This window comes from Apium graveolens, chromosome 6, assembly GCF_009905375.1.
Source record: "Apium graveolens cultivar Ventura chromosome 6, ASM990537v1, whole genome shotgun sequence".
Classification (NCBI taxonomy): domain Eukaryota; kingdom Viridiplantae; phylum Streptophyta; class Magnoliopsida; order Apiales; family Apiaceae; genus Apium; species Apium graveolens.
The window spans coordinates 33,796,318-33,868,406 of NC_133652.1; the positions used below are offsets into that span (position 1 = coordinate 33,796,318).

At 33.8% G+C, this 72,089-nt stretch overlaps 3 protein-coding genes, 1 long non-coding RNA gene and 1 pseudogene across 8 annotated transcripts; 3 read left to right on the top strand and 2 right to left on the bottom strand.

Moving 5' to 3' along the window:
• The first annotated feature begins 14,973 nt into the window (after window positions 1-14,973).
• LOC141664390 (protein TOPLESS-RELATED PROTEIN 2-like) lies at window positions 14,974-23,802 on the top strand. 3 transcript variants are annotated; one of them, XM_074470332.1, is made up of 26 exons: window positions 14,974-15,177; window positions 15,674-16,007; window positions 16,191-16,370; window positions 16,455-16,568; window positions 16,714-16,872; window positions 16,981-17,158; window positions 17,238-17,364; window positions 17,457-17,569; window positions 17,694-17,832; window positions 17,939-18,048; window positions 18,145-18,214; window positions 18,307-18,380; window positions 18,493-18,588; window positions 18,669-18,764; window positions 18,881-19,008; window positions 19,125-19,359; window positions 19,449-19,616; window positions 19,696-19,797; window positions 19,890-20,036; window positions 20,280-20,390; window positions 20,482-20,664; window positions 20,792-20,920; window positions 21,487-21,582; window positions 21,672-21,857; window positions 22,575-22,747; window positions 23,433-23,802. In XM_074470332.1, exons 2-26 carry the CDS (start codon window positions 15,928-15,930, stop codon window positions 23,647-23,649), a joined length of 3,411 nt encoding a protein of 1,136 aa, XP_074326433.1. In that variant the 5' UTR covers window positions 14,974-15,177; window positions 15,674-15,927; the 3' UTR covers window positions 23,650-23,802. The 3 variants fall into 3 exon arrangements, with proteins under 3 accessions (XP_074326433.1, XP_074326432.1, XP_074326434.1); XM_074470331.1 differs by having other exon boundaries at window positions 14,975-15,177; window positions 17,451-17,569; XM_074470333.1 differs by having other exon boundaries at window positions 14,975-15,177; window positions 17,460-17,569.
• A 13,878-nt stretch (window positions 23,803-37,680) lies between these two features.
• LOC141667256 (myb family transcription factor PHL11-like) lies at window positions 37,681-41,346 on the top strand. Of its 3 annotated transcripts, XM_074473670.1 has the most exons (8): window positions 37,681-38,036; window positions 38,772-38,848; window positions 38,961-39,021; window positions 39,314-39,389; window positions 39,663-39,732; window positions 39,824-40,221; window positions 40,454-40,659; window positions 40,898-41,346. In XM_074473670.1, exons 1-7 carry the CDS (start codon window positions 37,889-37,891, stop codon window positions 40,629-40,631), a joined length of 1,008 nt encoding a protein of 335 aa, XP_074329771.1. In that variant the 5' UTR covers window positions 37,681-37,888; the 3' UTR covers window positions 40,632-40,659; window positions 40,898-41,346. The 3 variants fall into 3 exon arrangements, with proteins under 3 accessions (XP_074329771.1, XP_074329770.1, XP_074329772.1); XM_074473669.1 differs by lacking the exon at window positions 40,898-41,346 and having other exon boundaries at window positions 40,454-40,801; XM_074473671.1 differs by lacking the exon at window positions 40,898-41,346 and having other exon boundaries at window positions 37,685-38,036; window positions 40,468-40,801.
• Window positions 41,347-47,416: 6,070 nt separating this feature from the next.
• On the bottom strand, window positions 47,417-49,262 carry LOC141667257 (isoflavone reductase homolog). The gene is made up of 5 exons (XM_074473673.1): window positions 48,831-49,262; window positions 48,516-48,756; window positions 48,132-48,335; window positions 47,855-48,039; window positions 47,417-47,605 (listed from the first exon to the last, which is right to left on the bottom strand). Exons 1-4 carry the CDS (start codon window positions 49,158-49,160, stop codon window positions 47,873-47,875), a joined length of 942 nt encoding a protein of 313 aa, XP_074329774.1. The 5' UTR covers window positions 49,161-49,262; the 3' UTR covers window positions 47,417-47,605; window positions 47,855-47,872.
• An 11,168-nt stretch (window positions 49,263-60,430) lies between these two features.
• On the top strand, window positions 60,431-62,189 carry LOC141664877 (protein FAR1-RELATED SEQUENCE 5-like; annotated as a pseudogene).
• Window positions 62,190-71,248: 9,059 nt separating this feature from the next.
• LOC141666616 (uncharacterized) lies at window positions 71,249-71,838 on the bottom strand. Its single transcript, XR_012552302.1, has 3 exons — window positions 71,687-71,838; window positions 71,461-71,549; window positions 71,249-71,363 (listed from the first exon to the last, which is right to left on the bottom strand). It is a non-coding gene; the product is annotated as an uncharacterized LOC141666616 (long non-coding RNA).
• Between the last annotated feature and the right edge of the window lie 251 nt (window positions 71,839-72,089).

The following is a 72,089-nucleotide window of genomic DNA, read 5'->3' on the forward strand; positions in this document are numbered from 1 at the left end:
CCTCGATCTGATCGAAGAGTTATAATACTGTTTTTAGTTTGTTTCTCCACTTCATGTTTATATTCTTTGAACTTTTCAAAGGCTTCAGACTTGTGTTTCATCAAATACACATATCTGAATCTAGATCTATCATCTATGAAAGTAATGAAGTATGAAAATCCACCCATGGCTTGCATAGACATTGGTCCACATACATCTGTGTGTACCAATCCTAGCAAATCTGCAGCCCTCTCTCCATGTCCACAAAATGGAGATTTGGTCATTTTACCCAATAGACAAGACTCGCATGTAGGATATGATTCAAAATCAAAGGGGTCAAGTAACCCTTCCTTATGCAATGTCCGCAGTCTATTTTCACTAATATGACCTAGCCTACAGTGCCATAAATAGGTCATATTTTCATCATCTCGTTTTCTTTTATTAGTTTGTTCAATCTGAAGTAAATCATGCTCTACGTCACATACATACAGACCATTATTTAAAATGCCACGTCCAAAAAAAACATTATCTCTAAGGATAGAACATTCATTATTCTTAATAATAAATGAAAAACCATCCACATCCAACATAGGAATAGAAACAATATTCCTCACAATAGAGGGAACGTAATAACAATTATTCAAAATAATAGTCTTGCCCGTAGGCATATGTAAACTAAATGATCCTACAGATATGGCTACAACCCTTGCTTCATTGCCCATACGTAGAATCACCTCATCTTTTTCAAGAGTCCTACTTCCCTTTAGTCCTTGCAACGAATTACAAATATGAGAACCACAAGTGGTATCTAATACCCAAGTAGAAATTTGACCTAGTGACATATTAACTTCGATCATGAACATGCCTGAATAAGAAGCGGTAGTCTCACTACCCTTCATCTTCAATTCTGCAAAGTAAACCTTGTAGTTCCTCTTCCAGTGCCCCAACTTGTTACAGTGAAAATAAACAGCTATATTAGGACCAGTCAACTTGTGAGCATCTAGTATGCTCCGGAGTGATAGTGTAGAAGACATGACGAATATAGTAAATCTGTAAATGATAAACACATAACAACACTTAGCAAATATTCAATTTCATTTCAAAACACTATATGAATCGGGTCTTTATTCATAAGTGTCTCCCACTAGTTTATCTAATATTTTTCAACCCCCTAAGTGAAAATTTAGCATTCATAATGCTAGTGGGAATAGGGATCATGCATTCCATCACACAACCTCGGCTGTGGCACGAAACGTCATGTGATGTTTAATAGGCAGACAACTCTTGTCAATTACATCTTGTAATATATAACAGATGATGTCAAAGATTTATGCCTCAGAAGAATGTCAAAGAATTATGCCTCAGAAGAATGTCAAAGATTACTGGAGGTAATAATATCATCAACATCAGGCAAGAGCAGAATATCAAAGGATGGAAGATTTCTGAATATAAAAGCTGGTTCTTTGTCAAGTTACAGGATAGGGATGTTAGCTAGATATCATAAGCCAGATTTGCTGAAACTAATAGAGGCTCTAGGTGACACCCCCATCCTAGAAGAATTGGAAATACTTGTGCAAATTAAGAACATAATTGAGAAAGAATCAGACAGCTCATTCTTTACTTAATTATTGTAAAATGTCCAATGTACAAGTGTTGTATCAGCTTTTGTATCATTTTATTTTCAATATTTAACTTGGGGTTAGTCTTGTTAACATGCATGAATTTGTGATAAGCAATCTTCTCACAAATTGGGGGAGATTGTTGTGCAAGACATGCCTGTATCATAACAAGACTAAGTCATACTGACAACCCTAAGATTAGTTGTATTGTAACCTTAATCTGTAATTCATACTTGTAACACTTAATGTCTGTAAAATGTAAATGGAGCAGACTGGAGCATTTTTCTCTAAACAGTGTCAAGCCTAAGAATTCTATCTGGAAGAAGATCAAGAAGATCATGCCTCAGAAGAATTATGAAGAAGCTTGGAGTTGAATAAATCTGTTTGGTGTAAAATATTCTAAGTCAAGATCTCTACAAGTCACAGAATTAGTGTTATAGAGAAATCATTCGAGAACTCCAGAATGACTTATCGAGAAGTCATTTAAACTCCAGAGAGTACCGACGGATGAGTAACATCTACCCAACGGATGAGCAATATCTACTCGACGGATGAGGAATGTCTACTCGACAGATAAACCATCACTACTCGACGGATAAGCAACATCCACCGGGTGTAGAGAACTCAGGAATTGTCTGTCGAGAACTCAGAGATATCGACAAGTATACATTCATTAGAGAACTCTGAGTTATCGATAAGCCAAAGTCCATTAGAGAACTCTGAGTTATCGATAAACCAAAATTCACTAGAGAACTCAGAGTTGTCGATAAGTCTAGGCAACAATGAAGTCTCAGAGATATCGACAAGCCAACATGCCTATCGAGATGTCGAGTTCTCTACAGCTTAACTGGAGATCTCAAAGTAAAGAAATTTCTCTAAGTACAGAATTGCAGAACAGTTCAATATCCAAGGTTGCAAATCAGCAAACAATTCACACAGCTGGATTGACAAGTCTACAAAAAGCAGCTTGAGAGATGTGCAAGATCAACGACAAAGATTAACTGACAGAGAAGATTAAAGTAATCACGGGATGCTAAAGATATGCTAAGCCAAAAATGGAAGATTTTCTTTTCTATAAATAGAAATGACAAGTGACAGTGTAGAAAAGCTAATAGCATATTTATTATCCATTGTGTAAACCAGCACTTAACTGAGTTATAAAGTTAACACTGGTCCTCTAGTTAAGTTAAGAAGAACAATCAGATTAGAAAAATTGTGTGTTCTCTCTCAAGAAAGAAGCTAAGTTCTAAAACAAGAACTTAGAGATTTTGTAGCAAAACACTGCTTTTTTTTAATATAAAATTGAGTGAGTTTTGAAGATATCTGTTTTACATATTTGCACAGCTATTTATGTTTAACATCCATTTTACTAAATCATTAACAACAACCAACTGCTATAGCCAAAGTCGATCGAAAATAAAACATTTAAGCCAAAACACATTCACCCCCCCTCCGTGTTGTATTCATACCTAACACATCTTATGTTATTCCCTAATATAAGTTTAGCCTCTTGAATAATTGAGTCACGGCTGTGACACGTCAAACTCAATATTCTAAGTCAAGTCTAACCCAACATTTCGTATAACTGAATCAGTCTCCAACGGCCCACGGCTGTAGCACGTACCGACCTTTAGATTCTAATTCAATGTACACATCTCTATGTAATACACAAGTATTTCTTATTTCGAAATCAAAGCCCTCGGCTGTAGCACGAAACGACAATGATTTAAAAATAAGAACCACTTTCTACCATGTTGGAAGGCTATGACCGACACAAGCCCGTTGTGTCATTGGCCAATTACTACTTGATATTATTTAATTTTAGAGGGATTATATTACGTTACAATCATAATCATATTATAAAGAGATTCTTCCTTTTAAATTAAATATTTCAAATCAATAATCGATAATCAGATGATTCTCAGATCGGGTGGAGCATTGTCAAGAGGCGTCACTTAATAACCCTTTCTTACAGATAGAAATCTGTTGTTGACAGAATCATCCTTTCTCTCAATATTGAAAATTCATATTCAATTACGTGTTTCATAAACACAAGAATCTCATGATCGTATTCATAATATTTATTTTTAAGGCAAGAAACGATTCCTATTCTAGATATTCTAGAGCACGCCTTATATCGATTTAAGTTCACCTAAATCTATCATCGCATGGTAAACATAGGCATATATCTCATATATAAAATTAAATAAACAAGTAAATGTAAAGTGCAATAAAATAAATATGTTTGGTTATGGCCCCATCCTATGTGATCTTTATCAAGCTCATGATAAAGATCAAGGTCAATCTAATATGGTGATGGAAATAAATACAACTACTTATTACATAAGTCTTCTCAGCATATCACGACTATCCGGATAATACGAATTCACTGCTTAGAATACCAAGAACCTATTCAGTGAGTAGTTACCGTACAATCAATTCCTTTTACCCTACAATGTTACGATTAAATACGAGGCATGGAACTTGTGTCAAGCCTATCTTATTTAATCACTTGCTTTCCCATTCACTATGTTTAGTTCTATTTAATGTAAATTAGAAACTCCTTTCTAATTTCATTCACTCTGGCCAGAGATTCCTGAACTAGCATAAGTGGATCAGCATTGAACATTCTTTTCCTTCACTGGAAGGGGTAGATCCTTTATTGATCATACACTATCTTCGTGTACAAATTCCTATACCAAGTAGAACCCTTATAATTGTCCCTAGAGACTAAGAACTAAACCAAAGCATAGTTCAGTGTACATAAGATGACTATGATGACCTCAAGTCTAAGGATACTTGTACAACTATCACTATGTGAACAACTGCTGACATGTGAGTAAACTCCATCAGTTGTTCAGCTGTGTGAGTCATGTTCAGTGAACTTATTCTATAATAAGCACCTACATACTAGCTATAGTGTCACCACACAAATGTCTATGAGAACAAACATCCTTCATAATGAAGCAAGCATAGTATGTACCGATCTTTGTGGATTATTAATTACCAGTTAGTAATCCTATGACCAGGAACTATTTAAGTTTAGAGTTATCATCTTTTAGGTCTCATTTTTATGATCTCATCATAATCCATAAAAAGCTTTACTCTAAATTGTGGTATATCTTATTTAAACATTTAAATAGATAGAGCCTGCAATAAAAACAAAACAAGTCTTTTATTAATATCAATGAAATCAAAACAGATTTCATAAAAGTTATTCCTAAATCCTCATACATGATTGGACTTAGGACATATCTCTTTTACAATCAATTCGATTATGAACAGAAGTATGTAACAGAAAACAAGTTTATTCAATATATCAAACTCTGTTACAGTAGGTTAATCTACTCTCTCAGTGATGTATAATATCACTAAGAGTTTCTAGGGTTAAAATAAATAATATTCTCATGAATGATAACATTTATAGTGTAAACTCTAATCTGTGTTTATATAATACATAGTTACAAGATAGCTTCTAATTGATATGAAATATATATCTTCCTAAGATATATCAATCATATATTATCTTTTGTAGTCCTTTAGCTGTCCAACTCTTTATGCATATCTTTATTTGTTTAATCCAGATCCTTTCCTGTAAATCAGCCGCTTTTCATCCCTGAAGTGTATCCGCACTTAAGTTCTGATATAAGTTCTGACGCCTTAAGTTCTGATAACTTCCTGTCTTCAATAAGTTCTGATTTCCAGTTAAGTTATGATATTCTGATAATAAGTTCTGAAACTAAACAAATCATATTAGACATGACATCACAAATATATCTAACATGGATGTTAATTTTATGCGTTAATGTGATGGAAGATGAACATAACAAACACAACCAAAAACACGAAGGTTTGAATAATCTGGTGTTTTCCAATATAATCTAAACGAAGGGAGAATCATTATTCAAGGAAGGAGATGGCAACCTGTTAATAAGATGCACAGCAGTGGAAATTGCTTCACACAAAAAATGAGGCGGTATAAATGATTCTATGAGAAGCGTACGGACAACATCTAGAAGCTGTCGATTTTTTCTTTTAGCCACCCCCATTTTATTGTGGGATTGAAGGACATGTTCTTTGAGAGATTATGTCATTGGTTTGCCAGAATTCTTGAAATGAGTGAGACATATACTCTCCCCTATTATCAGAGCGTAAAATTTTAATTTCTACAAAAAATTGAGTACGAATATGTGCATGGAAAAGCTTAAAGACTGAAAATACTTCATATTTTGAATGCAAAAAATAAATCCATATGAAGCGGCTATAGTCATCAATAAAAATAACAAAGTACTTATAATTTGCATGAGAAGTAATTGATGCCATGCCCCAAACATCACTATGTATTAAATCGAAAGGTTTAACAATAGTTGATTGGTGAGTAGGAAATGGCAAAGTTTTGCTTTTACCGAGCTTACACGAGTGACAATCAAAGTGAATATCATTTTGAGATGGAGACCCTTTATCCCCGAGTGAACCAGATTTAAATAAAGCATGGAGTACATTATTATTTGGGTGTCTTAGACGTTTATGCCATGCACGATAATCAACAACTATAGAATTACAAATGATAGGCTGAGATAAGTATGGAGGGATTGGAAAGTGAATTGGAACAATCTTCCTTCTTTAGGCCCCCTTGCTATCATCCTCCCTGAATGTTGATCTTGCATGAGACAACCAGTTTTAGAAAATTCTACTTTATAATTATTGTAAACTAATTGTCCAATAGAATAAAGATTGGTAGAAATTTTAGGTAAGACTAGGACATCAGTTATAGAGGAAGAAACATCACAAGTGGTTGTGATAGGTAAAGTATTTTCATCAGCTGTATGAATTTTAAGATTTCCAATATATTTATTTATATTGATGAGCAATTCAACATTATTTATCATGTGGTGGGAAGCTCCAGAGTCAAAGTACCAAGGAGCAGATTTCAGAAGAGATTTACCTGACATTCCCGATGCAGATAGGGCATAAACAATCATTTGCTGAATCATATCAAGGGTCATTGACTTTCCTGCAACAGAATCACTTTGTGGGAGATGAGTTGCACTTACCGAGCTACCAGCAATAGAAGAATCGACTGAAGTGATGTATGATGTTTGGTATCTCTTTGGAAGACGAATTAGGCATTCTTTAATGATATGACCATCTTTTCTACAGTAGTTGCATGATTTTTTAGAACAATTTGAGGCATAATGACCAAAACCCTTGCAACAAAAGTATTGAACATTAGTCATATCTGTACCTCATGACTTACTTTGAGCTGCATACGCGATAGGAACAACATTAGATTTGTATTGTTCTATATTGGACTGAGTAAGAAGTTGTTGCTCCTCACAAAGTAACTCATTGAGACAAACATTTAAAGAAGGGATAGACTCTCGATTCATAATATTGGATCTGGTACTTTCAAATTTAGATCTCAATTTCATAAGAAATTGATCTCTTTGAGTTGTTTCATGAACATATTGAACTCCACTGAGACTTTCAGATGGTAAGGTAGTATAAATGATATCAGTATATTCAGCCCACATATTTATAAAAAGGGAATAAAACTCTGAAATAGAGCGACTTCCCTGTTGAAGAGAAGCTATCTCGTGTTCAAGCTGAAATTGCCGAGCATTGTTTTGTTGATCATAAACTTCCTTCATATAATTCCACATCTCAGCTATAGTTTTATAAGGCCGCAAATTGAGAATGGTGTTTGATTCCACAGATTCTAAAATTCAAGACATAATTTGAGCATCCTTAACTTCCCATAAATCATGCTCATTTTTTCTTTTTCTTTATCTGGAGCAGGTTTGCTGCCATCAACCTAACCCCACATATCATTGCCTTTTACAAATATCTTGAAGTGAAACGACCAAGCAAAATAATTCTTGCCATTAAAACGAACTAAGCAGTTATCGTACCTTTGTGAAGACATGATCTGTTGGTTTCTCTGGTACTTTATAGAAAATTGGAAATTTTGGATTGAGAATAAAAATCTGGATCGATGATATTGAAAAAAACTCTAGAACAAGAACTGAATCTCGATAAAAATTATAAAATTGGCTCTGATACCATGATAATCATAGACAAAAAGATTGAACTATCAGAATGTGTTGTCTTTCTCATTGAGAAGCGTCCCTTTATACAGTAGGAGTCCTAGCTAATTACAGGCAAGTTAGAGGCTAAAAACTAGCTAATCCCGTGCTAATTACAAGTTGTCCTCTCATATACAACTAATTAGTTAGTCAGTCAATCAAGTCACAATATATGCATCAATAATGACACAATATATGCTTTCAAATATTCAAATATTTCCTGGATATCAAGAATTAACTATGCCACAAAATATTCTTTAAGATCAACATTTAGTTTCTTCGACAATATATTTATATATAATTAGTATGAGTGAGATCTTATTCAAATACATTTAAATCTCTTTAAACAGTAGGATTGTGGAGTAAAAATACATTGTGTTTGTTGTGTTGTAACCGGAGAAAAATATTATTTTTGCGAGATTATTAATTTATCGATTATTATTTAATTGAGGTTCAATTTTTGGTAATCATGGATGGTGCCTGTAATAAGGACAGTTAGATCTTGAAAAATGAATAATAGTCGTTGGGTCTATATAAACGAATATTCTATATTTCATGATTTAAATAAAAAATAAGCATGTATCCTAAATTGAATAGAATACTTGATACTTTTTTATAATTTAAGCAAAAATAAGTAGTCATTATAAATTATATAGAATACTTACAACAAAATTCGTAATTATTATTTTTTAATTTATAGATAGTTTTAATTAGATTACAGTTTTAAAGTATCATTGTATCAAAGATAACTTCGCAAATTTTGTTGGGCTGTACAATAGTTATAATATCATTTCTAGAACTCAAGATAGGGTTGAAATAAATAATATTAATTATTTGTTATTTTCGCTTAATCTCCTGCCTATTATGATTAAAACATCATTATAAATTCGACATTAAAATATCTATAAATAAAAAAATATCACGAGAGAAAAATTTGAAAAAATTAAAATTAAAAAAGTGTGGATGACACAAGTTTTAAGTACTATAAAAAAAACCAATCAGGGTAAGCGAGGGTAAGCGATTGTGAAATTATAGCGTACCGCATTAGTATTTTGCTATATGTAGGGGCTCGTACCGATCTATACTAATAAATACGCATCCTAAATTATATTGCTATATAAAAGTTTAAATATTTGATATTTGTTTGATTGCTTAGTTTATGAGTTAATTTGTAATCATTTATCTTATCTAATTTAAGTGAGTAAATTTGTACTTATTTGTTTATCTAATTTAAGAGCAGACTAGCTCAAATTATATGTTGAATAAATATATTTTATTGCAGTATCATCTAATGTAAGAGCAAACTAGCTCAAATCGTTTGTTGAACTAATAAAACTTATTTTAATATTTAAATTAATATAATTTACTTAATCGACTCAAATTATTTAAGAATATTAAATATTCAACTTCTTTACCATAAATGGAGTATTTTCGAATTAGAAATGCTATCAATATTATATACTCCTAAATGAAATATTTATTTGCTAAAGAAGACTCATTAAAACATTTATGATTAATAACTTAATATCCGGCATTTCTATTTTTTGAGAAATAACAAATACAATACCAATGATTCGTCTCTTTCTTGAAATTCAGTTGAAAATTGTTTATTAGTACAGATATAAAAGTAGAAAATTTAAGACTTAATTGCACTATGATGGCCTGAGTTATAAATTTTTAGCACAAAAATGGCTAAAATATAAAGTTAAGCGCCCACATGACCAAACTTTAATATTTTTTAACAACCGATTGCTTTCCGTCAGAATTCACTAACAGACGTTAACTGGCCAGGGGTATAACATGATTAAAATATTGCAACGGCTACTTTCTGCACTATGGACCTATGTCTATATATTACACATACAGTGAATTTCTAAACTTGAAGAAGATAAAAAATACTCAAACTCTTACAAATTGCTAGCTTTCAGCAGAAAATTATGGCATATAAGTGTTATTGTGGAAATTGGGCCGTGGAAAGGATTGCTCGCACAGATGCAAATGCAAGTCGTAAGTTTGCTGGGTATGGTCTAGACAGTCGTGGCTGTGGTTTTTCAGGTGGGTGGATGGGTGCGTAAGGTGTAGAAATTTGGTTATGGAAGTGGAGAGGGTGAAACTGGAGGCTAGAAGATGGAATATTAGCTTTCTGTTTTTATTCTTGTTATTATGTTTTATGTTAGTTTGTAATATTCCTCCTGTTGAAGATGTAAAACCAGATGTTTGATTAATGTTATTGCAGATGTGAGTACTTGCAATTGTTAACTTGTAGTTATGTGCACTAAAAGATAAATATATACACTTTTATGAACATATAAAAGGCTTGATTGATATCATTCCATTAGCATCATTCACAATTTCAGTAATAGTACATGTTGGCCACAAAATAACATATAGTAGCATCTAGTGACAAGTTTATAAGGCTTGGAGCCATTAATTCTAGCTATTACATACGCCAACAACCATATGACTTGCAAAAATAGTGTCTTAAAACTGCACACCTATATCCCCAACCAAAAGATAAAGTGCCATAAATATAGTCACCAATATTAGATCTAAAAACAAAGTTTCTTGTCAAGGCCAACAAAAAAACACAGAACAAAGATCACGTCTCCCATTAATTCATCTCTTTCTCTTTGGAGTTTCCTTCCTGGCCTGGTGAGAAAAGGCAGATGTTGAGCTTGCTTGAGTGTCACCAGTTTGTCTATCATTCTCATGCTGATGCATCATCTCGGGGATGGTATTTTGATGTTGTTGCTGTTTCTACATAGAAAATGCATTATAAGTAGGTTTGTGTTTAAACCTAATGTATTTAAGTTGATTTAAATAAGCCTTACCTTATGTGCGCAGGTCCTTGAATTATGCCCTGGCTGGTTGCATATTTTGCACACACAAGTAGTCTTAGCAATGTTAGGGACTGTCCCCTATTCTGCAGCTTTTTTAATGACATCATTTTTCTATAATTAGAAGATAACAGACCATTAGGGTTGTTAAATTATAACCATATAAGTACCATATATATGAATTACAAGATAAGTTTTTTGGCAGGACACGTCCTAGTGTTATGACCCCTTGCCTTACAGTAGGTACAATTAACAATTGTCCCAGCCTTGTTGAGGTTAGTGGCATCTTCAGGAATATCATTTCTGGTGTTCCTCTTTTTTTTGGTCTTCCTGTTGGTGCCTTCACAGCTGGAGGCAAAGGCCTTGGCTCCGAGGCTTGTTCCCAAAATTCAGGACTCGCAATTGGCTCCAACAAACAGATGTATAACTGTTTAAAAGAAACCAGTTTAATTTGGTTGTTAGAGTGTAAAAAGGAAATTGTATATGTAGCAAAAATAAAGGAAACTGTATGCAAGAAAATCTATCAATTACCTTCATGTACATGTCCTTGCTGTAGCATTCATGTATGTGATTCTCCCAAGGATCATTCCTAATGGCTATGCATGCACAAGCATGATAGCAAGGAATCCCAGTCAGATTCCATTTTCTGCAAGTGTAACTTTTTTCTTCAAATCAACAACTAACTCATGGCCACCATCTGTACAAGTGACTAAGTATGTGGTGCCTCCAGATCAGGACACAACACAATTACCAGCATACTGTATTGACCCAGGACATTTAAAGATAGGACAACAGTTATACTTAACATTAATTTTAAATTTTAAATAAGCATAAAATTCTCATTTTCATCCCATCTATAGATTATGGTCTACATTGAGTGCATTCCATAATAGTAATCTTAATTTTGATGCAGGAAAGATACAAGATAGAGCCACATACTTGTCAAGTTTTTTTTAGTGCACTAGGGCATATCACAGTGTCCCTGGCTGCTAATTTGTCTCTTCTAACTTGAATCCTCTTCATAACTGATTTATGCAGCTCCCTAAATATAGTGATGATAGGTAAGTCTCTGTACTTCCTAATACTGCTATTAAATACTTCACAGTGATTGTTAACAAATATATCACTGTGAACATTTGTTCTAAAAGCAGCTCTTGTCCACTGTGTTTTGGGTTTTGCAATGAGCCAGTCATGACATTTTGGTGCAATCTGTGAACATAATTGAACAAGTTACCAGCAACTAAAATTAAACATAATTGAACATAATTGAACTTAATTGAAAATTATATAAACTCTCAATCTGTTGATGCCCTAGCAGCTTTCCAGAGAAGTTGTCTTAATGTTATGCCCTTGAACTCCTTATACATATTTTGGTACAAATACATAACACATAATCTGTGTTCTGCATTTGGTACTATGGCCTCCAAAACATTTATAAGCCCCTGTCAAATAAGTAAAAATATATTAATATAGATATTTTTATAGAAGTGCAAGGTAATAAAGTTGCATATTTATGCACACACCTTTTGTCTGTCAGAGATGAAGGTCCACTCAGCATCAACTTGGATCTTCAAGTCATGAGTCAGTAATTCCAAGAACCATGTCCAAGATTCAGTGGTTTCTGATTCAACCACAGCCCATGCAATTGATGGCATGTACCCCAACTGCAGCTAATAACTGGCCACCATAGGGTCTCTTGAGATGGCACCCATCTAGTCCAACAAGGTGCCTACAGAACTGGGTGAAGGCCTTTTTTAGTGGGCCCAAACATACATACAATCTCATGAACCTACCCCTATCTGTCCCAGATACTGGATCTTCAGTAAGAACTTTAACTGTTGTCTCATGAAGCACCATTTTTAATTCATAAGCATAGTCCCGCACCTGAGCATATTGTGCTGCAGCAGTCCCATTGTTCTTGATCAGAGCTCTTTTCTTGGCTCTATACACTGCATACTTTGACACCTCACACTTCAAGTCATTAAAAATCTTCTTGTGGAATGCAGAAACAGGCCAACTAGGATTCATTCTGATTTCCTTTTCATAATGTGCAGCCATCCAGGTAGAGTTAATTTGTTTTTGCTTAAAAGTGGGCATGCAGGTATGCCTCTTGATTATGGAACTTATCTGGTATATTGATGTCTTGTTAAAGGGAGAAGCATAAATTGTCCAGGGACAAGGTTTCTGGCAAACATACTTCACTTTCCTACCATAATTAGCCACCAATTCCACTGGCCTCATTTCCATTATAACATGGTTTCTCACAGCCTTTCTGAATATTGCAGAGCTCTTAAACAACATACCAAGCAAAAAAACTGGTTTTTCCATGTCAACCTCTTCATTAAAAACTGGGAAACTAGGCTCATCCTCATCAGTTGAATTTTGTGCCATCCTTTTCTCCATCACTGCCGACATATACAGAATCCTCATCACTCTGTGTGTTGTCATCTTTCCGAGGGTCCTCATGGATGTCTTCATCCTCATCTTCATACACAGTCCTGTCAACATGTTGATCAAACAATAGGTCATCATCACTGTCATCTTTGTTGCTAGCATCTGAGTGAAAACTTTCATCATCACTATCTGATTGATCACCACCATACTCATATTCCTCATCACAGTCATCTTGATCAGAGAAATCCTTATACAGACCCTCAAGTTCAAGCATTTGTTGTTCCAGCTCATAGTCATCCTATGTTGAATTGGGAAATGGGTTCTCCATAAAAATTTCTTCTTCATATGCAGTCTTTGATGTAGTACCATCACAGTCTTGCCTTAGTGCAACATATGATTTAGTAACAAACAATTCTACATACTTATTAGTCCTTGGCCTATCTTTGTTATTTATCAATGTGCACATTACCATGAGGTCATCATCACTTTGTAACTCAAATAAACCGTGCTCCATTGTAGCTCCTGGAATCCTATACCACAACTGATAAAAATCTCCGCTCGATCCACTTTCAATCAACACACTATTTATCTCTATAAGACTAATAGCATCAGAATCACAGAAGTCGACATAAACCACAAAACCTCCAATATATCTCTTAGGATTTTCCTCCATTTTACCATCATAAAACATTTTAATTGTAAAAAACTCAGCATCTGAGAAATAAACCCATTTACTTAAATTAACTAGATAATTTGGGATAACTAAATTACACTTTAAAAACACGAATAACTAACAATAAATCATAAATTACACTTTACAACACTAGCAAACAAGATAATCAACACAACATCAACATAATTCATAGTTATACAGTAAACAAAAAAGTACACTATAAAACGCTAGGAAAATAACTAACAAAAAAGATATAGGTATCTTATTAAGCAAAACCCCCAAATTATACATAAACATTACAAATCTTATTAAGCAAAACCCCCCACCATATGATGACATCTTGTTAAAAACCCCCTAATTATACATAAACATCGCATGCAAATAGAGAAAAAAGTACATACCTATATATTGTGGACATTGGTAGGGTTTGAATGCTTCTTCATCTTGCTTGAGCCTCAGTTTCCACATCTTGCTCCAATTTCGTCTTCACGGTTTCTACAGTTTAGTTAGTTTTAGGGTTTTTTGTGATCGATTTTTGGGGGGAATTAAGGGTTAGTTTAAGAGGGAGAGACAATAATAGAGGAGTTATATGAGTACAATGTTCAATTTTACATTTTTACCCCCAGTCAGTACTTTAAACTGTGAAGCTATATAACGTCCGTTAATGAGATTGACGGAATGCCATCGATGGTTAAAAAAATTTAAGTTGTGTCATGCAGGCGCTTAACTTTATATTTTAGCCATTTTTGTGCTAAAAAATTATAACTCAGACCATCATAGTACAATTAAGTCAATATTTAAATATTTCATTTATCAAACCTGTCATTAATATACTCCCTGACCAACATGAATTTTCTACTCCCTCCATCTCATATTATTTGTTTTCTTTGGATTTGTGCCGGTCAAATTGACTTAAGTTTGACTGAAATTTATTAATAATTTATAATTGAACAAAATAAAAAAATTACAACACCGGAAAGTAGATTTAATCTACTTTAATCTATAATTTTTAGTTTTTCGAAATAATATACGAGTAATATTTAATCGTTAGTCAAAAGTCGGTAAATTTGACTTTTATAAAATAAAATGTGACACATAATATGAGATAATATGAGATGAGATGGAGGGAGTATTTGCCTCATATTATCTAAAAAAGCATGAATTTTCTATAACCAGATGTAAAATTTAATCTATTATTTTTGGTCTAAACTGTTTATTTTTAATATCACCCCATAAACAAATATTCTTGTTCAGTCATTTACCCTAGGCAACAGCTCTGTGGTTTTAAAAAAGCCCAAGGGTATTAAAGACAGCAACAGTGATGCGACTTGGAGAGTGAGAGAAGTGAGAAAGCCCAGACACAGCCAAGTACTAGTATAAAAGGATATTTTAGAGAGAGAAACAAAATAACGTGTACAATCCCATCCTATACAACATACACGCATATATTATATACACAAAGAAGACATAAAGAGAAAGTACAAAGAGGTTTTTGTGTTTTGTTTCCAGTCTTCTTACCAGAGAAAAAATAAAGAAACAAGTGCTTTAGAAAGTAAAAACCCTAGCTTTGTTACTTTTGATGCTCCTAGGTAAGCTTCTCTTTTCAAACCCTTATCTTTAATATACACGCAATTTGAATTCTTGGGCGTGGATCTGAAATGGGCTTTTCTTTTTTCTTGCTAATTTGAAGTAACCCATTGATTTTAAATTTTTTGTTGGTATGTGGAAATGAGATAAAGATGGAATCTTTGATGACCCATTTTAGTTAATGTTAATGGGTTTTGTTTTGTTTTTGTGTTTAATGCTTTTTGGATAAATCTTGGGTTGATTAAAGGCTCATTTTGTAGGAAACTTTGTGTCTTTCTTCTTGTTGAGGTAGTTTCTGATTGTGGTTGGAGTTGTTTGTTTGTTTGTGATGAGGTTAATTGTTGGAGTATAATGATATTTCGGAGCTTTTCAATTTAATTAGAAGAAAATGGGGGGTTTTGGATTCAAGGTCTTGATTGTTGTGGCATTATGGTTGGTAGTTACAGTTCATGCAGTTCTCTTTATTTTGGATATTTATGCTTAATTGTTTTTGTACAGGAAGTGGGATCAACTTCTCTTTTCCTAGGATTATATGGTGCTTTCTTTTTTATTAGTTTAGTGCTGGTTGAAGGGTTGTGTGTTGAATTTTAAGAATTTGCAAGGAGCATATGCTTAAATCTTGCAGAATTCTTGGCAAGTAAAGTGGATAATTATAGTTCGCATACCTGCCTGTGTTTGTTCTACACACTGCGAATCTTTGTTAATACCGGACTTCTGCACTGGAGTATTTCGGGATCCCGGGAGCAGGTACCATGTCGTCTTTGAGTCGGGAACTAGTTTTCCTGATACTGCAATTCTTGGACGAGGAGAAATTCAAAGATACCGTCCATAAGTAAGTTATTTAGCATATCTTATCTTAGCTTTTCGGCTCTATCTTGTTGTTAATTTATGATATTTTGCAGTGTAGGATCTTATATAAATTGGTCCAAACATAGATATTAAATTTTGAGAAAAAAACTGTATTTAAAAAAATCTGTTTCTTACTAAGAAACTTCCTGCGAATTATCCTGATCAGGCTGGAACATGAGTCTGGCTTCTACTTCAATATGAAGTACTTTGAGGATCAAGTTCAGGCAGGTGAGTGGGATGAAGTTGAACGCTATTTATGTGGTTTCACAAAGGTCGAGGATAACCGCTACTCAATGAAGATATTTTTCGAACTCAGAAAACAGAAATATCTGGAAGCTCTTGATAAGTAAAATTTAATTGCCAATTCTTTAGTTAATTTGTTGTCAAAGGCCAAGTCTTTTTAAATTTAATATCTTGTTATTACTCTCAGGAATGACCGTCCTAAAGCTGCTGAGATTCTAGTAAAAGATCTAAAGGTGTTCTCCTCTTTCAATGAAGACCTTTTCAAAGAAATCACTCAGTTGCTTACTCTCGATAATTTCAGGTATTAAGTACTCTCGATAGTCTGTTATGAGAAAGACCTTTTGGGTACTTTATGGCTAATTCACTTGAGCAATAATTCATCAAAGGATCTGATGCTTTCTGCCAACTCCTTTTTTATCTTTTTTTATTGGGTCAATACTTAATAGGCAAAATGAGCAGCTTTCCAAGTACGGGGACACAAAATCAGCTCGCAGCATTATGCTGGTTGAATTGAAAAAGCTTATAGAGGCGAATCCCTTGTTTCGTGACAAACTTGCGTTCCCAACGTTTAAAGCTTCGCGTTTGCGGACATTGATTAATCAAAGGTTTCCCCCTAGCCACACTATTTTTTTCCTTCGTATTTATGTTGGTTTCCATAGGCATTGCGTATTTTCTAAAATTTCTGTCTAATTAGAGTAATTTGTGATTGTCAGTCTTAATTGGCAGCATCAACTTTGCAAGAACCCACGTCCAAACCCTGACATTAAGACACTTTTTATCGATCATACTTGTGCTTCTAGCAATGGAGCTCGTGCTCCTCCACCGACTAACAATCTACTTGCTGGTCCTGTTCCAAAAGCTGGGGTTTTCCCTCCGCTTGGAGGTCATAATGTAAGTAAGATGGAATTTTTGCAATTGTTTTTGTGTACTCATTCAACAAACATTTAGGAAATACTTTTTTTGTAAACAGCCATTCCAGCCAGTTGTGTCTCCTTCTCCGAGTGCAATTGCAGGTTGGATGTCAAGTCCCAATCCTTCCATGCCTCATGCTGCTGTTCCATCTGGCCCCCCCGGCCTGGTTCAATCTCCTGGTGCAGGTTGGTCTTCATCCTTTTTAGTGGCAAATAGATTCTTTTGAAGCTATTGTTATATGTTGTGTGTCAACCACAATAATTATTACCAGTATCAGCAGCTGCTTTCCTGAAGCACCCCAGGATGCCCCCTGGCGTTCCTGGAATGGAGTACCAAATGGGTGATTCAGAACACTTGATGAAGCGTCTGCGCACGGGTCAGTCTGATGAGGTATGGGTGAACTGAATTGCTTTGAGATGTATGAAAACTCTTTCTACTGCACAGGACTGTTCAATTTTTTACCCAGGTCTTGATTTCGAACTTTAAATTTAACATGCGCAATCATGTTATACAGGTCTCTTTCTCCGGATCAACACATCCTCTCAATATGTACTCGCCAGATGATCTTCCAAAAACTGTTGTGCGGATCCTTAATCAAGGGTCGAACGTCATGAGCATGGATTTTCATCCACAGCAACAGACTGTTCTTTTGGGTTAGTTCAGAATTGATCTCTGATGCGTAAACAAATAGTAAAAATGAAGAATATATACAGTTCTCAGTACTTGATGACTAATATTATATATCATCCTTTTCTGTAGTTGGAACCAATGTTGGTGATATTAGTATTTGGGAAGTTGGATCTCGTGAAAGGCTAGTGCACAAAACATTCAAGGTGTGGGATTTGTCAGCTTGTTCAATGCCGTTGCAGGTGAGAAGTTCATAGTCCTCAGTTGTCCTTTCAAAAATGAGCTATTGCTTATCAATTGCGTTAAATATTCTGACAATTCTTAATAAAATATTTCAGACAAATCTGGTAAAAGATGCAACAATATCTGTCAATAGGTGCATATGGGGTCCAGATGGAGCTATACTTGGTAAACCTTTACTTAATAGGATGTTTTTCTGTATATTTTTTTTTGTAGAGCATCTTGCGTAAATATATGCAACTTATTTTACAAATTTTTAGGTGTTGCTTTTTCAAAGCATATAGTTCAGATTTACACATATAATCCAGCAGGAGAACTGAGACAGCATTTAGAGGTAAGCCCCCTGAATCTTATAAGTACATGAACATGCTGTTCTCTCTACCTTTGAACCATAAGCTACATGTGTACGTGAAAACCAAGTTTATGAGACTCTTTGTATGTTGTAGATTGATGCTCACATTGGTGGTGTAAATGATATTGCCTTTGCTCATCCCAACAAGCAACTTTGCATTGTAACATGTGGTGATGACAAGACGATTAAGGTATTAATTAGTTGGACATAAGATATAATATTCTTAAAGCATGCTACATGATATTTACAATATCCATGTCCATTTAATAGGTTTGGGATGCTGTTTCTGGACGAAGACAGTATATATTTGAGGGTCATGAGGCTCCTGTTTATTCTGTATGCCCTCACTCCAAAGAGAATATACAGGTAATTTTTGAAGTTTTACTTCTGCATCTCGCCTTTTTATCTGCCTACACATTTAAATAAAGAATGAGCTCAATTAATATCTCTCGTCCCTTTCCCCTTGTCCACATTTTTTGCAGTTTATCTTCTCTACTGCTATTGATGGGAAAATCAAAGCATGGCTATATGATTGTCTAGGTTCAAGAGTTGATTATGATGCCCCTGGACGCTGGTGCACCACAATGGCTTATAGTGCTGATAGAACCAGGTTTATATTCCCTACCAAATATTGATAGTTTCAGTATACTGACAGCATACCATATAAATCTGAGTTTCAGTGTCTTCTTTAGTTATTCTCGTGTTCCTAATTGCCTTGTTTTCTAGACTTTTCTCTTGTGGGACAAGCAAAGAAGGTGAATCACACCTTGTGGAGTGGAATGAAAGTGAAGGAGCTATTAAGAGAACATACTCAGGTTTTCGAAAGCGTTCACTAGGGGTTGTTCAGTTTGACACAACTAGGAATCGTTTCCTAGCTGCTGGTGATGAATTTCAGATAAAGTTTTGGGACATGGATAACAACAACATTCTGACAACTATTGATGCTGATGGTGGATTGCCCGTTAGTACATAATATTAAAATACTAGTTGATAAACATGCATCTTTTGAGTTGTTCTCTCGCAATAAAACTTATGTCTATAATTATGCAGGCAAGTCCTAAATTAAGGTTTAACAAGGAAGGCTCATTACTGGCCGTAACAGCCAATGAAAATGCTATTAAGGTTATTGCAAATCATGATGGGCAGCGCATGTTGAGGATGCTGGAGAGCAGGACATTCGATGGGTCTCGCGGTTTCTCAGAAGCAGCCAATATTAAAGTAGGATTTTAATTTAATTGTTTCTTTTTTTTCACTAGTCATGGCTCTGGATCTGAGAATGTTATTATCTATTTCACAGCCTTCGTTCTCTGGCGCCCTGGGCCATAATGTTTCTAACCCTATACAACCAAATCTAGAGCGTGCTGAAAGAATGCAGACTCCATTATCCATTGGCAATCATGTAAATATTCCTTTTTGTCAATTATTTTAATCCTATTCATTTAAGTAGCTTTATGAGTTTACATGCTTTCTTTTAATGTGAAATATTTACAGGCTACTGCAGAGAGTAGCAAGATGGCAGATATTAAGCCAAGGATTTTAGACAACACTGACAAAATAGTAGCCTGGAAGTTTCCTGACATAAAAGAATCAAGTCAACTAAGGGCTATACGGTTACCTGATTCATTTACAGCTAGTAAGGTATATTTTATAAGCATGCTTTGTAGATAAAGATATATATTTCTTCAATATTAGTCAACATGACAATCACAAGTTTCTTTTATTATTATGTCTTTGATGATTCAAAAATTAAGTCACACCGTTAATATTTAGATAACGCCAATTTCTTAAATGACATTCTTGCTTTAATTTTATTTTAGGGTTTTCTTGATGTATTTGACATTTGTTTTGCATAAAGTTAAACTTCAAATGCATGAACTACAGGTTATGCGGTTAATTTACACAAATTCAGGATTAGCTTTGCTGGCACTTGCTTCCACTGCTGCTCATAAGCTCTGGAAATGGCAGCGTAGTGAGCGTAATCCTTCAGGGAAAGTTAGTATTGTAATAAGAAAATAACTTAATAACAATCAATTTTTACTTTTGACCTTTGTTGTTTGATTGTTTTCCTTCTGTTCTTGGTCAGTCTACAGCATCTATCATGCCACAGTTGTGGCAGCCGCCAAGTGGAGTTCCTATGTCTAATGACTTGAATGATGGTAAAGCAGCCGAAGACTCAGCTGCATGCATTGCTTTATCAAAAAATGATTCTTACGTCATGTCTGCTTCGGGTGGGAAAGTGTCCTTGTTTAACATGATGACCTTCAAGGTCTGTTGTAATCTTTTCTGTTTTTTCTCACTGCATTGGTTGCTAATCAAGTACCAGATTACACTATGGTTGCACACCATATTTTAAAAAATAGTTTAAAATATTTAATATGGACTCGATTCTCCAGGTCATGACAACATTTATGCCTCCTCCTCCAGCAGCAACATATCTGGCGTTCCATCCCCAAGATAATAATATTATTGCTATTGGAATGGAGGATTCAACTATTCAGATATACAATGTCAGGGTTGATGAGGTAATTAGGCTATGCTTTCATGTCAAGAGGCTGCTGTACTTGTTTGGAATATTGCAAGAAAATGCTGCATATGATTATTGCAATAGTAGTTTTATGGTCATGAACTCATCCTTTTGTAGACAGTTGCTAAACCATATATTGTTTAAGGTGTCAGTTTAGATTCTTAAATGACGTAAAAATTTTGAGTGCTCAAGGAAACAGCATAGAAGGCTGGAAAATAATTAACTATGAAAGATGTTTAGTTGAATTAACTTATTGGTACTAGAGTGTTTGTGGTTTATAGCATTAATAAGATGATAATGACTTAAGAATCTTCGTTAGATGTGAATTAGCATACAAAATTGTTAGAATAGTGAGGCTTAATATTTTTTTTGCATAACTAGACACCAAGATGAGACGGGAGAACATTTCTAAACACGAGGTTCTCTGATATCGTGGTGCTTATCTTGATGCTAATTAATACAGGAAAAAATTGAGTCGATCCTTGTCTCGGTCTTCAAAATTCTCGAATTTTAATTTTCCCTGAGTTGTTATGATGTTAATTGTATATTCATCAATGATTACAGGTCAAAACCAAACTGAAGGGTCACCAGAAACCAATCACAGGACTTGCTTTTTCAAAGACATTAAATGTACTTGTGTCGTCTGGAGCTGATGCACAGGCAAGTGGCAGATAATAGAACAAATTTAAGCATTTATGTCATAAGGTAATTTGCATAACCAACAGTATGTTTCTTTGTCCGGATCACAGCTGTGCGTCTGGAACATTGAGGGCTGGGAAAAGAGAATGGCAAGGCCGTTACAAACGCCACCTAGTCACTCAGCTCCCCTGGTTGGCGAAACACAAGTTCAGTTTCATAATGATCAAACTCATCTACTTGTTGTTCATGAAAGCCAAATTGGTATTTATGATAGCCAACTTGAATGCTTGCGATTGGTAAGTGATCTTTCTGGACATAGTACCAAAAAATTGGTTTATCTTAAACACAAATATAACTCTTCGAATTAGCTACTTTTGTGGACATGCTTTTGCTTCTTTTTTCTTTCATCAACATGCTTGTACACCTAGTTTTTAAAAACATCTAAGGGTGCCTATAAGATTGCCAACTTATGTTGCACTGGTCTTTTGTGTTTCTTCTTGTTGGAGCCATCATAGGGTGCCCAAAGAATGCGAAGAAAAGTTAAAATGAATAAACCACAAAAAATTATTGTTCAGAAAGCATATATCACTCTCGCTTATCTCATGTAAAGCTATATTTTTTATTTTTTATTTGTGTTGGGTTCATGTAGGCACCTTTTAAGGGTGCCAACTACTGAAGCATTTATTCCCAAAAAGTTGCCAAGTATGACATTGATGATAGAGAAATTAATTTTTTTTATTGATTTGGCCATACAGGGCACTCCTAAAGGGTGTGCTTCTAGATGCTCTAATTCCTTTCATGTCACTGTTACATGCCATAGGCCATAGCAAATATAATTATTATGCTCAGCGGCTGGCAATATTTAACAAGTAACAACATTTTGTACTTTTTAAAATTTGCTCACAGTTATCAGGAGATTAGAATTCAACCTGATCTTTCTTTTTGACCTTTTCAATTTTTTTTAATTCAACAATGTTTTAATGCTCCTAACCTATAAATTAAAATTATTACAGTGGTCTCCCAGGGACTCGCTTCCTGCTGCCATATCAAGTGCAATATACTCATGTGACGGGCTGCTGATTTTTGTTGGATTTTGTGATGGAGCTATTGGAATTTTTGATGTGGATGGTTTGAGGCTTCGATGTCGTATAGCATCCGCTGCCTATATCCCTTCGTCTTTATCCAGGTATGCTACTGAAATTTTTTACTTATCATTTGTAAAAGCATAATGTTGCCTCTGTTGAATCTTACATATAATATTGTGATAAAATTCTTCACAACAATCTTTCTGTAGCGAATAGAAGTATTAACTACAAATATTGTTATTTGCTGTGCGTTTAATTATTTTCCAAGGTAATGCCATATCGTCTTATTCTGCTTGTAGATTTGGGGCCTAACAATTTGATTCCTAAACAAATAGGAGATATTGTATGGAACTATAGGTTGTACAAAGTTTATGTAACACATCAGGTCATTTTTTATTTCTTTGGCTTGGCCAGTTTACGTTTGCGAACTTGGTAACCAGGTAAAAGTTGATAGAGGAATATTAGGAATATCTCTTAGTCGTTCTTTAGACTCTGTGTATAGATCACTTTTCCAAAAGTATCAATTGCGATAGTAATGGCAATGCAATCTATTCATCTACCTTTAATACTTCTAAAATTATTAAAACTGGGAGATGCAATACTGCTGCAACCAACTTAACTTTATTATTCACTCCCTTTGTGTGTGCGTGCCTTTCATGACTTGTAAGTGGATGCTTTCTCAGTTATTGAAGTTTGATGCTCATATGTCTATTGTTGGCATGTTTAAGTGGTATTGCCAGGTAGAGTCCGGTTTAACATTTTGATAATTGGTTTATAACTCTGCAGCAACAACAGCAATGTCTTCCCAGCGGTCATTGCAGCACATCCTACTGATTCTAATCAGTTTGCCCTCGGAATGACCGATGGCTCAGTTCATGTGATCGAGCCATCAGATGGAGAGCCTAAGTGGGGTGGACCAATCCCCCAAGAAAATGGATCCCTGCCTTCCATTCCCTCAAATTCTGCCTTGAACAGTCAGCCATCTGAAACCCCATCTAGGTGAAATTGTAAAATTAATTGCCAAATTATTATGCTTTGGGCTATACATGTTTATCTCTAGCCTGTTAGTATATATATCTAAATACCCTTGTTTGAACCATTTGAATTTTTTCTTGATAGTAAAATTTTTGAAGGTGTAAATTGTTGTTTTGTTTCATGTTGCATTGATATGCATTTCATGTTGACGTGTAAAAGTTGCATCTAAATCAGGATATCTAGCAGCAAATGCTATGCCTTCCTCAGTCCTCTCAGAAGTTAGGAATACCTAAAAATTTAATATATTGGAAAATATACAACTCTCAAGAACTTTCATGACCTTGACATATAATTAACTTTGAATGCTCAAGTAAAGTGAACACAAAAGGAAAATGCAGTCATGTGAAGTGATTGTACCAGGGGATCAAAATGTAGAGCAACAGTTGTAAACTAGTAATGTTGAAGAAGTTTATACTAATCCTAGTTCAACCTTTTTGAATTATGCAAGTGCTGGTTGAGACTTGAGAGCATAATCGATGACTCTGCAGCAAATGGTTAAGTGGTGATGTGAAATTATAAATATGATGTGCCTGAAAGGGAAAGAAAAATTAACAGGGAGAGATTCTGATGCACGGAGAAACCTACACTTTAAACAAACAAACAAACCCTCTTTTAAGAGTGTTATTTAGTGGAAGTTGCCATGGAACTAGTCCCCTATAATCTAGATCTAGCTTGGCACCTAGGATAGGAGGAGTATTATATTAAGACAACACCACCTAATCAATCATTACTCCTAACCTGGACACACTTGTCTTGTGTGCCCCTTGTCACGGTTGTCCAAATGGAGTCAAAACATTGAACACGTGGCAAAGTTAATTTTCAACTTTCTTATGTTCCGGCACAATCACCATTTTTACTTGCTAATGCCATTTTGCCATTTTTTTTTTTTTGCTAAATGCCATTTTGCCATTTTTAACACATACAAGTATAATTCTTTATCATGCCAAATACATACAAGTATAATTATTAAAAAAAACACGATCCCTTTTATATCTAAATGAAAAATAAGTTATCTATATTATAATTATAAAATAAATTAAATGTATCAAAATCGTAAAACTGAAATTTACAGATATTTATATTTCATAATCGAAAGTCAATGAAAAGTTACGAAGATCATAATACTGAACTCTAATAACGTACTAGGATTTCATAAAATGCCACAGACATGGCCTGTTTAATAGATGACGAAAATTCTGAAGTCACCACCAGACAGTAACAGGCCTCGCTCCCTCGCACATGAAACATGCCACCCTATACTATTTTTTAATTAATTATTTGGTCGTATTCGAATTTGTAAAAACATTCAGTACATTCATGATTATTGATTCAACACCAGCTTGAAGCGGGCGGGGCACGTGACCTTGACGAATAGTATTTAAAATTCCTTAATTGCCGGCTAATATTCTAGGTGTCCATATTATCTCGTCCAATCAAAGGCCCTATAGTCAACCGGATCTTACCGCATGCTCTCTTTACCCCGTCCAATTTCGAAACCACGATAAAAATAACTTAATTTTAAAGATTTTTTACAAAAATACCTACATTCCAATTATGGCCGATACTTGCATGCATTTGTATTGGTACTGGACTGCTGGTGCTACGGCATTTGTGGGTAGAGGTGGTCATCCGTGCGGGTCGTGCGGGCCGGGCCGGGTTTGTAGCGGGTTGGGACCGAAAAATATGAATACTAAACCGGCATTGGAAGGCGAGCGAATCGGGCCGGGCTGTGTTGAGCTGACAGACGGTAATCCGGATTCGGCTCGCAGGCGGTTCATGGCTCACAGCGTGCAGGCGGTTCACGGGCTGGCACGCGGGCTGACGGGTTGAACAGATACAGCCTTCCTTTTCCTTCATGTGTTGTGTTTGTGTACTTGTACGACCAGCCAGCCTCCCTGCTATTCTGGAAACACGTGGGAAATCCTTGGGACCTAATAGGGTTAAATTTATATAATATCAGAAATTGATTGTTATTAAAGCTTTATACATACACATACATTACTAGAATAAATACACAGTTGAAATAAAATCAGTGGACTGGTTGCAATTGAAAAACGAAACATAGAGATAGACACGAAACTACACACAAAGTAATTAATTAGTAACACACAAATACAAAGAAAAATGAAGGAAATGGAGGCACCTACCAGTAAAGGCAACAACAGCTCCGATCAAGAGGAGAAGCTGTCCATACGAGACTCCAAGCTGTCCATACGTGTTTCCAGAATAACGCGGGCGGGCTGTGCGGGCTCGTGCGGGCTGTGCGAGTTGCCTGGTCCGTGCGGCTCGTGCGGGCTTGGCTCGTGCGGGCCTGTGCGGGCTCGTGCGGTTCCGGGTTCTGAAATTAGAATTCGTATTCGGTTCACCTAATTTAGCGGGTTGGGCGGGTTTGAACCGGCCCGGTTCGGTCCGAATTTTTTACGGTTTCCGTACGAACCGGTCCCGAATGTGCGGTTCAAACCCGCACATTTGGCCGGCTCTATTTGTGGGAACATGACAAGTCCTCACATGGGATTGTACGACAGTGTTTACTGCAATAACTGTAAATAAACTAATAATAATATATAATAATAACAATACGCATTTGATAAATGCATATTAGGGTTATATATTATCATACTAAATGCGTATCTTGTGTTATATATTTTGTAATACCTTTACATGAAATGCGTATTATCGATTACTGCAATTGAAGATGCGTATATCTAATTACTTCGTTGTCATATGCGTATTTGATCGGTTAAAATTGGCCATATTTCACAAACAAGTTATTTTCCTCATATTTATTTAATAATCGGCTATATTTGTCCATTGCCCTCCAATTTCCAGAAACCCAAAATACCAGAATTTGGATCAAGTAAGCCCACCAAAATGAACAATCATCTCTCTAAATTCAAGGATTTGAGTAAGGAATTGATTTCTGTTAGAGTATATTATTATTTTTATGATATATTAGAGAGACATATATTATATATATAATACAATAACATGTGGATTTGATGAGCAATTTAATTAATATGATGATTATACCCTACATTAATATCTATATAATAATTATTTCACATCTTCATTCATTTATTAAGAATTAGTAATTATATTATAATTAATATGTGCATACATACATTAATACATACATGCATACATATAATAAATATATACATATATATAAATTAATACATGCATACGTACATATATACATACATACATACATACATACATACATGCATACATGCATACATGCATACACACATACAAACATACATACAAACACATGCATACGCACATGCACACATAGATACATACTCATATTTTTTTATTTGTCATCAATTTAACATCGTTCCCCAACACAATGAAATGACCAAATATTATATTAAATATTATGAAATAAATATAAAATAAACTATTTATGCACATATGTATGATTTATATCTCACTATTAATAATTATGTGACATATATCATATACTCCCACCATCCCATAGGTTGTTAACATCGTCGGGGGTTTGTTGATCAAATTAATTCATATGACAATTATACCTTACATTAATATCTATATAATATTTAATTTCCCTCATCATTCATTTATTAAAAATTATCAATTATTATATAATTAATATGTGCATACATATATATATATACATACATACATACATAATACATATATATATATTCAATAAATAAATAAATATATATATATATATATAAATAATCCAGGGACATATACACAGATACATATTCGTATATTCTTATTTGTCATCAATCTAAACCCATCCTCCAACATAATGAAATGGCAAAATATTATATTAAATTCAATGAAATAAAAAATAAAACAAACTATTTATATAGATTTGTACGATTTATATTTCACTATTAATCATTGTATGACATATATCATATACTCCCACCGTCTCATAGGTTGTTAACATCATTGTTAGACACGAAGATTAAAAAAATGAAATATGTTGAAGAAAAATTAAGAAAGCGGGGGTAAATTTTGGAGTCATTATGGGACGAAGAGTATCATATGTCATTCAGTGGTTAAACTTACAATACTAACCTCAATTGCCTATATATTATGACTTATCAATTACATTTCTAACACATAAACACAGTAAATAATCAAAAAACAAATTAATAATTATTTTATATTTAGAGTGATTGATATACATCACATAATCGCTTGTATTTATTTTACTTTCTAAGCAATAACATATTACAAATCTATACTATACTATTATATTAAAAACGAAACAATAAAAGTTTGGTTGATAGTCGGTCTGGTAACTGTATTTAAAATAAAACACACTCATAAATAGAATAATATTCAAAATAAAATTATTTGAATAAAAATAAAATTATAATATGTCTAATAGTCTTGGTTTGAACAAAAAATATATTATTCGCCCGGACTGGGCTAAATAGAATTATATCCAATCTTAAGTAAAATATAAAAATAAGTTTAGCTGATATAATGTCATCAAGTTAAAACAAAATTATATATATTATTCATTCGGTTTAAAACAAAATTATATTTACCCCATGCTAAAATAAAATCAAATAAAAAACTAAATATAATTAGGTGTATTTAGGTTGAAATAATAACCATGAAAATAAAATAAAATTTGCTACCTCATGCTAAAACAAAATAATAAATACTATCAATCCGACTAAAATAATATTATTGAACCGTGCTAAAAGAAAATGAATTTTGAAACGTAATATGTTTGTCTATATAATATCATCACGCTTAAATAAAATATATAATCTATTCGATTTAAAATAAAATAATATTCACCCAGAGCTAAAGTAAAATTAAAAATAAACTAAATGTAATTAGCTAGTTAGAATAGAGAAAGAAGAGAAAATGTCTATATTCAAGTATCTATAAACTCAAATTAGCCACCTATTTATAGGTCATAGGTGGATTACAAGGCATGTGAAAGATCAAAAGTCCATGGTTACAAGAATATGAAAGATTAGTAGACAAGGACATTAAAGATCAAGAATATCTAGAATCATCTAGGATATCCATTCACAACACTCCCACTTGGATGGCCATTTCAATAATCGTGTCTCGTTAAAACCTTTCTAGGAAAAAACCCATTGGGAAGGAAAAAGAGTACATCGATTTTTAAAAATTTATTTTCAGTCCTTAAGTCGACGTATGCCAATCTTATGTACCAATTTTTCAAAAACTGATGGGGGTAGCGACTTCGTAAATAGATCTGCAAGGTTGTCACTTGAGCGAACCAGCTGGATTCAATTTCTCCGATATCTTGAAGGTCATGTGTGAAGAAAAAATTGGGCGAGAGATGTTTAGTATTATCGCCTTTGATATAACCTTTCTTTAGTTGCTCGATGCATGCTGTATTGTCTTCGTACATCACTGTCGGGACTGTCATGTTATGATGCTTGCCACATGACTCCCGAATATGCTGACATATTGATCTTAACCAGACACATTCTCGACTAGCTTCATGGATTGCAAGAATTTCTGCATGGTTAGAAGAGGTAGCAGCCAAAGATTGTTTTACAAATCGCCATGAGATGCCAGTATCTCCATAGGTGAACAAATAACCTGTCTGTGATCGAGTTTTATCAGGGTCAGATAAGTATCCTGCATCTGCATAACCCGTTAGCAATGCTTTGGATTTATTAAAATAAAATAAACCTATATCAGTTGTGCCTCAAAGGTACCGAAAAATATGTTTAACTTCATATCAATGCCTCCGAGTTGGAGCGCAACTATGTCTTGCCAATAGATTCACAGAAAATGCTATATCGGGTTGTGTATTATTAGCAAGATACATAAGCGTGCCTATAGCACTGAGATAGGGTACTTCAGGACCGAGTGTCTCCTCATTTTTCTCCTTTGATCGGAACACGTCCTTTTTCTTATCAAGTGATCGAACAACCATTGGAGAGCTAAATGGATGTGATTTGTCCATGTAGAAACATTTTAAGATCTTTTCTGTATATGATGATTGATGCACAAAAATTCTATTTGGAAGATGTTCAATTTGTAATCCAAGGCAAAGATTTATTTTCCCAAGATCTTTCATTTCAAATTCTGCTTTTAAGTAATTAGTTGTATTCTGGAGCTCTTCGGGAGTTCCGATAATATTCAAATCATCAACATACACAACCACTATAGCAAATAAAGATCCTGTTTTCTTTATAAAATTACATGGACAAATAGGATCATTCTTATATTTTTCCCTTAATAAATATTCGATTAACCTCTTATACCACATTCGGCCAGATTGCTTTAATCCATATATGGATCTTTGCAACTTAATAGAGCAAAGATCGCGAGAGTATGATTTAGATGCTTAAGGCATTTGAAATCCTTCAGGAATCCTCATATAAATATTTTTCTCAAGGGAACCATACAAGTATGCTGTCACAACATCTATTAATCGCATTTCTATTTTTTCAATAACTGCCAGGCTAATAAGATAACGAAAAGTTATAGCATCCATTATGTTGTGCAAGACATGCCTGTACAATAACAAGACTAAGTCAAATTGACAACCCTAAGTAAGTTGTATTATAATCTTTGTGTGCATTTTGTATTTGTAATATTTAAAATCTGTAAAAATGTCAAAGAACAGACTGGAGTCTTTTTCTTCAAACAGTATCAAGCCTAAGAATTCTATCTGGAAGAAGATCAAGAAGTTCATGCCTCAGAAGAATTATGTAGAAACTTGGAGTTGAATAAATCTGTTTTGGGAAAAATGTTTTAAGTCATGATCTCTACAAGTCACATATTCAATGTTATAGAGAATTCATTCGAGAACTCCAGAATGACTTATAGAGAACTCAGGAAAGTTACTAGCTAAATTCAGAGATATCGACAAGCCAAATTGAAGACATGAAGATTGGAGATATCGATAAGTCAATTCTTCACTAGAGAACTCATATTTATCGACAAGTCAACATTCATTAGAGAACTCTGAGTTATCGATAAGTCAAATTTTACTAGAGAACTCAGAGATATCAACAAGCCAAAATTCACTAGAGAACTCTGAGTTATCGACAAGTTAAATTTGACTAGAGAGCTCTGAGTTATCGACAAGTCAATAAGTCATTAGAGAACTCAGAGATATCGATATGTCAAAGTGAAGATATGAAGATTAGAGATCTCGATAAGCCAAATTCTCTTATAGAGAACTCATAGACCTCTACAAGTCAAATTAACTATGGAGTATTAGAGATCTCGATAAGTCAATATACTTATCGAGATGTCAAGATCTCTATATGCCTAACTGGAAGATCTCGTGGTAAAATCTCAAAGTACAAATTGCAGACTAGTTCAATATCCAAGATTAACAATCAACAAATAATCCAACCAGTTGGATTGACAAGTCTACAAAAGGCAGCTTGAAGAGTGTGCAAGATCAAGGGTGAAGATTAACTAACAAAGGAAGATCAAAGTTAACAAAGTATGCAAAGATATGCTAAGTCGGAAATGAAAGATATACTTTTCCTAAAATGGAATGATTAGTGACAGTTTACTAAAGTTAATAGCATGTCTTATTATACACTATGTAAACCAGCAGTTAACTCAGATATAAAGTTAACACTGTTCCTTTATTAGAAGTAACAATTTTAGATAAGAAAATCTTGTATTTCTCTCAAGATAGAAGCTAAGCTCTTTATCAACAAAGAGCCTAGAAATTTTGTAGCAAAACATTCTTAATTTTAATATAAAATTAAGTGAGTTTTGAAAGATCCGTGTTATTCATAGTTGCATATTTAATTTATGTTTTTAACACATCTCACTACAAGATTTGATTTACTTTGTTCAAACCATAAATACTTCAAGAAAATCATAAAAAAACACAAAAACAATTCACCCCCCTCTGTGTGTAATTCATTACCTAACACATTACATGGGAATATATTTCCTCATAATCTATGCCTAGTCTTTGTGAAAATCCTTGAGCAACTAAATGTGGTTTATATTTAATAATTTCATTTTTATCATTTCTTTTTCGCACAAATACCCATTATAACCAACGGGTTTAGTCCCTTCAAGGGTTCGGACTACAGGTCCAAAAACTTCATACTTGTTAAGTGAGCTCAATTCTTTTTCAATTGCTTCTTTCCATTTTGGCCAATCTTTCCTACGTTGACATTTTTCGACAGATTTTGGTTCAAGATCCTCGTCTTCCATCACAATATCAAGCGCTACATTATATGCAAAGTTTTCATCGACGATGATGTTATTTCGGTTCCATTTCTTTCCCGTGATAACATAATTTACTGATATCTCTTCTCTTTCAAAATTTTTAGGTACCCGCTCCTCTTCTGGGATTTGTTTATTCATGTCACAGGTCTCTTCTGGAGTCTCTTCTGGAGATTTTATTTCATCTATTTGGGCATCATCATATTTTGCTCCTTTTCTTTTTCGAGGATTTTTATCTTTGGAACCGATTGGTCTACCTCGCTTCATGTGAGGTCTTGACTTATTTGCTTTATAATTTTTTCCCTCAGGGACTTCAATTTTTGCAGGAGCATTTGCAGCTGGTATGTGTGACTTCGTCACTCTATTGATATCATTGAATACATTAGGCAATTGATTTGCAATGCCTTGTAAATGGATTAGTCTTTGAAATTCTAGTTCACATTGGTTTGTACGAAGATCAAAAGTGTTCAATGTTAAAAAATTTCATGTAATTTCTTTCTCCAGCTGCTTATTTTCTCCCCTGTTGTTGGAATATTTTAATCCCCCCCTAATTTTGGGAAAACATTTTCATCAAAATGACAGTCAGCAAATCTTGCAGTAAATAAATCACCCATCATCGGTTCAAGATATTTTACTATTGAAAGAGATTCATTACCGACATATATTCCCAACTTTCTTTGAGGACCCATCTTTGTGCGTTATGGTGGGGCAGTTGGGACGTATACCGCACACCCAAAAGTTCTAAGATGGGAAATACTAGGCTCTCTTCCGGAGGCCAATTGCAAGAGAGAGAACTTGTGATAGCTTGTAGGTCTGACACGTACAAGTGCTACTGCATGTAAAATGACATGTCCCCAAACTGTAACAGGGAGATTTGTTTTCATAATTAATGGTCTAGCAATCAATTGAAGTCTTTTAATAAATGATTCTGCAAGACCATTTTGTGTATAAACAGGAACTACAGGATGTTCAACACGTATTCCAATTGATGCACAAAACTCATTAAAAGCTTTTGACGTGAATTCTCCGACATTATCTAATCGAATTGTCCCAATATTATAATCTGGAAATTGTGCCCTTAATCTGATTATTTTTGCAAGTAGTCTCGTAAATGCTAGGTTACGAGATGATAATAAGCATACATGTGACCACCTTGTTGATGCATCGATCAATACCATAAAATAATTAAATGCTCCACATGATGAGTGAATGGGCCCACATATATCACCCTGTATTCTTTCTAAAAATTGAGGAGATTCTGTTCCAATTTTTGCTAAAGAGGGTCTGATAATTAATTTTCCTTGAGAACAAGTAGCACAAGAGAATTTATTAAATTAAAAAATCTTCTGATTTTTCATTGGCTGCCCGTGTGAATTCTCATTAATTTTTCGCATCATAATTGACCCAGGATGCCCTAGCCGATTATGCCATATAACAAAATTATTTTTGTCAGTAAACTTCTGGTTTACTATGGCATTTACCTCAATATTTCGAATATTGGTATAGTATAATCCGAAAGACAAGGCTGGAAATTTTTCTATAACACATTTTCTACCCGAAGTGATACTTATAATATAAAGAAATTCTTTATCCCCATTATTCACCGTTTCAATGTGATATCTATTTCTACGAATATCTTTAAAATTTAATAAATTTCTTTGTGACTTTGGGGAGAATAATGCATCATTTATAATAAATTTTATTCCTTCGGTTAGTAATATAGTAGCTCTTCCGGAGCCTTCTATCAGTTTTATACTCCCGGAAATTGTGCATACATTGCCTTCATATTTATTTAAAGAGGTGAAATATTTTTTATTTTTAATTATAGTGTGGGTCGTTGCGCTATCTACAAGATAAATATCTTCCTCTTTTGTTATATGCCCAATGCGAGAATGTAAAATATCCATATTGCTTCAATAACAAATAAATATATAATTAGTAAGGATAATCATAAAGAGATACAATCATATGCATTCGAATGTAAAATAAAGCAAATAAGTACATCAAACATTGTGTTTATCATCAAGAGTAGTGATGACATCGGGAGTCTCATAAAAATCAGCGGTATCCAAATAAGTCATTTTTAGGAGATTGTCTGCATGTTCTTTATCTTCGAAAACTAAATTTGTTTTAACATTCTTGCCTTTGTATTTCAGGGACGCTTGATAAAGATCAGCTAGGTGTTTTGGCGTACGACAGGTACGTGACCAATGGCCTTTCATTCCACATCTATAACATTCACTTTCAACAATCCCTTTTCTTTTATCAATATTTTTCTCCAACTTCTGATTGGGATTAGATTTATTATGCTTGAAAGAGGGATAATTTTGGATTTGAAGTGCTTGACCACACATTTCACGTCCACGACCACAGCTACTGATACGACCACGCCCACCACCTCGTCCACGCCCATATTATATGTTGCCGCATTCACTTCAGGGAAAGGGCTAGATCCAATTGGACGAGACTCATGATTTTTCATCAAAAACTTATTATTTGTTCAGCAACAAGGAGGCATGAAATCAATTCAGAATATTTTGTAAAACCTTTTTCGCGATACTGTTGATGGAGGAGTACATTCGAGACATGAAAAGTTGAGTAAGTTTTTTCTAACATGTCTGCGTTAGTGATATTTTCTCTGCATAATTTTAGTTGAGAACTTATTTTAAAAAGTGCGGAATTATATTCACTGACAGTTTTAAAATATTGAAGCCTCAAATGCATCCAATCATATCGAGCTTTTGGAAGAATCACATTCTTTTGCTGATCATATCTATCTTTTAAAATTTTCCACAATTCAAGTGGATTTTTCACTGTAAGATATTCACTTTTAAATCCTTCGCGGAGATGGCGGCGAAGAAAAATCATAGCCTTTGCGCGGTTTGATTCAGATTCTTGATTTTCATCTTTTATGGTATCTCCAAGGTCTTGTGCAACTAGATGGATTTCGATATCTAAAATCCATGATAAATAATTTTTCCCGGTGATATCATGAGCCTCAAATTCTAGTTTCGTAAAATTTGACATATTTGAAGCTATAAAAACATGTTAATATTATATGAGTAAACTTATATAATAATAATAATAATAATAATAATAATAATAAAATAATAATAATAATAATAATAATAATAATAATAATAATAATAAGATCCCATCTAATGCAAAACAGATTCAATTAATATAAAGCAAAGGTAACACAATTCACATATTATTCACATAAGAATATAATATAAAATTTAGACAACCTAGATTAATGCATGTCTAGGGAACACAAATGATTAATATTATGATGACACATGAGCACGTTTATAAGAAATTTTGTCACATAAAATAAACACTTAACTTGAGCTCATTTATCATATCTATGTAACCAGTGAAAATACTAAACTCATCACTAAAAATAAAGTAAAATAATTTTGGCATGCGAAAGGAAGAAGTGCAAAAAAATAAATAGTTACAAGGACTCCTCGGTGGTATGCTATCAAATGGAATGCATATTTTTTTTTCTCTCTCTCTCTCTCGTGCAAACTCACACCGTAGTGGAATGAAGGTATGCAAGTAAAAAAATGAGTTTATTAACTTTGAATTTAAAATACTACTTACCAGTGATAAAATATGAAGTTTGTAATATTCAGAAACGTGCACACTTCAAGAATAGGAAAACCCCAACTCGCAGAGAAACTTGATCGTGATAATAGCGTGTTAGATTATATTATTATCTTTATGATATATTAGAGAGATATTAAAATAGAGAAAGAAGAGAAATTGTATATATTCAAGTATCTATAAACTCAAATTAGCCAACTATTTATAGGTGGATTACGAGGCATCTGAAAGATCAAAAGTCTATGATTACAAGAATATGAAAGATTAAGAGATAAGGGCATTAAAATTCAAGAATGTCTAGAATCATCTAGGATATCCATTCACAACAATTTCCAGGGTTTTAACATTCTCATCAAATTTGTTTCGGTATATCTTTTCCCTCATGTTCTCTAGCCATCCCCGAATAATAATTCGATTATAATTAATCCAACTAAAATTAGTTTTATAAATTAAATAATCCTATCATAGGATTAAGTGTAGGATCGTATTATAATTTTTTAAAATTTTATCTTAAATTTATTTTGAGAGATAGTCTTGGGATTGTAATATAATTCTTTAAATTTTGAATTATAATAAAATCTTCTAAATTTTTTAATCTTAAGTTTGTTTCACATGAATCCTTTAAAGAATGACTATATTTATTTCACATGAGATTACAATAAGTGGATTATAATCATTTAAAAAATGACTTATAAAAGTGGATAAAATAATACACCCCCACCAAGTATTAGAGGAGATTATAATTTTTTTTTGAAAAATAACTTGTAAAAGGGGGATAAAATAATACATTCTCCCACAAAGTATTAGAGGGTATATAGTCATATCCTCTACTTCAACAAAACAAAATTATAATTCTTAATAACCCTTCACTAATTTTTTCACAAAACAAATATGAGATTGAAAAATATAAAAGATTATAATCCAATCATCTACTTAATATGTTATAATACTTCCTCCGTCCTAACATATATATTTCTTTTAGAAAAAAAATTGTCCCGAATTACTTTTCCATTTATTGTTTCAATACAAGTTTAGGGGTGATTTTCCAAAACTATCCATATATTTATTGTTCCCAAAATTTGGCTTTTTAAAATTTAGTTAAATTCTCATTTTTCAATGTTTTAAATAAAGGATATTTGGTGGAAAATCTTATCCAACTAACATTTTACTTAATATGAGTAATTTTTTTAAAAGAGACATATATTATGAAACGAAGGGAGTACTTGATTACATTTTAGATAAATTCTTTTTTCTCATTGTTCAATTCATTCTTACGAGAAAAAACTTAAAAAATCATTTATGGGCAAGTCTAGTATGAAAAATAATCACGAACTCACGTATCACACGTATAAGCATCTATCGTGTCTTTCATTTAGATGGGTTATTCGCGAAAACATCTACTCCCTCCGTTCCATGGGGTTATCTACGTTTGCTTTTTGCACGTATTTCGAGACTTCTATAAAATATAGTTTCGTAATGTTTTTTTCTAATTTTTTTTGAATAAAAGTTTAAATATAAAACTTTTATACAGAAAAAAAATTTTTAAAAAAATTTAACAAAATTATACTTTAAACGAACATTAAAAAGCGTGCTAAAAAGTGATGTAAAGAATTGAATGGGACAGACGAGTAATACTTTTCGGGATAGGCGCATGGACCATGGTGTGTGCACGGGTTGTCACCCCGCCCTAAACGGAATATTGCAAGTATTTTTTTAGAAGCAAGTATGTTTGGTTTGGTTCAGATACTGGACACATTTTTTTTATTAGTGAATACTTATTTTTAAAAAAATAATTACTCAATATCTTTTTAAAAATTAAAAAATTCTAATCCAAGCGGAAGATAGTTGAGCCGTAAAAAGTGTTTAAACCTTGAAAGGCATATTAGGGTCAAATTGATCAAGAAAATTAAATGATAATATTCGGCTAGATCATGTTTCTCAGATTCGTCGCCGGTCTTTCCTCCCCTATGTTGCATAGCCAAATGTAATTTAAATTACTATAATTAAGCACATATATTCTCTATCAAACTATCGATGCATTTGCACTACTTCATGCAAGTTGAAAGAAAATTTGTAATCATAATTGTAAGTGTGTAACAACTCTTTATTGGTTCTTTTAAATTTCTCTCTTCCACTAGAGTGTTTACTTTTTATAGCATTGGTCTTTTTTTATTCCATTCTTGGCCTCATTTCTACTCAAGAATCTATAAACTTTCCATAAATTTCTTGTCAAATGATCGTTTCACAAACACTCGTTTTGTAGAAGCTATGCACTTTTTCACTTTTTGTGTGTGGAATTAATTCTCCACTTGTTTATTATCAAACCTATCAAGATCATTCTTTAAAGAAGCACATATATAGTAAGTGGATGAGTTGAAATTTTAGTGTGTGAAAAGTGATCAAGCAAAATGGAGAGAATGTATAGTGGTAACGGAAGTTTGTATGAATATGAGAGTGGAATTGTGATGACAAGAGATCCAAAGCCAAGGCTAAGATGGACTAGTGATCTTCATGATCGATTTGTTCATGCTGTCACTAAGCTTGGTGGCCCTGACAGTAAGTCCCTCTTTCCCTCTATTTTACCTTTTTTGTATATAATTTTGTTCGCGTTAAGTTTCCAGTTCTACTAAAACCTTAACGTGTTAGGAGGAGCATTTAGCATAATCGTATTCGTTCATGAATGTGTATACAAGTGTTTGTTCGAATAAGAACTATTTATCCTACAAAATAATGTAGACCGGTGATTTGTAACATTGTGACTTGTGCTTACTTCTTGGTATTGTAACTACTGATCTGTAATAACTCCACAGTGTGATTTTGTAGTACTGTGACCCCTGTAGCTGTGTTGATTTTGTGGTTTGTAGCGGAAAGTGAACCTACATTTTAGCTGCCTAACATTCATATTAGGATTTTATTAAGATGGCCTTTGTGTAATTAAGTGAATTGCATTTACCTGATATGGCATACATGAAATTGATAATTTTAGTAGTTAAGTTTGGAACTTGAAAAATCTTGATTATGATACCATCTTGTGGTATTATCGTTTTTGCTATTAAATGCTTAATTGAAATTAATGAAAGGATTAATTCAACTAAACTTTCATTATCTATTGTATTTTGGTCAGAATTGAATTATTAAAGTAGGAAGATACCTGTGTTAGTTAGCTTAGGAACTGTCAGTGTTGTCCTTATAACTGATAGCTATTCTTCTTCTAGTGACTCTTAAATCTGTGGATTAATTAATAAGGTTGATGCAAAGTAACTCAATTCTGAGGTTATCTTTATAATGCAGAAGCAACTCCCAAGTCAGTGCTGAGACTTATGGGCTTAAAGGGATTAACATTGTACCATTTAAAGAGCCATTTGCAGGTATACATTGCATGCATATGAGTACATGTTTGTATGAAATACTTGGACTCATAATCATGTCCTTGCATAAAACGGTGTTATGACAATGTTGCTTCAAACCTTTTGTGTGCAGAAATACAGACTTGGGCAGCAGGCCAAGAAACAGGACACTGAGCAAAATGTTGAGAACAGTGGTAAGTCTATACCATGATATAGAGTATTCAACACTTGCGAAAAGAAATAAAAGAATCATCAAACACCTCCATAAGATAATCCTTGCGCTAAAAATCTCATCAAGATAAAGGTTTGGTCGTCAAGTTGACAGGAGAAAGAATTACCTCTTGTGTTCATTCAGCTAGAAGTTCCTGTCATATTACCTCTGAAACAATGTCCTCATTTTTTTTTATATTTCTGAAGATGATCTCTTTTCTGGACCGAGCTGGACTTTTCTCAGGTTAATTCATTACTTCTTTTTTAATGTTCCAGGAGATTCTTATGGACGTTACAATATGCATTCCATAGGCACGACTGACAACCCACCAAAACTGAACAGTGAACGAGGGTATGTGCTCCAAGAACTCATGTTTTTTAAGTTGTTTGGTTACTTTACCACCATCAGAGAACAAAAGCTCCCAAATCATCCGGAGAACAAGGGTAGACAACAAGTTTAACATATGAAGTTGGTCTATATAACAGCATAACTTGGAAATAGCTTTAAACGTGATTAAAAAGTGATGGCCTAACAATAATAGGAATTAAAAAAAAAACCTTTAGTCTATGCAAAATGCTAATCTGGGTAATTTTTTACTGATGAATCTCTGCTAATACCAAACAGAGAATATTCTCTTGGGAAGACATTAATGTGTGAGATTGATGTACAGAAAAGATCAAAAGAGCAGCTTGATGTACGTACCTTGTAGTCTTTTCTGCTAGCAACTTCCTTTTGACTCCACCTCAAGGTCTTTCATGTGTTAATCAAAATTCATGGCACAACAGGTACAGAAGAAATTACAAATGAGAATAGAAGCGCAGGGAAAGTACTTGCAGACAATACTTGAGAAAGCTCAAACAAACCTTTCACTCGATATGAACAATTCTGGAAACTTAGAAGCAACAAGGGTCCAACTAACCAGCTTCAATTTGGCTCTATCGAATTTCATGGAAAATCTGGATGACGAAGAAAGGAATCAGAACATTTCAGAAATGAAAAATTTTCATGGCAGTAGTAGGAATGCTAGTACATCACATTGCACGGGAGAAGTATCAGAAACGAAAGAAGTCAAGTTTAAGATTGAAGAAGGTTCTATAAACTTTGATTTGAATATGAGAAGTAGCTACGACTTTCTGGGCACAGATGAAACTGTACTCGAACAGAAGCCGCCTGCGGATAGGAGGTAGATGTCAAAATACATATATACATAGTCTCACATATAATTTTATTGACCTAAATGCCAATGTTATAAGCTCTAACTGTGTTGTATTGTGTATTTGGTTGGTTGCTAAATGTTAATATCCTTCACTTATCCTGTTTATATCAACATATTTTTTGTATAAATAAGATAGTCTTGAAATATGAAGATAAGTGTTTAGAACTTAGGAGTATAATACATTACACTGTCATTTTAGATTAAATTTTCCAGGACAGCAGTATATAACCAGCATAAGAATTATTCGCAAGAGTTTTACTTGGACAAATGAGCAAGCCGTGGCAGCAGATGATCATTTAGCACTAGCACTTAGTCTTGGTCTCTTGGGATCTAGTGTGTTATCGAAATTCTTCAACAACAACAGTACAATCCCCTGAAAGAATCTGGCAAGTGAAGAATGGAAAGGTATCACTGTAAGTTGTATTTGTTGGAAAATATGGGTATAAGTCCCATATTGGTAAGTCATATTTTTGAGCATTATGACTAAATGATGTGTGAGATATGATGATATTCTCTTAATAATGGAAATTATTATTTTCCATTAGAATTTGGCTCAAATATTATGGCATAAATTAATTTGATTTTGTTTCAGATTAATTGATATGGTGTATGTCTTGATATATTTAATCTGATTCTGTTTCAGATTATTTATGGAATAGAGTAGCTTGCAAGTATTACACCGATTCCATAATTAATGATATTTAATTATGGAAAAGAGTAGCGCACAAGTCTATCTACACCTATATAAACACCTCTAAGGCGTTAGGGTTAGACACACCAAAAACATATTCGCCTCTAAACACAAATCTCTCTCTCGGTGATAGTTTCGTGCCCGTTCAAGCTCGCTGAAGGTGCTCGTTATCCGTAACGCCGCCGCTACCTCGTTTTATCCTGGGAGGCTATCGACTCGCACATACGGTGAGAGGCGAAATAGCTTTAAGGAGACAGTTTCAACTGGACTCGAGGATCTCTCTTCTGTTTATATCTTTTCTTCCTCCGTTTGATCTCGTTTACTCACGCACACACTTGTTTGATTATTTGTATTAATCGCAGATTGTTTAAACAATCTTAAAGCTATTTCTTTTATATACATCTGTGACTGATACATCTGTATCTGCTTGTTTTGTTGAGTAACAGATCGATGGAGAACCAAACTGTGAACGATTCGATGAACATGACGGCTGATCCCAACGCACAGATCACTGGATCTGATGGGGGTCAAACGCCTGTTGGACATGTGCCTTCGGGACATGTGCCTGTGGGACACACTGTCATTGGACAGTTTAGTGTTCCTCTTGGACAAATATCGGCAGGATTCACTCCTCCGATCATACCTGCGGTGCCTACTGGTGTGCATACACCTGTAGTACAGACGCACATACCATCTGTTCCACCCGTGGTGCCTGCTGCACCTGTTATGCCAACTGTGCCTGCTGCACATGCTGAAAAACCTGAGAAGTTCAACGGAACGAACTTCAAACGTTGGCAACAAAAGATGCACTTTTATCTGACCACGTTGCATATGGATCGCTTCCTTAAGGAAGAACCACCGTTGCTCACTGCTGAGAGTAACATGCAGACTGTGTATGCTGCTGATGCTTGGAAGCACTCCGACTACATCTGTCGGAACTATGTGTTAAATTGTTTGTCTGACTCGTTGTATAACGTATACAGCGCGAAGCCAACAGCTAAGGTCTTATGGGAGTCACTTGACCATAAGTATAAAACCGAGGACGCTGGGGCAAAGAAGTGGATTGTTGGCCGCTTTCTCGATTATAAGATGGCAGACTCTAAGACTGTGGTCAGTCAGGTGCAGGAACTGCAGGTGATCATTCATGACATTCATGCTGAGGGAATGGTCATAAGTGAGTCTTTCCAAGTTGCTGCTGTTATTGAAAAGCTTCCACCTGGATGGAAAGATTTCAAGAACTACCTTAAGCACAAGCGAAAGGAGATGTCTATGGAGGATCTTATTGTTAGACTTCGTATTGAAGAAGACAACAGAGGGTCCGAGAAGAAAGTTAACGTTGCCACTGAGAAGGCAAACATGGTGGAGCATGCTCAAAGCTCCAAGCCCAAGAAGGCTAATTCTGGTAAAGGGGCAAAGCTGGCACCCAAGGGAGGGATTTCGAAGTCGAAATTTCAAGGGAAGTGCTACAACTGTGATAAAGTTGGTCATAGGTCTTCTGACTGCAAGAAGCCCAAGAAGCCCAACAAGAAGAAAGAAGCAAACATGGTAGAGAATATCTCCAAGGAGATGGGTGATATAGACCTCTGTGCTACGGTCTCTGAAGTGAACCTGGTCGGTTCTAATCCACGTGAATGGTGGATTGATACTGGTGCTACTAGGCATGTTTGCTCAGACAAGGCGGTTTTCTCTAGCCTCAGAGCTTCCGATGCTGGTGAGAAGCTCTACATGGGGAATTCAGCAACGTCTACCATTGAGGGTGAAGGCATGGTGATCCTGAAGATGACCTCTGGGAAGAATCTGACTTTGAAGAATGTACTTTATGTGCCTGATATTCGCAAGAACCTTGTGTCTGGTTCTCTGTTGAATAAGCATGGCTTTCGCATTGTAATAGAGTCAGATAAAGTTATTTTGTCTAAGAGTGGTATGTTTGTAGGCAAGGGTTATTTAACTGATGGGCTTTTTAAGCTCAATGTAATGTCCGTTAAGGACGATAATGAAATGAAGAATTCTTCTGCTTACTTGCTTGAGTCTCCTAATTTATGGCATGCTAGATTAGGACATGTAAATTATGACACTTTACGACGTTTAAGTGCAAAAGAATACATACCTAAACTTACTATCGATTCAAAACATAAGTGTGAGACTTGTGTTGAGGCAAAATTAACGAGATCATCATTTAAACGTGTGGAAAGGAACACCAAAGTGCTAGACCTAATACATAGCGACATATGTGATCTAAAATTCGCTCCAACAAGAGGAGGAAACAAGTATTTTATTACATTCATAGATGATTGTACAAAATACTGCTATGTATATTTGTTGAAAAGCAAAGACGAAGCTATAGATAAATTTAAAATCTATAAGGAAGAAGTTGAGACACAACAAACTGAGAAAATCAAAACGATACGAAGTGATCGTGGAGGTGAATATGTTGAACCGTTTGGGGAATTCTGTTCACAACATGGTATAATCTATGAGGTCACTGCACCATACTCCCCTCAGTCAAATGGTGTGGCTGAAAGGAAGAATCGCACTCTGAAAGAGATGATGAATGCGATGTTGTTAAGCTCTGGGCTCCCACAATCGATGTGGGGAGAAGCCATCTTAAGCGCAAATAATATTTTAAATATTACGATGCGCAAGAATAAGGATGTAAGTCCTTATGAAATGTGGAAGAAAAAGAAACCAAGTTACCAATACCTGAAAGTGTGGGGGTGCCTTGCAAAGGTACTGATCCCTACACCGAAGAAGGTGAAGATAGGTCCTAAGACTGTGGATTGTGTCTTCATCGGATATCCTCCACACAGCACTGCATATCGGTTTCTTGTTCATGAATCCAAGATTCCTGATATTCAAAAGAATACCATTATGGAATCAAGGAATGCCTCATTTTTTGAGACGATGTTTCCCTGTAATCCAGGAAACCAACAACCTACGACGTCTAAACGATCTCACGAGTCTGTAGATGACGATAATGAGAGTGACGAAAGTGAAGACGAAAATGTGGGGGTAGTGAGAAGGAGCAAAAGACAACGAACGGAGAAATCCTATGGGTCTGATTTTATGACCTATTTGCTCGAAGAAGGTGACCCAAAAACTTATAAGGAGGCGGTTACCTCACCTGATGGGCCTATGTGGAAAGAGGCCATCAAGAATGAAGTTGATTCAATTATGCAAAATCATACTTGGGAATTAGTGGACTTGCCAACTGGTTGCAAACCATTAGGTAGCAAGTGGGTTTTCAAGAAGAAGTTGAAAACTGATGGCACTATTGATAAGTATAAGGCCAGACTTGTAATTAAAGGATACAAGCAACAAAAAGGCCTTGATTACTTTGATACATATTCTCCTGTAACGAGAATAACGTCCATAAGGATGATGTTTGCTATTGCTGCAATGCGTAATCTAACTGTACATCAAATGGATGTGAAAACAGCTTTCCTAAATGGAGACATAGATGAAGAAATCTATATGGAACAACCTGAAGGGTTTGTTGTCCTAGGACAAGAAAGGAAAGTGTGTAGATTGGTGAAATCATTGTATGGTTTGAAACAAGCGCCTATGAAATGGCATGAAAAATTTGATGAGGTCGTGCTGGCCAATGGTTTCAAAATCAATGAATGTGATAGCTGTGCCTATTACAAGGATAACGAGAACAGCTATGTCAAGGAGAATGACAATGGCTATGTCATGATGACACTATATGTAGATGATCTACTTATTGCTGGAAGCAATGATAAAGTTATCAAATCTACAAAGGACATGTTGAAATCAAGGTTCGACATGAAAGATATGGGACTAGCAAATGTAATTCTGGGAATTCAAATTTCTAGAACATCAGAGGGTCTCGCATTAAGTCAACCACATTATGTTGACAAGATCCTTGAGAAGTTTCTTAAGGATGACTTTGAGAAAGCTAGGACACCTGTGGATATGACTTTGCACCTATCCAAGAACAAAGGTGTAGCTGTTTCCCAATTGGAATACTCGAGGATAATTGGTAGTCTGATGTACCTCATGAGTTGTACAAGACCAGACATTGCATACTCAATTAGCAAGTTGAGTAGGTTTACGAGTAATCCGGGAGCTGATCACTGGAAAGCGATTATAAGGGTACTAAGGTACTTGAGGGGAACTCGAGACTATGGACTGCACTATGGCAGATACCCAGCAGTATTAGAAGGATATACTGACGCAAATTGGATATCTAGCAAGAAAGCACTTAAGTCTACGAGTGGCTATGTGTTTACATTAGCTGGAGCGGCAATATCATGGAAATCCTCAAAACAAACGGTGATAACTCATTCCACGATGGAAGCTGAGTTTGTGGCACTAGATAAATGCGTCGAAGAGGCTGAATATCTACGTCAGTTTCTGAAGGATATTCCAAGATGGCCAAAGCCTGTAACTGCAATAGGGATTCACTGTGATAGTCAATCCGCTATTGGCAGAGCACAGAGCACGATGTATAATGGAAAGTCTCGTCATATACGACGACGACACAGTTCCATTAGACAATTGATCTCAACCGAAATTATCACTATTGACTATATACCGTCAAAGGATAATATCGCGGATCCACTAACCAAAGGGTTATCAAGAGAAGTGGTTGAGAAATCATCGAGAGGGATGGGCCTTAAGCCTATTGCTTAACGGCATCATGGTGGACACCCAACCATTGCTGACTGGAGATCCCAAGAACTTGGTTCAATGGGACAACTAAATCATGATGACCAAATCACTGTGGGGGTAACCCCTGGCCTGTTCCTATGATGAGGAAACAGTGAGACCCGTAAGGTACGAGGTTAAGCTTTGAGCTTTTAATGATCTTTGATGAATACATGGAGCTCAGGAGTGAACGCATGGAATTCAGTTGAGTAAACGCGGGTTACTTTATAAGATAAAGATCACCTATGTGGGAGAGAAGTGGGGCCGCTTCAAAGGAGAATTGCGAGGCACAATTCTTTAGAAACTTCTGCAGAACCAGGACGATGTTCCATGGCCAAAATGGATATACTCATGAGAGCTGAACGAGTCAGAAACGATATAGTGATAAGTATATCATCGTTTACATAAACGGTCGAACAGTTCAAGGACAAGCACGTCTACTGTCTACCAGTAAAGTCGGTATGCTTACTCGAGCGAAGGTTCAAGGAGCATTCTCTACCTATCGTATGCTATATCTGATCGAAGAAACTATCACCAAGTTAAACTCCGTGTCTGTCTGTCTGTCTGGTGTGTGCTACTAAGATCACCAATCTCACCCATGTGGGGGATTGTTGGAAAATATGGGTATAAGTCCCATATTGGTAAGTCATATTTTTGAGCATTATGACTAAAAGATGTGTGAGATATGATGATATTCTCTTAATAATGGAAATTATTATTTTCCATTAGAATTTGGCTCAAATATTATGGCATAAATTAATTTGATTTTGTTTCAGATTAATTGATATGGTGTATGTCTTGATATATTTAATCTGATTCTGTTTCAGATTATTTATGGAATAGAGTAGCTTGCAAGTATTACACCGATTCCATAATTAATGATATTTAATTATGGAAAAGAGTAGCGCACAAGTCTATCTACACCTATATAAACACCTCTAAGGCGTTAGAGTTAGACACACCAAAAACATATTCGCCTCTAAACACAAATCTCTCTCTCGGTGATAGTTTCGTGCCCGTTCAAGCTCGCTGAAGGTGCTCGTTATCCGTAACGCCGCCGCTACCTCGTTTTATCCTGGGAGGCTATCGACTCGCACATACGGTGAGAGGCGAAATAGCTTTAAGGAGACAGTTTCAACTGGACTCGAGGATCTCTCTTCTGTTTATATCTTTTCTTCCTCCGTTTGATCTCGTTTACTCACGCACACACTTGTTTGATTATTTGTATTAATCGCAGATTGTTTAAACAGTATTAACATTCATAATTATAAGTACATCCCCGGGAAATCTATTCACTTGTAAGACTGGAGTCACTAAGGAGTTCGGGTATCGTACCCAAGAATGCCAAATCTGTTTTCCGAGCAGAGCTTGATCACAAGGTTTTTTTTTTAATCTTTGTCGCCCTTTTCCTAACCAGTCATGAATTTCCCCAATTCTTTTGTCGTTAAAATGAATTAGACACGTTTTCTTGCAACAATTTCTGAATGTTGATAGTTTTTTAAAGCCGAAAGTGTAGAGTTTAAATTCAAGATTAGAATTCAACAAGAAACATAGCCCGTATGACTCGTGTGTATTCGATTATCAGTCCCTCTTTTCAGAGTTAGTTAACCAAGTATAGTAGTTCGAGAGCCTGCTTTTCAATGTTGGTTAAACAACTATAATCTCATATCTTAAACCTCCTTTTCAACATTGGTTAAACAACTATAGTCATATCAAGTAACATACAAGTAAAGTAAGACATATTTGTGAATGTCAAGCAATGTACAAGTAGAATAAGACCATATAGTATTTGTTTGTGACCGTTTATAATTTAGAGCAGGTGAGGTTAATGTATACTGTCCTTGGCTCGTACTAGCATTCTTGAAGAATTTTTGAACAGCCCAGCTTTAGAGGAGCATTACTATTATTTCAATAAATATGAATACCAAGTGTATAATAATTGCATAAAGTGCACGGGACAGCAAATTAGGGAATTACAGTTGAAGTTTGTAGCAGGGACTGTTGGAAAAACTTAGAGAAAAAAAGAAGACACCTACATTTTGCAGAGAACTTGTACTGCTATATTTTTTGTTTTCTTTTCCTCTCAAACTCTCTCTTGAGGTTCAGTGCAAGTTCAATGCAACCATTGCAAAAAAAAAAAAAAAAACAAAAAAAAAAAAAAAAAAAAAAAAAAAAAAAATATAGCAGTACAAGTTCTCTGCAAAATGTAGGTGTCTTCTTTTTTTCTCTAAGTTTTTCCAACAGGGACGAGGTTACAAATTAAAGAAAAAGTTTTAAGTAGGAATCCATGCGAGTGTAGTCAACTTCTGGATAAAGCTCAGAAGCTTCTTCCGACCCATCTTCTCCAATTTCAAAATTTGTTAAACAACCTTCATAAAATATGTGATAGAAGTGTCCTACTCCAACTTGAGAAGCATAATCCATTCCTGCATTTTTCATTTTATCTTTTAAATCAACTTAAAATATATACAAATGTGTGGATATGCCTTGAATGTATAATATGTTCGTTGATTGTCACCTTTCATGGAAGCCAAGAAATCCTCAGCAGAGATGTTGAGTTTCTTCAGCTTATTTCCTGAGAGACTCTCCCACTTATCAATCAGCTGCTTCTGAGAAAGAATATTTTCCTTTGGCCTAATGTACATAGTCTTGTTCAACGTACGAGGATCGTCAACACTCTTAATCGTATACGTAGCAATATCATCTTCATCCATGTAAACCACTGTAATGTATAATCATAAAATGCAGTTCAGATTTTGGTATGTAATTAAAGATATGTATTTAGTAGTATTTCACCTAATTGTTACATTGACATCTTAGGTAAAGCAGCCCTCAGGCTCCATCTGATCTTCTCACCCTAAAACGTAATTTCCATAGAACACGATTCTGCATAAACATATACCTTTAGCATTGCCATCACCGTATAAGCACACTTTGTCTTTTGGAGGAAGGAGGGTGCCAAGTTGGGAGAGATTAGGAACAAAGTAACCGGCAAAGCAATTGGCGGAGACATAAGTAAATGGAATTTTAGCTTCTTCTATTGCTTTCCTCACCACCATCTTCTCATCAAATGTTACCCTTCCCGGTTCAAGAGCGTTCATCATTCGTGCAGGGTCCATACCAAACTCAGACGGCAAGAAACGCTACATTTTTTGTTCTAGTCAAATTTCGCATTACAATTTATAATAATATCATGACCTCTGTAAAATATACACACCTTAATGTTCCCAGCTTCTTTGATGGCATCAACAAGCTTGAGCTGCATGGTTATGTTGTGACTCCGAAAATGTACCCCGGACATGGTACAAATGACAACATCAACCTGTTTAACAGCGTTCACCAGGCTCTGGTGATCGAAGAAGGAGGTTTCGATGAGTCGAGCCCCTTTCTTTTTGAACGACAACAATATCTGCAATTTATCGATGTCTAAGCCTATCTCAGGGCGTTGGAGAACATAGGTAATGTGCCCTTGAGCTATGCTAGCCTTTACAATTCTCTTGCCAATATAACCAGTTCCACCTACTACAAGAACTCTGCTTTTCATCATTGTCTTGTAGATTTTCTTTCCTCAAGTTGGGGCTTACAAGCATGTAAAACTCAGATTATATATACAAATTTAGTACGGCCTACTTAAGGATTAAGTTTAAGGATTAAGTTTTTCTATAATATTGTTATAAGTTGTATTGAGTGATACTTACTTCTGTTGAATATGCATGCTGTGCAAGCTACATAACATGGGTTTGGTGGCTTATAATTACTGGTTTAAATTGCACCAATTTGTTAATATTCAAATAATTCTAAAATTTTGTTTGTTCTTTTGTATAATAAATTTAATATATTTATATAAATATATAATAATTATAATTATAATAAAAATAAAAAAAATTAGGAAGAAGTTATTTTATTTTAGTATGATAAATTTTGATTGCAGTTTAGCGGAATAAGAAAATTATATCTAATAGTTTAACAATTTATTTTTATTTTTAATAATTTAAATATGGATTAATTGTTGAATCAAAATATATACCATTTGATTATTATATTATAATATAGATTATCACCAAAAAAATATATCATAGTATAGATTTAATGGGTTTGGTGTGAGGAAAAATATTGGTACTAATTAATCGACTTGAATCTATATAAAAAAATTAACCGACTTGAAGCTCACGTAAAAGTAGAATATATTCCATTATCGAGCTATAGATAGAGAGAGTAGAGATGACAAAGATGATAAATTGGATAATAGGTTCGGTTTGAGATTAATTCAATTTTTGATATTTATATATTTGATCAGATTTTATTTGATTTCGGTCTAGTTTCGATTTTCAATCATTTGATCAGTTAGTTTTTTTTAATTATAGATAATTCACAGCCGTTACGTTTTGGATGTCTAGTAAGTAAACCTTACGTGTAAACCGCATTTAAGTGGCAAACTCTGATTGAGGAGACATAATCAAGCATTTTTGATTACGAATTCGGTTATTGGGGAAAAATCAATATACTTCTAATGTCGATCAAATTCTTCCCCCGTGGGTCAGTTTCGATTTAGATCTGATTGATTTCAATTATAATCATATTCAAATTATAGTTAGTTAAATTTCAGATTAAAATCAAATTAGATTGGATTAAGATTTTTTAATTTTTTTCATTTCGGTACGGTTCCTTTTCAGGCTAAAAAAATTGGTTCAAATCTGTTTGGGTAAAGAACAGGTAGTCGTAGTACTACTGATATATATCATCATATTCAATTGTGAGGGTGCCACTATAACCATGTCCGTCCGTGTTACAGATTTCGAAAATCGAATTATTCGGTTAATATATTGATTTACAATTTGTCGGACGATTTTTAAAATCGGTTAAATCGGACAAATATTTTTGATCAATTTTTGAGCGATTTATCGGTGATTTTTGAAAAATCAACCGATTTCTATAACAGAGATATCCGCCTCACAAGAATAGTCCAAACTAATTCAACTCCGACAACTAACCCGTATTGTAAAAATCGATAATCGGGAAAGATTGATTGAGCTATCAATTTGGAATTAATTGAAATCGTAGGTAACCCGCAGCCGCTACTATTTGGCTGCGCACAAGGTAAATCATACGGGTTCACGCAATAGCCTGCAAACCACATGAACTAAGGTAAACCGCATTTAAGCGATAAACTCTGAGACATAATTATAAATTCTTCTCCCGTGTGATTCGAACCTGTGACCAAGAGGATAACTATCCCCTCTTTAACCAACTGAGACAGCCCTTGCGGGCGAAATCTGAAGATTAATTAGAGTAAAAATTGAATGTATTATAATAATAAATTATATTTATTATATTATTATTTATATTAGTTATTTTTTAACAAATAAATATATTTATTATATCATAATTTTTATAATTACACGTATTTAAATTAATATAATATTTTAATTTTAATAAATCTAAACTATTATATTAAATATGAAACAATGAAAGTTTGGTTGGTAGTCGGTCTGGTCACCGTAATTATAGTAATATTTAAAATTAAACACACTTATAAATAGATTAATATTAACAATAGAATTATTATAATAAAAATAGAATTAAAATATATCTAATTGTCTTGTTTTAAAGAAAAAAACTATACTATTCATCCGGAGTGGGCTAAATAGAATTATATCCGATCTTATATAAAATTTTAAAATAAGTTTAGCCCATATAATGTCATGAGGTTAAAAAAAGTTATATACATTATTCATTCGATATAAAATAAAATTATATTTAACCCATACTAAAATAAAATTAAATAAAAAAGTAAATATAATTAGCTGAATTTAGTTGATATAACGGGCCTGGCGATAAAATAAAATTTGCTAGCTAAGGCTAATGCTAAAACAAAATAATAAATACTACTAATCTGGCTAATTTTTTTTTATTAAACCATGTTAAAAGAAAAATAAAATTTGAAACGTAATACGTTTGTCTATATAATATCATTACGCTAAAATAAAATATATAATCTATTCAATTTAAAATAAAATAATATTTAACCGGAGGTAAAGTAAAATTAAAAACAAACTAGATGCAATAGTTGGTTCATATAATGGGTCTGACAGTAAAATAAAATAATATTTTTACTGATCTAAGATAAAATTAAAATTAAATTCAAACTAAAGATAATTTTTATATTATTGATTTTTGTTAAAGTAAAATTAAAATCTACCTAATTCATTGGTAGGTGTAATGACTAATGTATGTTTAAAAGAGTGATAATTAGATCCAGTCTTAATAGCTGAAATATTAAAAATTTGATAGTAGATATGTGTGTACAAATTAAATCAAAAATAAATCTGAATATAATTAGTTGGATTTGCTCGGTATACCAAACTAAAAATATTTCGTATAGTGAGCTAAAACTTACTCTTCAATTAAAACATAATTAACACACCTATCAATATTAATAAAACTATATATTTCAATTAGTGATATTTCCTTTAAACTAAAATTCACTAACTTATACATATGTAGGCCTTTCATCCATAGAGGTCCATTTTATATAGAGGTCCATAGTGGACTCTCTCCTTTAATCTCAGCCCTTAGATTAGCTTAAAAATTAATGGTTCAGATTTGTTTTTAATTAAATATAAAAGCTTCAGGACAAAAAACTTTATGACAGTTGGAACAGTTACTGTTACACGCAAATACACGCAACTTCTTCCGTTGAAATTTCCGGCGATCTTTCCGGCGATTTCGTTACATTTTATGATGAGCATTTTCATCAAAGTTTGTTGCTTCTGTGCTGTGTTCTCTCTTGTTTCATATTATTCATTATCTTCAATTTAATCAGGAAAAACTTCTTTGTTAGATATATTTGATAATGTCATGGCTAATATGTTTTATGTTTAGCTTTCAGATCTTACGTGAACAGGATAAATCAGTACTTAATTGTTGATCAGTACTTATACTGGAAGTCAGGACTTAAGGATATCAGTACTTATATTATCAGGAGATAATCATCAGAAGATAGATATCAGAACTTAAGTGCTGAAGGACAATCAGATAAGGACAGTAGCTGATTAAAGGAAAGAAGATCGAGATAAACATAAGAAGAGATATGCATGAAGAAGGAATTCCGTGAAGAATGGAATACTTGGAAGAAAAGATATCTGATTGATATATTTTAGGAAGCAGAATTATATTCCATATCAATTAGTGATTATCTTGTAACTGTGTAGTATATAAACACATGCATAAGGTTTACACTATAAGTGTTATCATTATCGAAGTTATTATTCTTTATAATCCTAGCAGCTCTCGTGATATTTGTTCATCACTGAGAGGTAACAGTTTCATACTGTAACAGAGTTTATTGTTTCAATAAAGTTTGTTTTCTGTTACTTAAGTTCTTAAAGTTCGATTTGAGTGTACTATACACTGTATTCACCCCCTCTACAGTGTGTGTGTGACCTAACAATTGGTATCAGAGCCTATCTGTTAACTTACATACAGTTAAAGATCCAAACACAATCATGTCGGACACGGAAACTCCAACTAAGCCTACCACAACTGAGGAACCACCAAAGACACTAATTCAGAGTCGGTATGAGACCATCAGAGTCCCCATACTGAGACCATCTGAATATCCCATATGGAAGGTAAGGATGACCATGTTCCTGGAAGCAACAGATCCAGAATACCTGGATAGAATCAAGGAAGGTCCTCACAAACCAACCAAACTCGCAGTTGCAGTTGCAGGTGAAGCAGCAATGACCGTACCAAAGGAGAAGAGTGATTATACTGCTGAAGACATAGCATCAATTGCTAAGGATGCTAAGGTACGACACTTACTGCATAGTGCCATTGATAATGTAATGTCAAACAGGGTAATCAACTGCAAGACTGCTAAGGAGATATGGGATGTTCTGGAAACAAGGTGTCAGGGAACTGACACAATTAAGAAGAACAGGAAGACAATACTCACTCAAGAGTATGAACACTTTGACTCAAAGACTAATGAGTCATTGAATGATTTATATGATAGATTTGTCAAACTTTTGAATGATTTGTCATTGGTTGATAAAGAGTATGATCTTGAAGATTCAAACCTTAAGTTCCTGTTGGCTCTTCCTGAATGCTGGGATTTGAAGGCAACGACAATAAGAGACAACTACAATCTTGATGAAACAACTCTTGACGAAATCTATGGAATGCTCAAGACTCATGAGCTGGAGATGGAACAAAGAAGCTTAGGGAAAATCTTGTATTGATGTAATTTCCATTTCATAAATGTATTGACTTGATATATTAATGAAAACTGTTTTTACTTCAAGATTTTGTCTCTGAGTTATTTTATCTTGTGTTGATAAATCCTGATTGATATTCTGATGACCATTTAAATTTTGTTTTTATTTAAGTTCTGATTCTCTGTCAGCACTTATTCATCGAAATTATCTCGGTCATTTTTAACATGATTTATTTTCAGAATATTAATGTTGCAGTGACAAATAATTCAATCAGTGATAACGGGTTAAAATTTGAATTGTTTCCCTTGATAAATGGAACAGTTTTTCCTTGAAACTCGGCAAATGGGTAAGTAATGATTACTGTTTTCTCGAACCCAGTAACTATCTGTTATTACTGCATGTCTGACAGGTGTCCAACGGTAATATTTTTTTGTATAAGTACAGCAGAGAGAAGATTTCTTTAATCTTTTTAATTTCTTCATCTTTTATCTCTCTTCTTACTTTTACTCTCCTTCACTTTACTATTTCCGTTGTTTCCATACAGATATTATATCAAACACCTATCAGGCCTACTTAATTCTCAATTTTTTTTTTCACATGGCACCAAAGGATTTAATCATTGATGGAGCAAAGTTTGTTCCAAACAACTATGTTGCAATTCTTGATCATGCTGAAGCTCCATCTGAATTGTACTTTGTGCAAGATCTTCTTGCACATAGTGAGGTTGGGTACGCCTTAACTCAGCCTGAATTATTTTCAAGTCAACAAGTTCTGAGGTTCTGGAGGACTGGCATTTTTGATGATGGTGGTAACCGTGGAACTCCCAGTATTATCTTCCAAGTGGGTGATTCATCTTTTGTAGTCACTCCTGGTACAGTACGCATGGCTTTACATCTTCCCGAGGATTATACTTTTTCAGTTCCAGAGGACTCAGCCCTTCGGGAGTTAATGGCTGAATTGGGATATGAAAAGAGTCTGACGAAACATGGACAGTTGAAACGGGCTAATATCAGAAGAGAATGGAGTTTCTTCTTTGATTGCATCACCAAAGCTTTTGGGAACAAATGTTCAAATTTTGATGCTACCCCAATTCTGAGTCAGCACATAGGGTATGCTATTATCCATCAAACTCATTTTGACTTTGCAACTGGAATAATTAGTTTTATTGGGGATAGGATGACAGAGGATCGAGATGTTGTTTATTTTGCTCGATTCTGTCAACTTATTTATACGTATTGTACTGCTGAACCCCAGTTAGTCAGCACTCAAACCCCACCTTTTAAGGTTGCAAAAAGGTACTTTAACGACCTGATAAATGCTGACACAAAGAAATCAATGGTGAGACAATTACAGATTCCTCAGTCTGTGAAACAGATTCTGGTACATGCTGATCCTGCTACTTACAAATCTGTTTACTCAAATGTTCAACCAACTCACCATAACCAAAATCCATCAACCTCAGTACCTACCTCTCATTCTACTCAACCTACCCTCAGAACTTATCTCAAATACTATCTCTCCACTTCACAGACTGCTCAACCTTCTTCTTCAGCACCTACTGTGAAGCTTACATCCTCTAAGCCAAAGAGAACAAAGACTGTTCCTCAAACACCTCAAAAGAGGAGGAGATTTACTTTGAGAGATGAATCAGATTTTGAGGAACAGATTCCTTCTTCAGAACCTGTGGTGGTTGAAGCTGAGAAAGCAACTTCTCAGAAGGATTCTGCAATTGGGGGTTCTAGGCTTCTCAAGAGGCTTAGACGCATGATAGTTTCTGAAACTCCCAAGGAATCCAAATCAACAAGGAAGTACAAGAAACAGAGGGCACAAAGGCCAGTTTCAGATGATGAGGAGGAAGCAGCTAAGGAAGGGGATCAGGAATCTCTGATCTCACAAGGCAAGGAATTTTCTCCAGTCACTTCTTCTCCATCAACTCCATCTCAGGAAGCTGTATCTGACAAGGCTAACTCACCATCTGTGTCTCTTGTTGATCCAGGCACAAGTGCTGAAATTGATATTCAGAACCTGGTTGTGCCTGAAATACTTTTCTTAGAAGCTCCAACAGCAAATAATACTTCTACAACACCTGTTATTGATGCTGTTCAAACTCCAGAGTTATCAACAACACCTTCTCTGCATCAAGATGCTGATGATCAGATTTTAGGTGAGCATCAGGATATGGCTGTTGATCAGAACTTAGTATCAGATCAGCAATTAGAGGATGCTGAAGCCTCCATTGCTACTCACACTGTTGTCTTATCAGAAGATACTGATTCTTTAAGTTCTGATGCTGCAAATGTTGGAGATACTGGTGAAGCTGCTACAACTGTAGATGCTGATGAAGCAGGTCCTTCAGGATATACTCCTCCACCGACTCTTCCTAAGTCTGAACTGGTAAAGGAGTTTGTTATCAGGGATGCACCAGTACCTTGGAGTGAAACTCCTGCAGGTCAGGAGTGGACTAAGGAATGGAACTCAGTTTCATGTGTTCCAAATGCTTTACATCTTGCTGAGCACTTGACTAAAGCTGATGAAATGTTTAATTCTGATGATTTTAAAACCCAGCTTAGAGTCACTGCATTGAGTACTAAACATCTACAAGGTCTTCATTCCAATACTCATGCAGAGCTACACAAGATTCAGGAGAACTTTATCAAACAGGAACAAGTTTGGAAAATTGATAAGAAAAAGTTCTTCCAACCTACCGTTGACAGGGTTGCTTATATTGAGAAAACTCAAGAGAAATAACAAGCTCAGATTGATCAAATTCTGACAAATCAAGCTTCTCAGCAATCGCAACTTACTGAAATCCAGACCTCAGTGGAACTACTTATCTCTCTTTTATTACCTGCTGATGCCAAAAAGGGGGAGAAGGTAATTAAGTCCAAATGCAAAACCAACAAGACACTGCAAGGAAAGGATGATGGAAAAGATGACCAAGGAACCTCTGGAATGGGTAGTGGTCATAGTCAAGGTAGAAGGTTTACATCAAGACAAGCTAGTCACAGAACAAGTTCTGATACTGGGAAAAGAATAAGTTCTGCTGCTGGTAAAAGGATAAGTTCTGATGAACTTCTAGATCTTGATGAGGAAATGTCAAGACAGTTATTTCTTCAAGAAAATCCAGGGATGGACTTGGAAAGTTTAAAGGAAGAAGAAGCCAGACTTAAATCAGAGAAAGTCACATCTAAATCTGAAGCTTCTGGTAAAAAGTTACTTCCAAAACCTAAAGGCATTGTGATCAAAGAAAGGATACATACTGAAGCAACTTTGGCTAGATCACAACCACAGATAGATCCAAGATCCAAGGGTAAAGAAAAGGTTGGTGAACCTATCAAGCCTTATGTACCTCCTGAGGAAGAAGAAATTACTGATGGAAAAGATGATCTTGCTCTGACTACAAGAAAAGTTCTTAAAACAACCTCTGACATGGCTCAAGTTGTTCAGAGTCAAGAAATTGTAAGTTCTGATATTCAGAAGAAGCAAGTAACCTCTGACAGTGCTCAAGTTAACTTGATATCAGAAAATAGATCTAAAACACTCCTACCAGGATTCACTAAAGCAAAACAGACTCAATCTTTGAAGACTACTGCAAGTGGTTTTGAAGCAAGAGTAGTTACTGGAAAGGAAGCTAGAGATAAAACTGGATTGGGAAGTGCTGATGAAAGAAGAGTACACAACACTACCAATGATCCAACTTCCTTGAGTGAACCAGGTATTGGAGCAACTCCTGAGAGATTGAATCAACTGGAATCTGTACAGATGGTTTACCATACCTACTTGAAAGAATACATCATATTGTATTTCATAACAGATGGTAGGGTTTATCATATAAGACAAAATGCCATTCCTTTGAAGTATTTTGAAGAATTGGAGCATGTACTTTTCTTACTTCAAGTGGATGACAGAATAACAGAGACTGCTGCAAACTACTTAAAAGAACAGATTCAGAGACAGAAAAGGCTTTATTCTGTTAAGTCTGACAGCATATATGTTCCAAAGTACAGAGATCACAATGGTGATATTGTTGATATGAAGCCTAATACTGCACAGATCAGAACGTATCTTGGTATTAAGGGACTTGAATTCAATCTTGAATCTGACAAAGCTTATGTCATAAGACTAGATCAGGAGTTAAGAAAAGCAAAGATTAATGATCTCAGAGCTGCAATCTTTCAAACTGGTGAAGATACTGCAGAGCTTAAAGGTGTTAAAAGGAGAATGATTGATGAACTAAGATATGCTGAGAAATGTTTGTTGAAGAACTATCTCAGAACAACTCCTGACATCAGAGAGATCAGAAAATGAAGAAGCCAAGTCGAAGATCTACAACTGCTTAAATTATGATATTTATACAGATTGAAGTTGTTATCAGAAGTTGAAATTGGTAAAAACTTTAAGGACTGTAAGTTGTAGTTATCTAGTCTATTTCTCATGCATTTGTACTTAATGTTTTTGACATCATCAAATATCTGTTAAACTTGTATATTTTGTTAATTTAAAAGTTGGGGGAGATTGTTAGATATATTTGATAATGTCATGGCTAATATGTTTTATGTTTAGCTTTCAGATCTTACGTGAACAGGATAAATCAGTACTTAACTGTTGATCAGTACTTATACTGGAAGTCAGGACTTAAGGATATCAGTACTTATATTATCAGGAGATAATCATCAGAAGATAGATATCAGAACTTAAGTGCTGAAGGACAATCAGATAAGGACAGTAGCTGATTAAAGGAAAGAAGATCGAGATAAACATAAGAAGAGATATGCATGAAGAAGGAATTCCGTGAAGAATGGAATACTTGGAAGAAAAGATATCTGATTGATATATTTTAGGAAGCAGAATTATATTCCATATCAATTAGTGATTATCTTATAACTGTGTAGTATATAAACACAGGCATAGGGTTTACACTATAAGTGTTATCATTATCGAAGTTATTATTCTTTATAACCCTAGCAGCTCTCGTGATATTTGTTCATCACTGAGAGGTAACAGTTTCATACTGTAACAGAGTTTATTGTTTCAATAAAGTTTGTTTTCTGTTACTTAAGTTCTTAAAGTTCGATTTGAGTGTACTATACACTGTATTCACCCCCTCTACAGTGTGTGTGTGACCTAACATTCTTCTTCTTCGAATCAATTTCAAACTTGTAATTTTAGAGCAGTTACATAAACGTCGTTGTTGCATTGATAGTTTGCTAACGATCTTCATCCGCCTTTCCAGTCGAATTTTTCTTCTCTTTTTGATTCTATCAATTTATATGGAGTCTTCTTCAAATCAAACTCAGCTTGATGCTACTGTAGAATCTCATTCTAAATCAGGTTATATTTTTAATGTCTCACATTTAATTCTCTTGTTTATATTAATTGAATGTAGTTTGATTGAGACATCATTCTAATTTATGATTTAATATTACTAATTTTCAGATGAGTTTCGTTTCGTTTATATTTGCTTAAATTTTTATTTGATTCTATAGATTTGTTGTTAGATTTGCTTTATTTTTGTTTAGTATTAGGCCCGATTCTAATTTGTTATACAACTTAATCTTTTCACAAAAAAATTCATCATAAAATGATTTGGTTTGTGAGTTTTTTTTAATACTGGCTATCACTATGTGTTTATTACTACATTTTTTGATTCTAATATGTCTGATTACATATTGATTTTCTGTGAAAAAAGTTAATAAATGATTTTTATTATTTAAGATGATTTAAGTATCTACAGTAGCATTAAATAAAATTCTGTAGTCTATAATAGAATCAAATCATTATTCAATCAATTTTTGTTTGTGTTGTATGTCCATACATTTATAGTTTTAATTTTAATTATATTCTATGCTTGAGATTAAAAAAGAAAACTTGATATATTTTACTAATCTTGTTAGTTGATTCTATGATTCTGAAGGTTAATATGTAAAAGTTTTCTGTGTGTTTGTCTTATGTTGTCCTGAGTATGTATAAATGTTTATGTTTATTCATCTTCGGACAAAAGTGATACATTTTTATAGTTTGTCCTTATTTGTTTGATATTTTATTTGAATTTTCTGCTTTTGTCATGTAGGAAATATTACAAATGTTGAAAATGTTGATATGGTCGAAGACTTTTTTGAACCTGGTTGTTATGAAATGCTTGAAGAGTTGGTAGAAGGGTTTGATGAATCTTTTAATAGGACCACTCAAGTTTGGATTCCTAAAGTCGCTGACATTAAAGTCAAACCTTATGTTGGTCAGCGTTTTAAAGATATTGATTCATGTTTTAATTTCTAAACTGAATATGGAAGGCAGAGTGGTTTTAATGTTCGCAAATCATCACATAAAGTGAGGAATGGTATTATTGTGACAAAGTATCTTGTTTGTCAGAAATAAGGTACTCATGAAACTGTGATGTCAAAAGATTCTGCTTCTAAGACAGAAACATCCCATTCATCTAGTACTGTTAGTAAGGAAGTTAGGCGGAGGAATACAGTCACCAAAAAATGTGGCTGTAGTGCCAAAATTATTCTGAAGTACATTGGTTCTAATAGCCCTGATAAATATGTGGTATCTTGCTTCTGAATCGGGAAAAGAGTTTCTTTGTGCTAATCGAACTATGACTGCTTTTCAACGCCACTTTCTTTTAGATGCTGTAAAATCAAATATTGGGGCTTTTAAGGCTCATACCATGTACAAGTCCTTATTTGGCTTATATTCTGATGTTGCTCCTACTGCTGTTGATTTTCAAAACTGGATGAGAGATATCAAGGTGTATATTGGAAAACATGATGCAGATATGCTTCTTCAGAAGTTCAAGAATAAGCAGGAGACTTCAGATGGAGGGTTTTTTTACGAGTTTCAGACAGATTCAAATGGTCACTTAACTCATTTATTTTGGGCTGATATTTGTGGTCGAAAAAACTATGAAGTTTTTGGAGATGTTATATCTTTTGATGCTACTTATCGTACCAATAAGTAAGGACAAACAAATTTAATTAATTTTTTTGTAAAAATGTTTATCTACTGTACTTTAGGGTTTTTTGAGTTCTTGTTCATTTGAGATAAAAGAGTCCTTGTTAAATTATTTTTGTTTTTATTTGTACTGTAGGTATGGCATGGTTTTTGTGCCATTCATTGGCATTGACAATCATTGGAAGAGTTGTACTTTTGCCTCTGCTTTGCTTAATAGTGAGAATGAGAGTAATTTTACGTGGTCCTGTGAAATGTTACTTAAAGTTTTTCCTTGTCCACCAAAGTGCATAATCACTGATCAGTGCCCTGCCATGAAAGTTGCAATTTCTAAAATATTTCCTGCATCTGTTCATCGATACTGTATGTGGCATATAATGCAGAAGTTTCCGGGCAAGGTATATTCTGTTTTTATTTAGCTTCAAATAAAAATGGCATGTTATAAACATATAATGATGCTTGTTTATGTGCTTTATCTTACTGAACGATACTCTAAAAAATATTTGTTTTGTCGCACTCTTTGTTTATCATATTTCCAGTAGACTTTGAAGCTATAATGTATTTAGGGATACTATTATGCTTAATTAAAGTGCAATAACACACCAAGAATGATAGATTATATTATTTTAGATATTATAATTTTTTCCTTAGTTTCCAAACAACTGTTAAAAATGTTGTGTTAAAACAAGGCTATTTTGAATGCTCCTTCAGGACTTTATGTTATAATTGACCCTATTGTTATTTCGTTCAAATCCATGGGCCACAAAAAAAGTTTTTACGGTAATAGTTGCTACAATATTTGGCACCAAAGTGTTGTCTGGTTCTTTAGTGTGGGATGATTGGTAGTTTCAAGTGAGGAGTCCTGTTGTTGCATATTCTGTTTCATCCTCCTAGTTTTACTCATCATTTACATTGATTTCTCACGTTTGATAAACATCATTTGATTAAATTACTACAACATTTTACTTTTTTAACTTATTTCATTATAATTTTAATAAGAAATGATTTGTTTTGAATCAAAACCATAAAAATCAACTTCAGAAAGTGTTGTAGCTGATCTTAATTTCTTATGATTTGTTAATTTTACTCTATATTCTGACTTGCGCTTTCAACATTTTTTAAAATATAGGTTGGACCTGTATTTTGTGCTGAATCCGGATTTATGGACAAACTAAACAAATTTGTGTGGTCATCACATTTGACAGTAGCCGAATTTGAGCAAGGATGGAATTTTGTGTTGAATGAATTTGGATTGAGTGAGCATATAATGGTGAAAGATATATATGCAATGAGAAAATCGTGGATTTCTGCTTTTTTTCCGGGACAAGCCAATGGGAGCACTACTTAGAACCACATCAAGGTCAGAAAGTACCAATTTCTACTTTAATCACTTTGTCCAGAAATGAGACACACTTTCTGAATTCTATATGTGTTATGAGAGTGCAATCGACAAACAGATTCATGAAATTAAAAAACTTAATGATGGAGACACATGTGTTCCACAATGTGTGATAGAAAAGCAAATTGAGAAGCATGCAGCTCATCAATACACTCGTACCATATTCTATAAGGTTCAGAAACAGATTAAATCAAGTTGTTTTCATATTAGTTTGGCAAGCCAACCAACCGTTTTTGATGGTGTTAGTAAATATGTTGTTCGAGATAAAGTTTTGATGAAAAATACTTTGAAGTTGAATTAAATTTTCAGAAGAATGATGTTGACTATTCTTGTAAACTATTTACAAGAGTCGGTTATCTCTGTAGACATTGTTTCTATATTTTAGGGCTTTGGGGTGTGGAAAGAATACCGCATCAATATTTATCTACCCGGTGGATGAGAAATGCAGAGAAAAGGTTTTCCAAATTGAAATTTGGAAATGAGATAGAGAATAGCAATGGTGCTATTATTAGAGATACATCAAAGAAAATATGGACAGAGTTTCAAGGTTGTTTTGGTAGTTTTTCAAATGATATTGGAGGATTGAATTTTATGTTGGAGGGAATGAGGTCTTTAAAAATCAGCATTGATGATAAATTTCAGAGTCGTGGTGTTTCAAAAGATGATATTCTACAAGAATGCTTTGGTGTTAGACCTTCTGGTACAGGCACTGTTCTTCCTCCACTCCAAATCAATAACAAAGGAAGCAGGAAAAGAATTGCTAGTGCTGCTGAGTTGAGTCGTGATGGAAAAAAGAGAAAGTTAAGGATTTGCAAGACTTGTAATACCGAAGGATACCATGATTCGCGAAAATGACCAACTAACAGTATCCACCATCAGAATAATTCTTCTCTTCAAGATGCTCAAATTGTATTAAACCAAGGTATGCAATTTTCTCAAATGAATTTTTAGTCTTTCCATTTCAAATTTTATTTACTGTTTTGTTGTTCAGGAAATGTTATAACAGCAGCTAGACAAAGATTTGGAATGGATTGATTTAATTTGGCACATGTTTCATCCTGTTATCAAGGTATTTTTCATTTCTTAACTTATGGTTATTGTAATGATTGATTGGTTCAAAATCGATGTGCTTATATACTTGTACATTTAAATTTTGATATCCATTTCCTTACTGTGATTATAATTATCTTTTTTATTTCATTATTTTTTGTGCAGGAATCTTTCAAAACCATCAAACAACAGATCATATATTTCAAGAATATGTAGTTATAAAGTTTGATTTCTTTTTATGGATTAATACGAAACAATGTTGATGTTCTGGATATAAATTTTTATTACCATGTAGTAATATGTTTGAAATTTTTCATTGAATTTTTCGGTTATCTTGTTGAACAATAGAATAATTGATAATAATTACTTTTACTTGGTGTTTTTGTATATTTTGGTTCTGTCAAAGAAATATGTTTAAATTTCTCTCTACCCCTTGATATATTGAACACCACTTTTATTATGTAGGAGAATCACAAAATAGGTGTTTTTTTGTTTTTTAGCTATTAAATTTAAAATCTTTCCCCAATTTTACAAATATTAATCATTTAGGGTTCACCTATCCCATTTTTGGGTTTGAGAAATATTGTATGTGAAATAAAATATCCGACTAATTAGGGTTTAAGGTTTGGGGCTTAAGGCCTTTAGGCCCTAAACACCAGAGCTTAAACCCTAATAAGTTCTAGGGTTAGGGGCCGAAGGCCCGAAAGCCTAGAAACCGGTAACTTAAATCCTAAATTTTTGAAGTAATGAAATTTAAAATCTTTCCCCAATTTTACAAATGTTAATTATTTAGGGTTCACCTATCCCATTTTTGGGTTTTAGAGCCCTAAGCACCAGAGCTTAAGCCCAAAACTGTTCTAGGCTTTGGGGCAGAAGGCCGTAAAGCCTAGAAACCGGTAACTTAAATCCTAAATTTTTGAAGTAATGAAATTTAAAATCTTTCCCCAATTTTACAAATGTTAATAATTTAGGGTTCACCTATCCCATTTTTGGGTTTTAGAGCCCTAAGCACCAGAGCTTAAACCCTAAACTGTTCTAGGCCTTGGGGCCGAAGACCTAAAGCCTAGGAACCGGTAACTTAAATCCTAAATTTTTGAAGTAATGAAATTTAAAATCTTTTCCCAATTTTACAAATGTTAATTATTTAGGGTTCACCTATCCCATTTTTGGGTTTTAGAGCCCTAAGCACCAGAGCTTAAGCCCTAAACTGTTCTAGGCTTTGGGGCAGAAGGCCATAAAGCCTAGGAATCGGTAACTTAAATCCTAAATTTTTGAAGTAATGAAATTTAAAATCTTTCCCCAATTTTATAAATATTAATGATTTAGGGTTCACCTATCCTATTTTTGGGTTTTAGAATTATTGTATGTGAAATAAAATATCCGACTAATTAGAGTTTGAACTTTTAACGATTGTTTTTTTTCTCCTTTTTTTGGTTCTGTCACAGAAACATGTTTAAATCTCTCTCTTCCCTTTGATGTATTGGTTATGGACTGTAATCAAATATTGAAACTTTGAATCTGTTAAAAATTATTCCTTAAATTTTGATGTTATGAAATTTGTTTCTGTTATACTGTCTTAATGTATTGAACCTTAGTTGTTTTTCTTGTATAGTAGAATTAAACTAAAAAAAATCTTATTTTCCTGTTTCATATACTTCATATGGATCATAAAAAAATATAAGAAACAAATTTATAGAGAACTGCTACATATAATGACTGTTAAAGTATTAGCCAAACTCATACATTTTGGAGCACATTAACATTCATTTGTAGACATATAAATTTTCAAATCTTACATAAAGCACTAGGTTCTAAGTTCATCAAGACTAAAATATTATCCAAACTAATACTCTTGCACATCGACTAGAATACTTTTATCAGTAGCAAGTTACAACATTCTCATTCAAGTCATTGCAGCACATTACTTTTCGTTTCTAGTCATTGTCTGAATTTCTTTGAACATCTTGTTTCGCCATCTATTTTTCGGAGAACAAATAATTTTTGTTGCATAGATTTGACGGGCCTTCAAGACTTGCCTTTCCAGTTGATAGGAGTGATACGAATATCGAAAAAGTTAGTTAAGATACAAAGCAATCAGGAAAATGATATTGTCATGTTTAGGAGAAATGTCAAATGTAATAGAGAAACTAATGAATATAGTGAGCATCTTCAAATTGTATCATTTGATTCCTTAATTGATAATCAAAGCCAACGCAATTATGCAATAATCAAATTATATGTCATGCTTGCTTTAGGTCAATAATCTTATGACTTTGTTGACTAAGGAATTAATTATTCTTAGGTAAATGTATGAAACTACTTAGTTTATAGAAGGATAATTTAACTAATCTTTTAGATACTATATTTTTGTTGCTGTGATATTCCCTTTCTGATTTATTGACAATTACAAACATGCTATGTGATCACAGAAATAAGTAATTTATAGTCACGCCAATATTTTATATTTTCTTTAGCAAGCAATCAAATCTTTAATTTTCATGAATTTCAATTAAATATCCTTATCTCTTTATTATTTGTTTTCAAAAAATATACCTTTTTAGTTCCAAATTTGCATTCCCATCTCCTTACTCCATTTCCATTGTATGTCTCCATGTGATGAATTGCAAAAATTCCAGAGTCCACATTGTTATCGCCACTGCACCATTTCATTTGTAAGCATAAAATTGGAAGATTTTTTATTACTGAGCTCCTCAATGGACTGATGTTCTTCATGTAGTTCACAAACATATCTTTCTGAAAAATATAACACTCATTTGAATTAAATATATTTGTGCAGATTTTGAAAGAAAAATTAAAGTAATGGATTAGGAATCATACTAAGCTTTCTGGATATCCATCATAACCAGTTGTACTTCCATTATCATTTATTATATTGTCAATTAGTTCTATTGATGGATTTTTGAGGTTAAAGCACATTAGATAGTAATGAGTTGCATCTTGAACTGTAAAGAAAATCTGCACAAATTGTCATTAAGATAAGATGTAGTTATAGCATATAATTAAGCTTCACATAAATAAAATAAAATTAAATATGAATTAGTTAGAAATGTTTTACCATATCAATCTCAGTAATTTTCACTCCATGCTTTGCAAGCATCATATCCAATCTAGTACGGAATCTGTCAAACTTTATTGAATTCTCATCTTCATTACATTCATTTTGTATCTGGTTCTTGTTACTCAGTGTCAACATCTGCAAAATGTTTAATACATTCACATTGAAAGGTGTCGCGGTTAATTAGTGAGTACAATTGCGACCATGAGTAATTCACTAAAATATGAGAGTTTTTTTGCTAAATTTGATGCAGTTGATTCTATTGTCCTTTATGGGGAAAATAAAATCATATCAGCTATACGTTGTGTAATACATATTTACTTTTAGATTTTGACTATTTATAAAGTGAAAAATCATACAAATAGACATAACAAGATTAAGCACAAACTTATAATGTAAAATACAGTTATCTTCTTTTGGATCAGTGTCAAAAAAACTTGGTCGCATATAAATTAGTTCCTTATACCTACTAACTATAAAAAATCTAAATATAAACTCTAAGGTTTGTCATAAATTAGCTGACACACTATTACTCAGGGAAAAATGAAAAATGGGTAGAGATCCATATCTTGTTTAATGTAAGATCCGTTTGGAGGCAGGAGAGTTATCTTAAACCAATTAATATTATTGATACTAGTTAAACTAATAAACATGTAATCAATCTTATAAAGAAGTACTTAGAACTTTTTTTACCGTGATGTATGTGCTGCAAAAGAACCTATATGGGGATTCAACAGATCTGTATTTCTCATCTTCATTTAAAATTGATGTATATGCATCAATTACACCACTGGATATTGTATTATTGATCTTCAAAGTTTTAATTACGATATTTCATGCAAGTTATATCCTCCCAGAAAAAGATTGGTTGACTGCATCAATATTTGAAATTAAATGCATTAACATTAATGTGCAAAGTACCGTATAATTAAAATTAGACTAAATTTTTTAATTTGACATACATTGGGTTACCACTATCTTCATTAATCCAATTCCAGGCATCCTCCTCTATTTTTGTCAATCTCATTCTATCAATATCAATCACTCGATCTAGGAAAGGAGATTTCTGGAATTCGCCTACTTTCAGCTCCCTCCTTGGTCTTTCATGGTCAAATAGGTCTTCCAATTCAAAATTTTTTGAATTATCACTAGCAGATCTATCAAAATCCACAATATCACCACCAATTATTAATTCTTCTAGGAAATCATCGATGTCATGTAATTTATTAAAAGCTCTATCAAAATGAGGAAGTGACAAAATCTCAATTGTCTTCCAGTCACGCTTTGATAATTTTGGCCATTCTTTTGCATTTCTGTTTTATAGAAACATAATTTTTTTAATAAAGCATACTAGAACATAAATTTATAATTTTGATTAAGCAAAACAAATAATTTATATTCTTATTCTTTGAATAAATTATCCAATACTATCAGTCATGTCAAACTTGGTGTAAAATTCAATAAAATAAAATGTAATACCTTGGATCAAGAGTTTGTGAACCAGAGGCTTGAAATTGTTTTCCAAATTTGTTTTCAAACTCCTTCACCTTTGGATTATTTGGGAACATTTCATTTGCAATTACCAAGTTATTCTTAAATTTTTTATTTGCTACTTTAAATTCCATAAAATCAATCTCCAGCTGTGATAGCATTTCCTATTTTTGGCAAGGAATCTTTTATTCCAACTTGTATAAGTAATAATTATACTAACAATTTTTTGAAGTAGAAATAACAATTTTTTACCTCCTCGGTACATAAATCATTACAATTGTGTTCTTTTTGAACATTCCTTGCAATTGACATGATATCGATGTTCATCTTGTCTTCTTCGAAAGATAATGTACACGATTGAACTCCTTTAATCGTTTGTTCTGGTGTTTTCCAATTGTCTTTTAAATCAAATACCTGTACATAATATATTGATTTCAAATTATTAAATTGATGAAGCTATGACATTTCAATAAATGTGCAAGGATATAACATTGGAAAACATTTGTTTTGTGTATATTAGAAGAAATTATCAAATTATATACGGAACTTGATAAATTATGTATGAATTATTTTTTCAGTTGAATAAAGTTTACCTTGCTGATCATTCCTTCAGCATTCTGAATTTGCTTTTCTTGTTTTTCACTGTAATGAACATTTTGGCTCGCATATGGATCATTGTGTTGTTTATCAGTTGATGGTTGACTGCTTTGTTCATTATCTTTATTTTCTTTATCCAATTTTTCATGCTGCAAAATATAGGTAAATTAGGCAATTTTGTACTGGTTAAAAATAACATACCTGAAGATTTGTACATAATAATTTTTACCTTGCTCACCATTTCTTCATCATTCTCAACTGCCTCTTTTTTTTTGTCAGCATTCTTATTATCTTGTACTTTTTCCGGAGCTTCTTCTTGTTTCTTAAACTTTTGAAGCTGCAAAATAATTTAGGACCATTTACAGAGTGTAAGATTATTATCTATTCTACCAGATGATTAAAAAGTATATAGAATTGACAGAATGATATTTATTAAAATTATTATGAATTTGGTAGCAATTGCATTATTAAAAAAAAATTATAACATTTTAACATGTATGTGCAATATGTTTGTACTACAAAATAAACTTACCAATTCTCCTTTACCAAAACCATCATCATACATTTCAGCTTTACTTCGATTAGCTATCAAAGAAGTCTTCCAACCAATGAAAGCTGGTACTGTTCTATCAGCAATGAGTCGAAAATATCTTGTTCGATCAAGGTACAGGAACTGAAATATAAAAAAAACAAAGCTTAAACAAGATCATATATATTATGCACAAAAAAAATGTAACTAGACATTAATAAAATGTGAGTGTATTACTTACGAGAAGAAACACCAACGACCCAGTATAGTACTGTGTGTGAGGATTCTTCCACCATAACTCATGTGCCTCCTTAATATTTTCTAAAACTGGCTTGCACCAATTGAAGTTTTTTGCCTTCTCGTAATCACCTTTAAATTCCAGTGCATATTGACTCACATTAGCACTTTTATCTGTTTTTATGAAAAGATTTGTCATTAGTACCATAAAGTTCTGTTTGAAAACTAAATCTGCATCCGTGGACATTGCAATGGCATTTGAAACCATCAATTCAGTGATTCTCTTTTTATGAAATTGAGACCTCCATTTAGTATATATTTCTTTACTTTTTTCAAATTGAACTTCTTCTGTACCCTTTGGAAGACCCAAAATCAGATTAACATCTTCATCATCAACTTTAAAGTTTTCGTTATTGGGGAACACCATTGACATATTATTGTGGTCAAACCACCACAACACATTAATTCCAATTTCACGCGGAACAGCTCTCATCTCAAAAGAAAGTAGGGGACCAAACCCTGCATTCGTTACCCATTCTTTTTGAGCTTTGGACAGTCCACTTATAACTTTTGAAAAGGTTGATGGATAAGCTCTGATTAATAATGTATTTGGTTTTTCCTCTGCTACACTTTCTGAGTCTTTCTCCTTTTCAGCACACTTGTGTTTCTTCACATTTCTTTTTTCAGGTTGGAAATATAAGAATAATATAAATATTGATTCCGTAAAAAAACACATAATCTAGATACAATTTTTGAAGGCTTTTAATATAAAATTATTTTAATTTATTACCTGCACATGAGCTTTTCTCTTTTTCCCTTCATTTTTTCCATTTTTATCTTTCTTTGTTCCACTTCTTGTTTCTTTTGCGAATGTTACAACCTCTATAGCTTCAAAATCATCATCAGACTCGTCAATAATGCTAGATTGTTCTTTCTTTCTTTTTCTTTCAGTTGAACTTTTTTAGCCTGAAACACACAAGATTAAGTTATATATGCTTAGAAACAATTAAATATCTAGTAACTATCTAGCATCAAGATTAAGCAATCAATATATTTTAAGAAACTTATATTATATTATTTGAGGGTGATGACTTTGAAATTTCCAAAAGGTTAGTTGGGTTAAAACAGTAAAATGGCAAAAGAAAAAGGTGCAATAAATAATTAGTACAGCAGCAGCGAGAGGTTCACCGAAAGAAGTAAAATGACCGTCCCTTTCCTGTTGCCCCTCCCATCATCACGTCCCAATTGAATCTCAACTTTTCCGCCTACATATTATTTTCCTTTATTTTTTTTTAATCAAAGTACAACTTTTCTTTCTTTTTTTAACAGCGTTTTACACGTGAACGGACACATTCCACGATGCTTACTGACATTACTGGGGTTTTATTCTCCTACCATAAGGACCACACCATACTATAATTTATCATAACTTTAATACGAATAAAAACTATCGATTTATTCTCCTACATGTTTTTTTATCTTCTACTCCGTAAATGAATTAAATAACCAAGGAAAAATATATTAATATAGAGATATATTTTACTTGATATTCTCTTCCTTCTTTATCTGATTTTGGGCTTGCTGCCGTCAGCCTTGGTGATCTTCGTTTTTCCATTGTAGCAATTGAAGTTTCCCTGCTATTTTTCTTTTTTTTCTTTGTTCGGTCCTGTTAAAAATTAATAATTATAGGTGAATCTCATAAAATTTGATCAGATAAATCGACAAATCTATATAACTAGAAATACTATTTACCTTGCTGTCCAATTGATTATCAAACCTAAATAACTCTTCTTTTTCTTCATTTTCTTTATCATCTTTGTCAGTATATGCATGATCAGCTTCTGTATCACTTGGGGCATCTTTTTTTCTTCCAGATCATTATTTATTTCTTCAGCTCCAATAACTTCTTTTCCATTTTTTGGATTTGATGCTCTTGCTCCTTCATGTGTTGCCAACTGTGGTTCATCATTGTCATTATCCTACAATAAACATTGGATTAGTTACATATTAATACAAAAAAATTTTGTGCTAGAAAAGATATTAATAAAAAAGATTATGAGATTAACCTCATCAGAAAGTTCTCGACGTGCCCTTGTTTTGATTCTTATTTTCTTTATCTTATGCTGAAAAGCAGACTTGTTAATCTCTTTCACTGAGTCTTCATTGAATTTAATCCGATCAACATTTGTTGGTATTGGAGACTGAGATAAAAAAGATTGTGAGATTAATAAAAAATATTTTGAGATTAACCTCATCAACAAGTTCTCAACGTTCCCTTTTTTTACTCTATTTTTTTACCTTATGCTGAAAAGAAGACTTGTTAATCTCTTTCACTGAGTCCTCACTGAGTTTAATCTGATCATGCAAGATACAATCATGCAAAGTACCTATATGCATTAGCAGTTAGGTTATATTTTTTCAAAAATTTATAAGTGTTCAACTAGATAGGTAGTTGTGAACATTGTGCTACATATTTTTCACAATTTTTACTAGTTTATATCTTGAAGAAATAATTGATGCTTACATTGTTCTGCGATTGGTGTGGTCTTTTCTTGAGAACTTTCAGAAGTATATATACATAACGCCTGAAGTGCATCGATGGCCTCAATATTGCAAATAGGAGAATGAGGTTGAACTCCTAATGCACTCTTGTCACCAGTCTCTTCTTTCTTTCTTGAAAAGTCTGTAACACTGATTATTTCAATATCATCATCTACTTCATTTCTGTCGTTGGATTCATTGACCATACTCTCACACATTGATGGTAGTTTTGAAGAAAACTCATCTACATCATCACTTGTGAACCAGTTTTCATTCATCTATTAATATTCAAATAAGAAAAAAACAGTCAAATAAGTGCAAGTAATCAAACAAAGTAAAAATATATATATAGTGTATTGTACTTACAAATCCTGGATAATATTATT

What these genes read in the sequence shown, in the direction of transcription:
- LOC141664390 (XM_074470331.1), top strand. Translation starts at nt 15,928, where the DNA reads ATGTCGTCTTTGAGTCGGGAACTAGTTTTCCTGATACTGCAATTCTTG. An exon ending in AACTGAGACAGCATTTAGAG is followed by an intron (nt 18,381 to 18,492) that starts GTAAGCCCCCTG and finishes TGTATGTTGTAG; the next exon opens with ATTGATGCTCACATTGGTGG. An exon ending in ACAATGTCAGGGTTGATGAG is followed by an intron (nt 20,921 to 21,486) that starts GTAATTAGGCTA and finishes CAATGATTACAG; the next exon opens with GTCAAAACCAAACTGAAGGG.
- LOC141667257 (XM_074473673.1), bottom strand. Translation starts at nt 49,160, where the DNA reads ATGATGAAAAGCAGAGTTCTTGTAGTAGGTGGAACTGGTTATATTGGC. An exon ending in AAGAAGCTGGGAACATTAAG is followed by an intron (nt 48,757 to 48,830) that starts GTGTGTATATTT and finishes CAAAAAATGTAG; the next exon opens with CGTTTCTTGCCGTCTGAGTT. An exon ending in CGGTGATGGCAATGCTAAAG is followed by an intron (nt 48,336 to 48,515) that starts GTATATGTTTAT and finishes TATACATTACAG; the next exon opens with TGGTTTACATGGATGAAGAT.
- LOC141667256 (XM_074473670.1), top strand. Translation starts at nt 37,889, where the DNA reads ATGGAGAGAATGTATAGTGGTAACGGAAGTTTGTATGAATATGAGAGT. An exon ending in GCAAAATGTTGAGAACAGTG is followed by an intron (nt 39,022 to 39,313) that starts GTAAGTCTATAC and finishes TTAATGTTCCAG; the next exon opens with GAGATTCTTATGGACGTTAC. An exon ending in AAGCCGCCTGCGGATAGGAG is followed by an intron (nt 40,222 to 40,453) that starts GTAGATGTCAAA and finishes CTGTCATTTTAG; the next exon opens with ATTAAATTTTCCAGGACAGC.